The following is a 72089-nucleotide window of genomic DNA, read 5'->3' as shown; positions in this document are numbered from 1 at the left end:
ATTTACCATTTCCGCTATATGGACCTACCAATGCACTTTAGAAAACTTAATAACAAAACTGTAAGGCTATTAAGGAAATAATTGAGAAAATGTTATGTAGCTAGAAAATAAAATTACTTTCACTAGGTGGAAGATTAGTGTTCATTAACTCTATTCTGTCCAGCTTACCTTTGTTCATGCCATCCTTCTGTGAGATCCCTCGGGGAATCTAAACCAGATATTATAGATCCACATTTTTCTAGCAAACTTGTCTAACTTCGATCATTGTTGGCACTATTTTACAGTAACCATTCTTACGTCAAATTATTCTGATATTTATGCTTAATTTGTATGCTATACCATTGCATACAAAAGATGGCACTGCCTACATGACACACTAGCGTCGACAGCCCACCTGGCCTCCAGACATGCTAGGGGTTTCTCTTACCTCCTATATACTAGTGGAGGGCGCGCGCCCTCGCACGTGAGAGCAAAGGATTCTAATTTATTTCATGGTGGCGACAATATCATGTAGCATCAGCATGATGATTTGTAATACATGACATACAGCTGTAATGGTGCAAGACGTGATAGTTTTCACAGGTCAAAGTAAAATGTAGCAAACATAGGTATATATGTAGCAAACATTGCGCGCGCCCTCGCGCGCCTCGTAAAAATGCACGGGTTAAAAATATGTCAAATCTTTTTTATGGAAATAGGCTCAGGGAGAGAAGTTTAATATAGATATGTCATACCAAGAAACTGAAATACTTCATTTATTTTTACATGGGCTAGAACACATTCAGTGTGCATATTTGACAGTACATTAGGAGGAGGATGGGTACATATATTACATGGAGTGATTACATGAGTTTAGCACTGAATAGATATGTCATAGAATGGAAAGTCAGGAATTTGCTTCGTGGAACTTTTTCATTTGTTGGATAAGCACTGTGGCAAGACATGTGTTGCACTCATCTGTAGAGATAGGCATAATACCACTGAAACAATGCACGACTAAGGTCTGCGAACTAAGAGTAAAAGAAAACATAGTTACCCGAACAGCAGCCGACTGCTGAGCAGGTAAGAAGGCCCGCAGGTGACCAAAGGAATGCAAAATCCTCCACCGCAACGTACCTGAAGTCACATGGATAGGACAGGTTACCAAGAAAACTGGAGGTGACACAATTTTGATGAGAGCACATGTGAAGTAGACAGAAGCTTACATATGCAGCAACTGGAACTGCCAGAAATAACAAAATAATTTAAAGGACAGATCAATAGATCATCAAATATGATAACACGAATAAACTAACATATCATAGAGAACATAGACACTCTCTGTTTTGCTGTGGAGTCCGAAAATTCTCTCAATCCTCATTCAGACAAATGCTAATACAGCTTATACAACTAAGATAACTCTGATCTATGTTTTAGTCAAGGTAACCCACATATCTGATTCAGTAAAACTGCCAAAATAATAAGCTGAAACAGATAACATGAAAAATACCAAGTGAACACGCGTGCATCCGTCCAAGCTTTTACCAATTTTGGCTACACAAATAACATAATATATGAGGTGTTACGTATGCTGTAGACTGAGTCCATCTAAAATCATAAGCATGTGAAGAGCTCGCTAAAAAAAAATTAATGTGCATAGGTCACCGACCACATCTTGAAACACATGGCTTACGGTCGGGGTTATGACCCCTGGGGTGTCTCAAGGCGCCGATTAGTTAGCAGGCCACGCGACCCATAACTCATCGGATAACAATGGCCCGAACGATCGAGACCCAGCCAGGACGAGCACGCCAAGTCAACGCCTTTTTAAGGAGGCCGCCTCCTAAAATAGAGGCATTTAGGCCCGTCTCGGTTAATAGATTTTAGGAGGCGGTTCTACCTCCATAAATTAATTTTGCGAGGCGGTTAATTGTGACCGTCTCGGTTAAAAAACGATTGCCTCGGTTAATCCCAGGCTAACCGAGACGGTTGGATTTTGCAAAGGTCTCGGTTAATGTTTAGGTAGTGCCTCGTAAAATTATTTGTGTAGCAGTGAAAGGTACTAGTATTTGAACTACATACCTTGCCACCTTATTTACCTCTGAATGTGCCATGTGATTAGCAATGAGCATGCTAACAACGAATTGACCAATGGTTATGGACAATGTTTAGTAAGGATGTGTGCAACTCATAAGCTTTAGGTCCCTAATGTTGAGTAGCCTAGTGAAAATGACCTTTTTCTTCGGTTGATCGAGGTCGCAAAAAGAGGAATTGATGAGTGAATACAATTCACCGGCATTACTATGATCGTTAGTATGGGTCCTATGAAGGAGTGGAGGGAGTCCATTTAGTGGTTGACCCATGTCCATATGCACTTGATGCAGAAGGAACACGAGAGTGGCGATGGAGCTCTTAGCTTAAGGTCCTGTTTGGTTGGGCTTTTGGCTTTGGCTTTTGGCTCCAAAAGCCAAAAGCCCAACTAAAGGGGCTGCTTTTGGATGGTGCTTTTTCAGAAGCAGCTGCTTTTCCGTAGTTCATTTTTGAAAGCTGGTTTGACCCTACTTTTGGCTTTTGGCTTTCTGCTTTTCGAAATTGGTGGAATAAAAAGCTCTTCCATAGTTGTTTCAAGAGAGATAAAGATAAAAGGTATATTTTATACTTGTTTAACCAAACAGCTTTCAGCTTTTCTACAGCTCACAGCCCACAGCAGCTTTTTCACAACTCACAGCCCACAGCAGCTTTTTCCCACAGCCACAGCCCAACCAAACAGGGCCTAAGTCACGGTGAAGATTGGGTTAGCTCTGGGGATTACCGTTTTAAAGACTCAATTCATCTCCTCTCCTCTCCTGAGTCTCGATATCAAGGGCTCTTGGTTCCCTTATATATGTTGAAAGTTATAAAACAGGGCTTACCCTAGTACAAGGTGGGCTTTCTTTGTGCTTTAGCCCAATTATATGGTCTAAAACATCTTTTTGTGAAAGGTGGTTATGGGATGGTTGAGCCTTGAGTTGTTGACATTATGTATATATTTTATAACTGGTTTCCATTGCTGCAGAATATGATGAGAGTAATTTAACACCTCTGGTGTTACAAGCTTGTTTAGCATCGAGGTTTAGACCTAAGAGGATTTACCGAAACGATTTTCTCGGATTTTAAAATTTAACTTATGTTTAAAAGTGTCAATCTTGGCAAAATATATTGAACAACGGGTTAAGTAGTTCCTAAATGTTTTATTTCTACGAGTTAGTAGGACGTTTGGACTAGTGTTTAAAAATATCAGATAGCAAATAAATGACGAATGGCTTGTTTATTAGATTAAACATGAAAAATAATTTTTATAAACAAAAATTTGTTGAGAGTAAAAATTTGCTAAATAATAAAACCTTAGAGCTTTAGTTATGCTTGTAAGTGCATAAAGTTGTTTTGGAAAATGAATATTTGAGAGCTAAAATGATATATAATGTGGGTAGAAAAATTATGCCATCAACAAGGAAAAAATATCGTGAGTGTGTTAGTATGTTTGTTTCGAGTATTGTTGTGATGTTTGTTAGTTTCAAAATTAGTTTGAAAAGGAACGAAAATGAAAAACCCGTTCGTAGTTTGTGTCGACAAATAATAGTCAATTTGAAAAGTGATTTTTTTTATAAAGCAACAATAATGTAGAACATGTGTTTGGGGTTTTAATAAAAATTGAGGTACAAGTCGAGTAGATGAAAGCGCAACTTGGGGTTTGAAAACAAATGCTGTTGCGCGTTCGTAGCAGCTCGTTTTACCTATCCTGCCGCAGCCCGCAGAGCCACGCGACGCCCATGTGTTCAGCTGTCATGGTTTAATTATTGACTAGCGAGCGGACTGATCCACAGCGAGGATGGAACGTCTCCCTGCCCTGCTCTGCCGCTAGCCGACGCCAACGACCCCGCTCGGTCACGCTGCTATGATTCAATGCATCGCGGCAAGTCTTTTTCTGTTCGCCAACCGGGCTACGTGCTCGCGGTCGCTGCCAGTTGTAACACCTCGGGTGTTTAAATATTAAAATCTGACATGTCATCATATGCATTGCAAAGCATTTGGCATTTGGTGAAAACTTTAATGTGCATTTACTAAAACAAGTTTACATTTGTGTAATGAGTGTTGAATTGTATTGTTTGACTCAAGTTCAAAGTTTGTCTGGGTTTTGAATTTTTCGAGAAAACCCCGCTTTTCGACATTTAAATCCTACCCTGAAAGATCCATTTCAAAATCTAAGCATATTTTGGGGTTGAGCCCAAAAGCAAAAGTGTAGAGCTTGGCATGTTATACAAAGTTTGTTTTTGGAGTTTTTCAAGTTGTTTACAAAAATTTTGAGTAATTCAAAAAGACGTAATTCGTTAAATTTCCCTATTCAAATTCAAAAGTTTATTTCAAAATCTAGACCGAATTAGGAGATGGTTATAGAAGCAAAGTTGTAGAACTTTTGATTTTGAACAACTTTTGTTTTTGGAGATTTTTGAGTTGTTATGAAAATTTGAGAGTAATTTGTGAATTTTGGCAAATGGCAAACTTGTAATTACTGTGGACAGTGTTCACCGCTTGCGCTACACCGCCGGCGAGCTTCGGCTTGCTTCCAGGTGCGCGCGTGGCGGCCTTGGCTTTGCGCTAGCGTGGGAAAGGCGTCGTCGTGGCTTCTCCTTGCTCCCTTGGCCGCCCTATAAAGCTCCAACGCCGTCGTCGTTGTTCTTCCTTCGCCCTCTGTTTTTCCCGTTGCCGCTGCTCCACTCCGGCGAGCCCGTGCCGTCGTTGTCGTGCTCCACCATCGCTGATAAGCTAGTCCCAGCTTCGCCTTAACCTTACGCGTCCAACTAACCCACCAATTCAGTTTATCTCCATCGAAAACTCGCTGTCCACGTCTTTCTTCTTCGCGGCCGGCGACCTTCCCGTCGCAAGCACATCTCCGTGGTCAGCGCCCTCCGGTGAGCTGCTGTCCTTGCTCTATGTACCTATGGCTTCGTCTCGATACTGTGGTGCTTACTCCCTAGTTGGTTGTTCATTTTGACCACTGCAGTCGCCGGTACACCATCGCCGACGACGTTTTGCTCCGCCGTGCCCGCGCTGATCGTCGAACCCCCTTGCTGTTGCTTCTCCGGCTCGGTCTTTGGCTCCAACGCGTTCGGGGTGAGCTCCTGATGCTTCCTGTGTCCTTTGTTTAATCACTACCGCACTGGTGTCGCCGGCGTTGCATGGCCGTGCCGTCGTGTCCGCCATGGCCACCGTGGTGCTTGGTCCAGTTAGTGTCGAGGCTCGTTTGTGCCACCAATCGGAGCGTAGTGGTGTAGGGAACGTGGTAGTGCTTTCACCATCACTGTTAGTCTCACCGGCGGTGAGAATTCGCCGGTCAGAGCCGTCGCTGCTGTGGTCAACGTCGGAGGTTGAAGATGACATGTGGGACCCGGGTGTCAGTGACTCAGCATTCTAAGTGGATTTTCTATTTTTCAGAATTAAATGAATAGTGTCTATTTTTGTTATTTTTGTGTAGATTTATTTAGAGCTACAAAAATTATGAAAATTTTTGTGTGACTTCTCTATGATGTATATTATTTAAGAAAAATATGAAATAATGTTTTTCAGTAATTTTTGAATGTGATAAAAATTGCTCAATTTATTAATAAATGGATTTCCATGATTTTCCTATGCTTATTTATTTATCCAAAAATTATGAAATTTATTTTGCCACTTAGTTAACATGTACTGAACATTTACAAAAATGTTTAGCTCAATCAGAATAAGTTGATTTATTTCATAATTTTGAATTAAATAAGTAATTCATAAAAGTAAATAGTAACCTTAATGATTTAGGTTTTGTTGAAATTTTGGATTGAGTGATGACCTTGGGTCATTTGTTGATAATGATCCTTGGCAATTAATGTATGTGTTATGAAAAAGATTTAGTTTGCTTGACTTGCAACTGTACCGCGAAGGAAAGTTGTATTCAAATTCTTAATTTTGTATCCATCATCGAGCATCATGTTTCGTATTTCGCATCATGTTAAACATGGTATTATTATTACGTGTAGTGAACGAAGGTGAACACGTGGTAGTTAATCAAGTGATTGAGGAAGTTAATCCGTCTGTTGAGGTCGGATCGAATCCTTGTGAAACGTCGTAGGAACCGGATTTTTCCGTCAACGAAGGCAAGCCCCGGATGCATACAACCCTACCTTGTATTTTACAAATTAATTTCGCTTTTGCTTTTCGTTACTGCATTAAGTGATTAGGAGTTAAGTAAAAGCCTAATTGGTACATTACCACCCTTGTTATTCCATGTTTACCATATTACCAGTTTTTAAACTCGTATATGCCTAGTTTTGCTTAGCTATGCGTAGAACGATGAAAATCGGGTGACTACCTGCCACCTACAAGTTTTAAATGGAACATTGGTTAATTATGTTAGCATGTGATATGGGAATGTGGAGTAATAAATCTAGACCGGGCGGACTCGGTGAGTGTGAGCCACCAGACATGGAGGTCTTGTGAGCGGGGTCTTTCCGCCTGTGTCGATTAAGGCACGTCCGTTGTTGAATTGCATGAGGTGAGAATTTGTAGTACTAACCACATACTCCGGTAAGCCTGAACTTGGCAATTCTATTACGAGAATGGCTACTCGCGCACTGGGAGTGGAGAGATGGCGGGAATAGCGTGTACCCACGTGGCCATGGGCTAGAATGGTGGAGTACTGTGTTCTCGGGTGGCATGGACCCGTTCTTATTTTAGGGGATCCGAGGGTAGGTTGGTATATGTAGGTCGGGGACCTACATATGTCGTGTGGTCTGGAATCCCCAGCTGGATTCTTAATCGGTTCAAATCGTCGTTGCTCCTTGGTTAAGGAGACTCAACTCACTGTTCATCATCGTAGAATTAATAACTGGAACTTGAGAATGGTTGATGAAGTTGTTGGATATGAAGTTCATGATCTCATTACGGATCGTGTCATCTTTGTATATGATTTTATGAAGTTTAAACAGTTGAAATAAAGAATTTTGTCAAAGAGCTTTTACGCAAAATAACTTTGATTATTGCTAAAACCATACCTTTATCCCTGAGCCTGCATTCCTATGCTATCAGTTAATATTTCGGTTAAGTCTTGTTGAGTACTTTTGACTCAGGGTTCGTTGACCCCTTGTTGCAGGTGAGCCTCATGAGCAGATCTGTTTTGGATCGTGCTGCATGACTATCGTTCGTTCTAACGACGAGAAGTAAATGTGTGATCCTTGGGCAGGATGTTTATTTTGTGTGATATGTCTATATTAATTATGCCACTCCACTACTACTATGATTTGTAATAATTATCGAACTTAGTTTATAAGGTTTGAAACAACTAGTTTATAAACTAAGTTATTGTAAGACTTTCGCTATTTTACTCCGATGTACCTATATTTGAATAAATGTTGTAATACTGCAATGACTCTGTAACGTGATCCTGCTCAGAAATTGTGGATGATTCGGGGTTCCCCGAGGACACCCGACAGTCTTTTTAAGTTAATGGAAACATATGCATAGATGTCAAAGGTCGTCGGACAGTGACAGATGCATGTGGGCCCTATAACTTAGGAGGTTCTGCCACACCAGTTTCGTCGCATCATCTCTACGGCACCATGAATGCCTCTGCTGCCTCGTCTGCCTCTGCGTGTGTCTGCTTCCTTTTTCCCTCTTCTAGTCGAGCTCTCCTTCAGCTCCGAAGCATCGCTGCCCGCCCATCGTCTCTCCCACATTTCCCCCTTGTGAGCGCACGCGAAGCTTCCTTGGTCCCACACTGCTGCCGCACGCCACCAGTGCTCCCCCGCTCCCTGCTGCCTCGCACAAGCACCTGCCCTAACTGCACCATCGTCGCTCGGCCACCGCGCGCGTGCGTCCTCGGTCCCGCTCTGGACTGCAGCCCCATAGCACGCTCATGCCCGGTCATGGCCGCGCACCACCCCGCGTTGGACTGGCTGCTTCCATAGTGCTGCCCCTCCTCTTCCTTCCCCGTGCGTGAGCCCTTGGTCCGCTTTGGACCGCTGTCCCTCCCGCGCGGTCCCGTGCTGCGTCCCCGTTCTCGCCACGCCTCCTGCGCCAGTGTTGTAGCCCCGCATCGTTGGGCCACGGGCGCCACTGCGCCCGTCGTCCGCCGCCGGTCCCACGCGAGCGCGCGCGGACTCCCTTGGTCTCGTGCTGGAGCCGCAACACCCCGCCATCGTCCGTGCCGTCCCATCTCTGCTGTCGCGCCCTCTGCGCTGCCCCTCCCATGGCCGCGCCACCGTAGCACCACCGCTGCCAGCTACCCGCCGTCGCGCCCATCGCTGCGCGCAGTCATGTCTCTACGGGCCACGGCGTGGAGAGCCTGGGCCATACCCATGTCGTCCAGGTCTGCCGCTGTCCCGCGCCGTCTCCCTACCACCGGTGGGTGCGCTGGATGGCCGGGTTTTGGTCGCCGGAGCCGCCGTCCTCTGCTCCTCTGCTTCACCGAAGGAGGGAGAAGGTGAATAGAAACTAATATAGGGTTTTCATTGCTTAATAGTATTGAATAGTGCTAATGTCATGCGGATGGATTAAGTAATAGAAAGAGGGCCTCGGTGCAAATTGGCGCCACCGTTGCCGGGTTTTACCCCATGGGCCAGCTTGCTGGGCCGTGCTCGCCATCCCGTGGGCCATGGCCTGTGGTCGCGCGCGCGCCCCGCCCACGCGTTGGGCCGTCTTGTTGGTTACTGCCGCACCTAGGCCGCTCACACCCACGTGCGCCCCGCCCATCTGGGCCGCCGGCTCCACTGGATCGCATGCGCCCATTCCGCATTGGGCCGAGGTTGTTGACACCAACTTGTTTCGATTTGTAGAGCAATTTCTAAGTTAGCTTATAAGGTAAATTTATAAATTCAAAATAAAATTGTGTATGTGTCCAAAAATGGTGAAACCAATTTTGTTAGTCTTCTAAAATCATAATTTATCTATTAGTATATTTTGTTCACATAGTTTGATAATATTCTTGGAAGCTATATAATTAATTTGAGATACTTAATATTGTAAAAATATACATTTGCAGGAATTGTTGTGATAAACTGGTAATAGTGTTGGATCTAAAATTTTTATAGTAGATTCTTAGCAATATTAGCTGCTCACTGTAATTGTTATAGCTCCAGAATAATTAGTTGCTAGATAGATAATGATACCCTATTTCGAATAAAGATTAAATTGATAGAATGGAATAACGAAATAACTTGAATTTGTATAACTAAAATATTTATTAGAAAATAACGCCTTATTCGACAACATGGATATGTAGCCTAAGTACGGTCGTCGTTAGAACTAGCTCGTTAACTGAGAGGCGTAAATCATATTTTACGAGTCACGGTTGCAATCGATTAATTACGTCTTTGCATTGCATCGCATTTCATATCATAATAGGGACATCGATGGATCGCGGAGTCAACGGGAGTTGCTGAAGAAATGGTGCTTTTGAAGATCGGTCGCCATGAGAGAAAGCTAACTTCTGATTAAATCTTACCTAGGCAAGCCATAGTGCATAACCCCTACTTTTCTGCACTTTAAATTATATTTGTGCATTAAGTTTTAAAGAGTTAAATGAAACTCACTTGCATATATATATATATATATATCTTTATCCTATGAGTCTTACCAGTATGATAGGATCATGTAGAATGCTATGCTACAAGATTCCGGTAGAAGTCGAGTGATTGTCTGTCACTCGTGAGAGATAGAAAATATATTATTGTATTATTATTACTTGGAAAATATAAATAGTGGAAAGAAAAAATGGTGACCAGGCAGGGATATGGTTTGGGTATTGGTGGGTGTAAGAGGTTGTATCCTGCGGGCAACGGGATATAGCTTGGTTACACTGTTTTCTCTGTCTGTGTCGGTTAAGAACCGACCGTTGCATTGAGTTCTAGGCAAGTCACAGACTTATTATCCCGAGCACATATCTGGGTATGGGCACAGGGAAGACTTGTTACTCTCTTGTTATGTCCTTCTTATCATCCCCTCCTTTTCCACACGGTATGTCTCTTCAGTCATGACATCACCTAGTACTTGGTTGGGGGTAATCTCCTTCAATCCTCCTCTTATGATGAGCAATCTCAACATCTTAAATCTTGGAGGTAGGCACATTAAGAACCGATGAGAGATATCATCATCCTTGATCTTCTCTCCCAATGCCTTCAAATAATTGATAATCACTTGTAAACGACAGAACATCTCCAGAATGCTCTCATCTTCCTTCATCTTGAAGCTTGTCAATTTATCCTTGAGGATATATAATTTTGCACTCTTCACCAACGGTGTGTCCTCATATGTTTCCTCCAATCTCTTCCATACCTCATTTGCTCTTTCACAATTCTTGATTTGCTCAAACACTTTAGAATCAATGGCATTGTATATGGTGTTGAGAGCCATTATATTGCATTGCTTGTTGATCTTATCTTAGTTGGTTGGATCATCGGGATCAATGATAGCATAGTCATTCTCGGTCACTTTCCATACTTGATCATTGATTGAACCAAGATATATCCTTATCTTTCTCTTCCAATAATCATAGCATATGCCATAAAAAAACGGTGGTTTGCCCCCCACATAGTTGACACACAACTTGAGCTATAATTTGACACCGAGGTTGTTAAGCCTTCAATCAAATGGTGACCATGGCTCTGATACCACTTGAAAGGTCCTAATATGGCTAGAGAGGAGGTGAATAGCCTATTTAAAAATCTACAAATAAACTAGAGCAATTTGATTAGTATGACAAATAGCGAAATGCAAACTTGCTCTAGCTCTATAAGAGATGCAAGCCACCTATCCAATAATTCTAGTTGCAATGATAGCTAGACACATAACTTGCTATGATACTACTCACTAAGATCTCTCAATCTTTCTACTCTAAAGAGCTCCACTAAGCAATCTTAAAAAGCAAAGCAAGCTCTCAAATCTAATTACACTAAAGAGCTTGCTACAACTAGTTTACAAGAATATAAATGAGTGAGTAGGATGGTTATACCGCAGTGTAGAGGAATGAACCAATCACAAGATGAGTATGAAACCAATCACTGGAAGAATATCAAATGGCAAGAGACAACCGATTTTTCTCCCGAGGTTCACGTGCTTGCCAACACGCTAGTCCCCGTTGTGTCGACCAACACTTGGTGGTTCGGCGGCTAAGAGGTGTTGCACAAACCTCGTTCACACGGTTGGACACCGTAAGAACCTACCCACAAGTGAGGTAACTCAATGACACGAGCAATTTACTAGAGTTACCTTTCAGCACTCCGCCGGGGAAGGTACAACTCCCCTCACAATCACTGGAGACAACCACGAACAATCACCAACTCGTGCCGATCCTCCACCGCTGCACCGAGCCATCTAGGTGGTGGCAACCACCAAGAGTAACAAGCAAAATTCGCAGCGTAACATAAATACCAAGTGCCTCTAGATGCAATCACTCAAGCAATGCACTTAGATTCTCTCCTAATCTCACAAAGATGATGGATCAATGATGGAGATGAGTGGGAGGGCTTTGACTAAGCTCACAAGGTTGCTATGTCAATGAAAATATGCAAGAGAGTGAGCTTGAGTCGGCCATGGGGCTTAAATAGAAGCCTCCACGAAATAGAGCCATTGGCTCAAATATTTGGCTGACTGCGCATCGACCGGACGCTCTGGTCCGAATGCACCGGATGCAGCACCGGACGCTCCGGCCGTGAATACCGGACGCGTCCGGTCAGCATACCGGACGTGTCCGGTAGCTCCTAGACTGCCACATGTCCAGTTCAAACTAGCCTAGCCGTTGCTACCCATTTTGTCGATGACCGGACGCACAACCACAAATGACCGGACGTTGAGCCGCTGCGTCCGGTCGAGTCCAGTAAGCCTCCAGGGCCGATCGGACGTGTCAGTTAAAAACTGACCGGACGCTGAGCCTCAGCGTCCGGTCACACCGGACCAGACGCTGCCAGCGTCCGATCAACTGAACTGTCGAGCACTGCGTTTGCTGATTCACACCGGACGTGTCCGGTGTGGCGACCGGACGCGTCCGGTCGCTGAGTTTGTCGCCGAATACCGGACGTGTCCGGTCATCATACCGGACGCGTTTGGTCACTCTGTAACCAGCGCGACTAACTTCTTTTCAACTATATCTTCTTCACCCTTGCTCAAATGTGTCAACCACCAAGTGTATCACCTTGTGCATATGTGTTAGCATATTTTCACAAATATTTTCAAGGGTGTTAGCACTCCACTAGATCCTAAATGCATATGCAATGTGTTAGAGCATCTAGTGGCACTTTGATAACCGCATTTCGATACGAGTTCCACCCCTCTTAATAGTATGGCTATCGATCCTAAATGTGATCACACTCGTTAAGTGTCTCGATCACTAAAACAAAGTGGCTCCTACAATTTTACCTTTGCCTTAAGCCTTTTATTTTTGTCTTTCTTCTTTTCCAAGTTTAAGCATTTGATCATCACCATGCCACCACCATCGTCATGATCTTTGTCATTGCTTCATCACTTGAAGTAGTGCTACCTATCTCATGATCACTTTGATAAACTAGATTAGCACTTAGGGTTTCATCAATTAACCGAAACCAAACTAGAGCTTTCACATGCCGAATAGGGGATTGAGAGTATAAATCAAACTTCCACGTCAATCCCCTCCCACCTCTTCCCTGTGAACTTGCCAAACACACCGCAATATAATTAAAATAAAATGGTTTCATTGAATCTATCATATAATATTTCAATACCAAAGAAAAAAAAAACGAAAGTAGTAGGAGTAGAAGTTATTAGAAAGAAAAAAAAGGGGTGAAAAGTAAAGTAAGCAATTTAAACCCACACCCCGGTGTGTGGCGGTCGGAATATACCCGGTCGCTCCCCCCTCGGATCCTCCTCTTCTCCAAATCAATCCCTCGCCCACAGACCAAACCAAATCCTCCACCTCCTCCATTTCCAGCCCCGTCCCCAGTCCACCCCAGCTCGCGTAACCTCCAGATGGCCGGAGGAGGCGGCGGCGCAGGCGCGGGCTCGGGGTCCGGCGGCGGCGGCAGGGAGGGCGACTGGGACTGCGGCAGCTGCGGCAACCGCAACTACGCCTTCCGCTTGCTCTGCAACCGCTGCAAGCAGCCGCGCCTCCTCGTCGACCCCAACACCCCGCGCGACTCCAAGTGGCTACCCCGCGCCGGGGACTGGATCTGCACCGGTAACGCCTCTCTTGCCGCGGTACCCTCCATGATTACCCCACCCCTGAATCACCCTTGATGTAGATGCAGGCTCTCATCCACTCCCTATGCAGCGCATTGATAGTTTAGTGAATCTAGCATTTCTTCTTCTCCTTGTTCACCCTTCGTGTTTGTTTTAGGCTTCTTACTAGAATCTGGTATGTCGGTGTGTAGCCCTGGTAATTATTGTAGCCTTCTTAGCTAGACTTTTTTCTAGTCATGCAGAGAAAATGTAAATATGGCAAGTTAGTTGCATTTTAAATGATGGGTTTAAAAACAGAGCAAGTGTAAATAAAGGAACTAGAAACTTCATTTAAACTAAGAAAGGAAAGTCTAAAAATTATTTGACCACCGCTCCTTAAGCTTTCTATGCAAGCCAGGCTACTCATGCTCTTTGATCTAGAAAAAAAAAGTGACCATACTGTATCTCTCTCTTGAAAGCATTGCAGTTAGGGTATTTATTAGTACTATGTCCAACTCCTATAAGTATCTTTTGGATCATTTTTGTTTCTGCTTCCATTGTTGCTACTACCCATTGGAAATTTTTTGATTTCATGATTCCTTCTGTTTATTTTGTTCATTGAATGCTACTGTATGTGGATAAGATTAGAAAAAAATTACCAATGAGTGTGCTAAGTAATGACTAGTGTGCGTGTGTCTATTCCTTTCTATGGGTTTGTGCGTGATGGCTGGTCATGGTGGTGGTGGTGGGTGTGCGTGCGCTTCGGTGCGTTTTGCTGCCTACTGTGCTGGTTGGTTTATGCGGCAAATGGATGAATAGGTTGCAGTAACAATAATTATGCATCCAGAAAGAACTGCAAAAAGTGTGGCCTGCCCAAGGAGGAAGCAGCAATGCCAGCATTGCAAATGGCAGGGATGGCTATGCCAGCTTATGCAACTTATATTGCAAGACTACAACAAAGCCTTGCTGCTTCTGCTTCTGCCTATAAGATGAACTTTGGGATGGTTGCCAACTCACCTTTGCAGCAGCAACTACTTGCAAATGCAAACTGGCCCTATGGGATGGCTGGTAGATATGGGATGCAATCTTCTGGTTGGCCATTTGGCAACAGCAACCCAAATCAGTTTCCAGGTGTTCCAAAGGATTGGCGTAATGGAGACTGGCTCTGCAGCTGTGGATTTCATAACTATTCATCTCGTACTCAGGTAATTATTTAATTACTCCCTCCATACTAAAAAATGAAGTCGTTTTGGACAAGGCTTGGGTCAAACATTGGGAATATAAATCATGAATAACTTTTAAGTTGTTGAGTTTGGAAATGTGAAAACCATATGTATAGATTTGTCTTGAAAAATACTTTCACAAAAATTTACATATATCACTTTTTGATAAATATCTTTATAAAAATAAGTAGTCAAAGTTATGCTTTGGAGACCGTGTCGCTGTCCAAAACGCCTTCATTTTTTAGTATGGAGGGAGTACAAAATACGCTAATCTGGTTCAGTCAATATCATTGTTAGCCTTAGCAAATGTTTCTCAATTTTGGCCATGCGCTCTGAACTTTAATGTGTTTTTGGTTCTACTTTTTTCTGTAATGCTTTAATGCCCTCCCAATCTCTCTTTTCCAGTGCAAAGAGTGTGGTGCACCTGTACCATCAGGCATTCCCTCCACAACAATGAAAGCTACATCTGATGCCTCTTCCAGTAAGACAATCAGTTCCTCAGTTCCCACAATGTTCTTTTTATTTAACCCATTCAACATACCTACTCCTCTGTTGGAGTAACTGTTCCATGCTTACCATTCCAATAGGGTGCATGCTATGATTGCTTGCCAGGTGTGTTTTAGTCACTCTAATTGTCAATGCTAATAGATGAGTGCTGGTTTCACATATGTTGGGTATTTTCAATGCCAAATTCTCCTGAGTTACACTGGTTAGACCGTTGAAATCTGTGGGCTGATGAAACTCCCATCACCAGTCTAGGTTCCAAGATTGGGTGTTTTGATGGTGGTGGGTAATTGTTTGTGTGTGTGTGTGTTGGGGGGGGGGGGGGGGGGGACTTTGCATATAGATTATTGTCCGGTGAACGTTATTCGATTTTGTGATCAGCATAAGGTGATTGTAAATTTAGATCCATGATTCATTCAGGGCCTGTTCATTCTGTTGTTATTCTTTGTTATGCTTAATGCCTTCATGTAGCATCACAGTTACTGCTCCTGTTTAATTTTAGTATTGATGTCAACAGATTATTTCATCTTCATTCTCAATCTCTGCATGTTTCAGCATTAGGAACTAAGCGGTTGGCCTCAGAGGAGCTGGCCAATGACTGGGATAATAAAAGGCTAAATCCAGGAAATGACAGTTATCCACTTTCAGTATGTATTTGTATCCCTCTTTAACTGTTGTGACTAATTGCCTAAATGCTTTGTGGTATTGATTTTCTTGTTTAATTTGTTTGCAGACAGCAGGTCCAAATAATTTGTTTTTGGGTATTGAGCAAGGAGCTGGAAGCAGCAATGGCCAGGGTGCTTTTTCCAAGTTTGACAATGGGAGCTCAATGGCATTACCATCTGGGCAAGGAATGTCTGGTCTTATGGGAAAAGGGTACAGCTTCAACCTAAAAAAAAAATCAAAGATACTTAGTTGCAAATTAAATACATTATATGAATTATAATCTTGTATGAACTTCATCAAATTGTTGATAGCGTTAGGATTTAAGGCCAACAATCAAGTGATACCAAACACTCGTGTAGTCGTGTTTGATGTTCATCATCACACTAGAGGTTCTTAGAGATTTTATTATTTGCAAGATAGTGATCAGGGTAGGAAAATACTAACACCTCGAGAATAACTGAAACATTATACATCATAGAATGTGTATGGGTGGGGCAGGGGTTTGGGGGTTTTCTCGACCTGCATGAGGTCTTCTTAGCAAAATGCCCGGGGGCTGTCTTACTCCCCACAGGTTGAGTTTTTTTTTATACGTCATAGGAAATAGCTAAGTGGAGTTGGCTTAGAAGGTTTGAACTGTAAATAGTTTTGAATAGGTATAGTTGCAGTAGAGAAAGGAAACTGAAAAGAAAGTTATGACCCCATGGCTGATCAACATTAAAGGAAACTGTACCTAAATAAATCTGGTGGAATATTTTGAGAAAACTAGGGGCAGCGAGGGAATGGCTTATATATATGAAATTTTGTGGGGTGGTAGAGAATTGTGTGCACCACCATTTTTCCAAGTTCATATGTTAATTGGCTTGTCCGTTTATGTTAGTTATTTTTTTTTAAATGGGCGTTTTTACTGTATAGACCCCATTTTAGGAAACCTCACAATAAGTTGTAAAATTTAAGTTCCATAACTCATGATCAAGGTTCTGCCGTTGTTGTAAATTTAAGTTCCATAACTCATGATCAAGGTTCTGCCATTGTTCAATGGACACTTCATGAAAATTTCTGGTTTGTGCAAATATGTTTCGCTGGCATAGTGCAAGACTTGCATGAATAGTTTACTACCATCTTACAGAATCTGGGTTAGCAAACTGTATCACATATGCTGTTGCATCTTGCTAGGGCAAAATGGCGTGACGGGGACTGGTTGTGCAGCAACTGCAACAATCACAACTATGCATCTCGTGCGTTTTGCAACAGGTATACATTAAGGCATCTTTTTGTTTAACTTCACTGCAGTGCATTGTGTTAGTAACTCAACATTTAATAACTGAATATACAAGTCTCCCTAGATTGTCGTGTTTTCTTACTCAGTCAAGTGTACCAGTTAGCACCATACTATCCATTGACATGCTGTGTTGTTTTTCAATCTTGTACTAGGGGCATCCTTGTGACTTTTGAGGTCCATAGTAATGTTTACCGAAGCTACCATAATGGAGAGAATTAAGTGTCACATGATTTGTTCAATATTTTGCCTTTATGCTCATATAAATGCTGAGGTGTTCCTATTAGCTAATTAGTCTTTGATATTGTAGCAAAATGATAATATTTCTACCATTGTAAAAGATTTATCATCTGAATATCTCTATTCTTAATCTTAATGAACTTTGGCAAGACAATCAATACAAGACTGCAAAACTAATCCGTGCATCTGTGTGTGGGTGTGTCATGTGTTTTTTTGGGTGCGTTGTACTTTAAGTTCTGTTCTTCTTAATGCAATGATACACAGCTCTCCTGTGTATTTGAGAGAAAAGAAAAAAAGTACTGCGAAACCAAAATAGGAAATAAAATTTGTCTCTGTTTATGACTTAAAGATTTGCATTTAGTTTTCTGTTGTTTTCACAAAATTTGCAATTTATTGCACGGGTTCTCATACTATTTGAAGAACCCCTAAACAAATTTCTGGTCTTGTATTTCTTACTGGTTGAAATTCTTATGTTCTTGTTTGAGATCGAGCGAAACAAATTCCTTCTGTATAGCATTGGTTTTGATATACCAATTATTTTGGTCAGCTGGGTCCATACCTTCCAGAGCCACATCTAGGTTGGGTTAATATGAATTGTAGATGGTATTGCTTACTGATTGAAATTCTTAAAAGTTCTTGTTTAGATTGAGTGAAACAAATTCCTTCTCTTCTGCATAGCATTGGTTTTGATATACCAATTATATTTGGTCAGTTGGGTCCATACCTTCCAGAGCCACATCTAGGTTGGTTTAATGTTAATTGTAGATGGGATCTTGTCCTGACTCCTGAGTAATATTATTCACGATGACCTTGGTCATATTTGACAATGAATTTATTCTTCCTGCAAAAGAAATCGGTGCCTCACTGCAATTATTCACTACTAGGATATTATCGTCTGGCACTGCCTCTAATACTGTTTCTCTATTTATACTAATTACTGTTTGCTACTTTGCTATCTAGTTTCCAAATCAAGCAAATTGCTCACTGGTTCTGACTGAAATTACCTTTGTGTTTCAGGTGCAAAACTCAGAAAGAATCTGCAGTTCACCCTGGTGTGCTATAGCTTGCTTGCGCTGGTTCATAGTGTTGGATTATTTTGTTCCAGGATATGTTGCTGCCTGTTCTACTTCCTCAAGGCTGCGGTTTGAGTTTTTTCGACTCTGCAGTGTTTTTGCTGCTCTCAAATGGTTGTCTCAATATTTCATTAGTGCTTGTTGAAGTTCCTGATTTATTTATGGTATAAGCGCTTGAATAAAATGTTTCCGGAAAGTACCGGCCTACCATCTGGATTTTGGCAAATAATTGAATTAGTTGTTGTACAATGAGGCAAATGGTGATAGACTCTTCTTATGTTGTACTTTATGAACTCTGGTGTATTAGTGCACCAAATTAAGGTTTTGTGGTCATGTTTCACTCGTCGGTTTGGAAAGGGGAACTATACCATGTAATTTCAGTACAGATTATTCTCTTTCTGAGAACTCCAATTGTGTTGTTATGTAAGTTTTGCTCATTCAGAGTACTTTTGATGCATTCACCCGTATTCAGTTGTTACTTTTTCATCCCGTATTCATCTGTTACTTTTTCATCTTTTATTTTAGAGAGAATTATGAATTTGGCACTAAAAGAAATCACTCTTCCTTGTATAACACTAAAAAATTTAAACTTTCTTGTCTAGCATCAACTTGAAATAACCTTTCGTAAATGACACTGCTGTCCATTTTGGAGACGAAAATAACCATCCGTTAGTTGACTGTGTTTACCTTGTCAGTTTGTTTGGAGACGAAAATACCCCTGCCGTCCGCCCACTCCCTCTCGACACCGGCAGGCAGGTCTCGCCCGTCAGTTGCTGATGCCATCTGCCCCTCCCTCAGTCACCGACAGGTGGTCCCCACCCATCAGGTTCTTCTCCCACCTCCATCTGCTCCCTTCCTCTCTGCGATGCGTACGCAAGCCGCTGCCCAAGGCTCAACGACCAAGCCTCCCGCGTCCACCGCAACCGTGCGACCAAGCCTCCTTCCATGCAGTGCCAGTCCTAAGTTTTTTTTTGAGGGCTCTCTGGTGAACTCGTCGCGAGGGCCTCTCTAAACTATATATAAATCTTATAATATATATATGCGCTAATTTTTCTTGTAAAGCGAAAACAAATCCAATGATATATTTTTAATTTAACATGCTTGATAATTATCGAGGAACAATATAGACTAAAACTAATATGATTACCTTAAGAAAGAATAGAACTCTATAATATCCATTATTTCTTATAAAAAGATAGTTCTTTGGGCATTTCTTGATGCAAAATCATCAAGGACGGTATTGAGATCAATAGCGTCCAAGATATCACTCTCGATGGTGCACATAGCCATTCCATTTAACCTTTCTTGTGATATAGTTGATCTCAAATAGTTCTTCAACAACTTCAATTTTGAGAAACTTCTTTCAGCCGATGCTACAGTCACAGGTACAATCAAGAGGATTCGATACGCAACTGAAATATTTGATAGCAATCTGCAGCTACAACAAACTCCAAAATCTCAAGCGCTGACATCAAAGAATCTGACAAAGTCACTTGTAGCACCTTTAATTCTGAAAAAAATCATTGATCTCAACGTCGGATGAGTTATCTTGAGAAAATATTTCCATAAAATTCTTGCAGTGCAGCCAAAGATCAGCTTCATCCAAAGATTTTAAATTTTTTGAGTTGAACAAGAACCCAAAAACATTATCAATTTTTTTTATCTGCTCAAATCTACTCGTCAATGAAGCAATCGCAACATCAATCATAACATTGAAGTACTCTACTCTAAATTCTCTTTCCTTAACGTTTTGTATAAAATTTTGGCTCTATACCCATTTCAGATGCAATGTTTTTTTGTTGTATCTATACTAGAAGTGAAACCTTCATCTCTATACTTCTTAAAATATGATATGACACCTTCAATATGTTTGAGAGTATCATCTATATTCACAATTTTAGATTGCAACTTCTTGCTCACCTTATTTATAGAGAATACAATATAGTGCCAAATAACCAAACCAACTAAAATTCAAAATTCTCTGGTGCACTCACCAAAGATTGAAAATTTCGCCTTCGGCCGGCGGTGCACGCGTGACTGTCCCGTCATCCCGACTCCCGAGTGGCCAAGTCTGACCCTCTGTTCGAGTGGCCGAGTGGCCACCGTCTGGCCTAAAGGGCCTCTGACACTGACCCTCTGTCCTCTTTGTCCGTCTGTCGCACAGTGCAAAGGCCTAAAGGGCCTAAAGGTCCGGCCGGGGTCTCTACTCTCTCTCAGTCTGTAGTGTGCAGTATCGCACAATCTAAAGGCCCACCGGTGCTCTATACTACCTCGTGTCCTGGGCCTAGGCCCCTCCCTCCCGTGGGCCCTAGGCCGTCGCACCCGGTGCACCCTTGCAGGGCCGGCACTGCTTCCGCGTCTCAACGCCACTCGAGCAACCTAAATATTAATTTTACCCTTTAATATTAGGTGTTGAGTACAGATAAGGTCTTGCTCTGAGTAAAAATCAAACACCTAAAATGCATGCAAATTCGTCAAAACAAAATGTCTCGGTTTTGGCCGATGGCTTGTTTTTTCAAGAAAAAACTGCAGCTATGTGTCATTTTTTCTTTTGTCATCAACACAACAATCAAATGACTGCTTCATTGATCTTAAGCACTAGTAGAATTTTAATTTGTTATTGTTTTCGATTTACAACGTCATTTCTTCCTCAACTCCGGTACGGGTCCAACGTGCTTAGAGATTTGTTCTTTTGCAGTGGTATTTTCATCGAAGAAGGATTGGGCTCAGAAAGGCTGTGGGCCTGAGAGGCCCGACGACGATGACGGTCATGGAGACGGGGAGGCATCACGTCATGGCTAAACTTGCTGCCATGGAGGATCTTCATTGAGCGGCTCTGAAAATTGCATTGGTTGTTGTTGATGATTGCCTTATTTGGAACTGTGGAGACCGTCATGGATCAAGTGCCCATTCGCAGAGCATTAACCGAGGATAATTTGATGGCTTGGCTTAACATATATATAGTAGCTAAAATAGCCAATGTTCAACTTTCAAATAAGAAGATGTTTTTAACTGGGATCTACGTAATCATGGTCAATTCTTTGTACGGTCAATATGTACGTACTTGATAAACCAGATACCCTTTTCACTAATAAATTCATTTGGAAATTGATGCTCTCTCTTAAGATAACAATCTTCCTTTGGTACCTCTAAAGAGGTGTTATCTTAACAAAGAACAATTTAGCTAAGAGAAACTGGACTAGTAGCCAAAGGTGTTGTGTCTGTGATGGCAATGAAACAATAAAGCATCGTTTTTTATTGATGCCATGCTAAAACTATTTGGAATATTGTTCACATTGCTATTTGGCTAACCCCATCTAGATCTACTACTAAAAAAACGCTTAGAGGCTGGCTCACGGGCATTGTGAGGGAGAACAACAAATAGATTTTTGTGGAGGCTACTGCTATTTTAGGCAATTTGGCATACTCGTAGTGACATTTTTTTTTGAGAAAAAACAAAATATTTCTTTTATACAGGCTATTTTCAGAGGAGCAAAATGTTGGAGGTTATCGCTTTGGGCGTGGCTAGCGCCCGGACATCCAAACAGACGTGTGCGTCCAGACGCCCGTGCAGCCCGCCCCTGTCGGCCTCGCCCCGCCCCACACATGCACCCCACACCATGTCGCTATGCCCATGGCTCCTTCCTAGCAATCCCGCTCCTCTCTCTCAGTGTAGGCGGGAGTCAGGATGAGGACGAGCACGCCCCCCGTCCGCAGGACCTAGGTGCGCTATGTGTCCCAACCGTAGGCACCCGGCTCGCCGCTCGCGATCCCCCGACGCTCTGGCCGTGCTCCATGACTCTCTAAACACACCTCTGACGCATGAAACACTTGAATACAACGTACGTCTGAAGCAGATGAAACATTTGAAACATACACATGAAACATGTGTGTGAAACATATGAAACATTCAGATAAAACACTTGCAATTTGCAACATGAAAACACTTACTGCAACAAAAGACTGAAACCATTGGAACATACTCTTGCAACATGTGTGAAACATATGCAACATCAAAATAAAAAACGCTTAAAAACAGATGAAACATTTTGAACAAACGCTTGCAACATGCCTCTAAAACACTTGCAACATATGCAACATCCTGATCTACTTTTGCAACATCCACATAGAACACTTGCAACATACCTCTGAAACATCTGAAACACTTGAAACATACGCTTCTAACATGTCTGGCGCGACACTTTAGTGGGTGGCGACCACAATGTAAGGCGCGCTGAGGAACTTGGCCTCGATGGGCAGATCGAGGATGGGAGGCGGTGGGCCAAAGAGCACCACGGACTTGGCCCCCTGCGAGCTTCTTCCGCTACCGGGGCACGAGGAGCCTTGAGACGGACGAGAAGTATGGTACGGCCGCAACGCCCTCGCCGTCTCCAGTCGCAGGAGGAGGCGATGAGGAGGACGCTGGCACCGTCGACGGCGATGAGGGTGGGGGTGGGCGGGAGGCACGACTCCAGTGGTAGAGCCTGGCGTCGAGGAGGCAGGCAAGGGCTAGGGGCCGGAGGAAGCGGAGGGGAGCCTACGTGGCGAGCGCGTGAGATGGAATGGGATAGATATTTTTTTTAATTTGGGAAGGTGACGTCCGGACGGTTTTTTTTTATGTGGGAAGACGGTGCCTGGACAGACGAATGTCCTCACTGTATCATTATCGTATCGCTTTAGGTCTTGTTTGGATATAGTTGGATTTGCTTCAATCCACATGTGTTGGGGTGGACTCGAGTGGAACTTGAACTAAATTCCACCCAACACATATGGATTGAGGTGAATCCGACGACATCTGAACAATGCCTTAGACGTGTTTGTCAAGAATGGTTATCGCTTTGTATATGAATTTCTCCTATTTGAGTGCTCTTTTTTTTTTTTTGTAAGCAAATAAGCTGACAACATTGTAAGACTTGGCTGTGTGTGGTCGTGGAGGCCGAAATTTTTACATTTTCTAAAAAAAAGGTAGTTCGTAATTTCAGTATTTTTTTATTAACTTATTAAGTTTTGTTGACACTTATCATCTCCTGAAGCTGTGTACATAAAGAACAAGTTACATATTTGGAGAAATTACAGAGATACGAGGGGCAGTCTTATTGAGAAATATGCATGGACAGGGAGGGCGTGGGTGATAGCGTGAGCTGCTGCTGCTCAGGTTTCTGGTCGGGGGTGTGGCAGCAGTAGCAGGCGTCGCCATGCTTGAGGCTGCACCTGCCGTGGACGAAGCCATGGTCCTTGCAGCAGTTCATGCACTTGCCTGACTTCCAGCACGACCCCAGGCAGATGTCGAAGGCGATGTCGCACACCGGGTCGTCCGCCGTCCCGCCGCCATCAACCTCCGACGAAGAAACCACCTCGTCAGCTGCACATGCATGCATCACATATACATATATACCACGGACTGTACGTACTTATGAGCTGGAGTAGCAACAAAAACGGATTATCATCATCGATCCAGCATAGGTTAAGCTGCATGCTGCTCTGCTTACATGAGGTGATGATGACAAGGAGCAGCAGCAGCAGCGACAATGGCACGAGCCTCGCCATCTTCGTTCATATCAAGCTTCCACATATGTCTATCTCTTTTGCTCTTATATACTCCCACCATTATCTATTGTTAGGCGTTTAATTTGGTGTTTTTTTCATTAATTTTTGACGTTAAGTTAGGCGTTTGGAATCAAATTACAAATGTGCATTTACTCAGTCGCAACAAACCGAAGAGTTTTCTTTGCTTGTGACTGGTGGGTTTATTTCATGGGGGCTACTAAACGTCGATGCATGCATGCAGAGAAACGGCGCATAGTGCTCAACGCCATCTACGTAACTCTCAAATTCATTGGTATTTGAAAATATGCATGGCTATCAACAAACAGTTCGGACACATCAATCGTGCGAGTTTGACGGTTCAGATGCTGACTCCAATGACATTCTTAGCTATAGCTTAGGCCCTGTTTGGATCAGTTTTGGATTTTTAAAAACTAGTTTTTTGCCTCTAGTTTTTAAAATATGAATTCCGAGCAAAAACTGGTGAGATGTTTAGATCCCTCAGTTTTTAAGAATCTGACTTCATTTAATGCTCTATGAGTTAAAAAACTAGCAAAAACTGGGTATCAACGGCTTCCTGATTTTTAAGAATCCGGCAAAAATAGGAGGGCAAAAACTGGACTGTTCGGATCTCACCTAGTTTTCAAAAACAAAATTCTTAAAGCTAGGAAAAATGATCCAAACAGGGCCTTAGCTACCCGGGGTAAAAAAGTTTTTCTAAAGCACTCCCCTGTCCCTGAATGAATGAATTCCTAGAGTTGTCTGAAGTCATTTTTTTTAATTTTGACAGAATTTATTGAAAAAACCTTAAGACTTATGATATCAAATTAGTATCATGAAATTTATTATAGAATATATTTTCATAAACTGTTTATTTTTTTAGCATAGATATTGTTACTTTTTTTTTGTAAAATTAGTCAAACTTAAAAAAATATGACTGACACGTATTTAGGAATTAATTTATTTGAAAACGGAAAGAGTATATATATATTAGTCCGCAATATCAGGACTTCTTATTAACTGGTTAACTTTTGTTGACACAAATTACAGATACGACGATACGAGGGGTAGCAGTCTTAGTAGTACGAGTAGGATGGACCGCCGGGATCGGAGGGCGTGATTGAGTGAGCTGCTGCTCATTTCTTCTGGTCGGGGGTGTGGCAGCAGTAGCAGCCGTCGCCATGCTTGAGGCTGCACTTGCCGTGGACGAAGCCATGGTGCTTGCAGAGCAGCGCATGCAGTGGCCTGACTTCCAGCACGGCCCCAGGCAGATGTCGAAGATGGTGTCGCACACCACGGCGTCCGCCGCCGGCCCGCCGCCGTCAACCTCCGACGAAGAAAGCACCTCGTCAGCTGCATGTTCATCGATCATATTCATATGGAACGAACAAAATGTCAGCACGTGCTCTAAGACTCCAGTGGCTGCGCTTCCACAAGCAAGCAGGCCAGGCCCGTCCGCGAGCACCGGCCCAACGTCAGGCTGACCGGCCCAGAATAGAAGGCATAGGCATAGTAGTATAAGTACCAGAGGATGTGAGTATGAGAGACAGACTGGAATGTAATATGCCATAGTTCTATTTCCAAGCACTTATCTGTTAAGTTTACACACATTACAATTCAGTATATCTAAATTCCAGTCGAATATTCCTGCCCTTCTTCTTCTTCCCGAGCAAGGAATTCCCCATTGCTCACACAAAAACGGATCATCATCATCATCGATCCAGCATAGGTTAAGAAGCTGCTGCTTACAGGGGTTGATGATGACAGCAGTAACAGCAGCGACAATGGCACGAGCCTCGCCATGTTTGTTCATCATCAAGCTTCCATATCTCTTTTGCTCTTAGTAGCTAGGTTCCTCCGATCTACTGGTCTTTTTATTTGCCCGAGAAGTAAGCTAAGCGTAGTGGTGTATTACTGGTAGGGAGGAAGATGGCCATATAGGCGTAGGCTTTCAGCAAACAGTTCGGGCACATCAATCGTGTGAGCTTGACGGTTCAGATGCTGACTGCAATGATACTCTTATCGTAGCTACCTCGGGGTAAAAACGAGTGGTCTGTCTGTCTGTTTTGAGAGACGACAGAGGAGGAGGCACCGAGTTCTCCGGATCATCGACGGTGGCCTGAATTCAGGTTAATTTCCTGCTAATTTGTATTTCCACAACTGAAGGTTCACGTTTTCCTCCAGCAATACACTCGAGAAATGTATGCTCGACGGACGTCCGATTGGGACGAATTCCATCGGACGTCTGCCCGCACATCTGACAAGCCCGCCTCGATGCCTGATCCGTTCCCATCCGTACACCTTGCCCCCGCAGGCGCACCCCACCCCCATCCCCATCTGTTTGCCCCGCCCTCGCAGACGCACCCCCGTCCTGTCCTGCCCCCGACCGCCGGCCCCCAGCTCGCCACGCCCCATTCCCCGATGCCTCCTAACTATCCGAACAGCAGGAAACACGTGCAACATGAAATACTTGAATACAACATACATCTGAAACATCTGAAATATACACTTGCAACATATGTGTGAAAACATATGCAACATCCAGATAGAACACTTGCTGCAACAGAAGAAACATTTTGGAACATACTGTTGCAACATATGTGTGAAAACATATACAACATTCAGATCAAAACGTTTGCAACATATGTCTGGAAACCGATGAAACCGTTTGAATAAACGCTTGCAACATGCCTCTGAAACACTTGCAACATATGCAACATGTGCAACATCCTCCGATCTACTTTTGCAACATCTATATGAAACAATTGCAATATGCCTCTGAAATGTCTGAATCAATTGAAACATACATTTGCAACATAGGAGAAGAGAGGCCTGGGCCGGTCGATTTCGGGCGTCGGGGTGGGAGCAGCGGCGACCGGCTGCGCGCGAGCACCACCCAGCACTAGCACCATCGACGTGCGCGAGCACAACCACCACCAGCGCCACCGACACCGGGCTTGGCTCGGCGGCGACGGTGGGGGATGGGGGGCGGGGAGTGCATGGTCGTCGGGGTAGGGGAGCTCGGAAGCCAGGGTGAGAGAGGGCGCCGCTGGGGTGGGGAGGGCGCCGAGCCGAGGTGGGGGAGAGCTGCCCACTCCCCTGCAACACCGCCACGTCACCTCCATGGATCTCACCGGAGACGAGTGGATCTCGCTCGTGCTTCATGGATCTCGCCGGGGTGGGGGAGAGGACAGCCGGATCTGCGGGCATTGGGGGCTCCCGACAAGGACACCGGTGTTGGTGCGCTGCAGCAGTGGATGAGGAGTGTGGAAGGGGTAAAGGATGGGGTGGAGGAAGCGAATAGATAAGTTTTTTTAATATACATGCGGGTAAGAGCAAGCGGCGAGGATGAAAAAGCCGTCCGACTTTTGTGGGGTCCATCGGACGCACGTAGCGTTTCTGTAAATTTATTTCCGCCCGACGCCATTTATATTACATACACTCTGAAGTGACTCGTGTGCAATGCAGAATGATCTGCACTTCACACCAGAACGATTATGGTACTCGTGTCGGTTTGGTATGACTCTACACCTAACAACAGTCTTGACAACGGTATCAACGTCATTGTATTCTTCATTGAATACTCCGTGAATGAGTTATATTTCGAATATATGGCCCCAGCACGTCATCCTCTGCTGGAGAGCTCTTGTAGAGGTTCTAGGATCATCTCGGAGTGCCAATCCCATTGCATCCGCACGAATGAATGATGTTATTAGAGAGCCAGACATATTTTTCTTTGTGAGCTAGCTTCCCTGACCGTATCAGTATAGTTTACCTCTTCTAATGCAAGTTTGATCGACCAGAAACTAAGCACCTAATAGGTTTCTTAGAGTAACTTCACCAGGTGCCACCAAATTAGGGCCCTAACTCTTCGCTTGAGTCTTCTGCAATGTTAATAAGCATTGCATCCTAAAATTTCTATTTGCAAAAGCTAATAAGTGTTAAATATGGCCGAAACTTTTTTTTTTTTTGCACTGATGGCCAATTCGATTGAACTGTCGAGCTGAATCAGTCAGAGTCGTGCTCTGACGGACGGTCCGACAGGAACATTGGATGGTCTGCTAGAACACGGTAATATGTAGCACATGCAAACCTTCAGTTGTTCAAACCACTCTCGTCCGAATCCCACCTGTCAGCACGGGGAATATACACCTCTCCCAGCACCAGCATAGCACTCACTTCTTCTCTATTGAAATTCTTTTTTTTCTTAAACACAGCGAAGAGCTATGTATCATTGTATTTAAAAAAAGAAAGCTACAACACACTAAGCCAAATGGTTAAATAATTATGAGACGACCACGGCTCCGATACAACTTGAAATGTCCTAATACCTAGAGGGGGATGAATAACCTATTAAAAATTCTACAACAACACTAAGCCAAGTAGTTAGATAATTATGAGGCGAAGCAAGTGTTGCGCTAGCTTATTAAAAATATAAGTCATCTATCCATAATTCTAGTTGCTATGATCTTTATTTCACACAAAGGCTAAGTCACTACTCTCTAAGTTAGTGAGCTCTCAAAGACTAACTAAAGAGCCTCACTAACCAAACGAACAAGACACAAGCTAGCTCTCAAAACTAATTACACAGAGCCTAGCTACACTAGAATGTAAATACAAGAGAGGTAGTTAGGGTTATACCGCCATGGCAAGAGATGATAAATCAATCACAATAAATATACCAAATAAATTTATCGGAGACAAGATGACACAATGATTTTTCACTGAGGCTCACTTGCTTGCCGGCAAGCTAGTCCCCGTTGTGGCGATTCACCCACTTGGAGGTTCACGCCCCGTTGTGGCGATTCACCCACTTGGAGGTTCACGCGCTAATAGACATCACACGCCTAACCCGCAATCGGATGCCACACAATCAACACAAGATGGGGATCACACAAGCTATGAGCAATCCACTAGAGTACCTTTTAGCTCTCCGTCGGCGAAAGATCAAAAACCCTCACAATCACCACAATCAGAGCCGGAGACAAGCACCACCCTCCGCTCGACGATCCTCACTGCACCAAGCTGTCTAGGTGGCGGCAACCACTAAGAGTAACAAGCAAAATCCGCAGTAAAACACAATCACCAAGTACCTCTAGATACAATCACTCAAAGCAATGCACTTGGATGCTCTCCAATCTCACCAAATGATAAATCAATCAAGTAGGATAAGAGAGAGAGAAATGGCTAGGCTCACTAGGGTGTATTCTCAATAGAAATGGCCAAGAGAGTGAGCCCAAGTTGGCCAAACACCTTAAATAGGCACCCCCACAAAATAGAGCCGTTAGGGTCAAGTAGGGTGCCCCTGCGAGCTGATCGAAAGGTCCGGTCGGGTTGACCGGACGCACCCAGTCCAACGTCCGGTCACACGGATGCGGCCATGTGTCCACGTGATTCAACGAAGCCCGTCAATCTCCAACGGTCAACCCAAGCCCCACCAGCGGTTAAGTCGCGATCGAGCGCACCAGCGTCACGTCTGCTCGCCAGCGCGCCCGCGCAACCAATGCCGAGACCGGACGCGTCGCTGCCCGACCCGATGCTGCGCCCATGAAGAGTCTAGTAACTTCCAGTAAGGTACCAGAGAGGAGTTTTCACTACCGGATGCGTCCGTTCAAGCATGATGGGACGCGGCCCCGAGTCTAATCCTCTCTGGGCAATTCCAGCGCACCGCGTCACCATATGCCAGCACCGACCGGATGCAGACCCTACGCGTCTGGTCGTTCACCTCCTTAGCGTTTGGTCATAGACCGAGACCGTGCCTCCTCAGTGCGCCACTGACCGGATGCAGGGCCGGAGTCCGGTCACTACCCAAGGCAGAGTCTGGTCACCTCAGGATGGCTCCTCCACTTCTCAAACTTTGCCACCCTTGCTCAAATGTGCCAACCACCAAGTGTAACGCCTGTGCATATGTGTTAGCAACTTTTCACAAATATTTTCAAGGGTGTTAGCACTCACTAGAATCTAAATGCATATGCAATGAGTTAGAACATCTAGTGGCACTTTGATAACCATATTTCACGACGAGTTTCACCCCTCTTAATAGTACAACTATCTATTCTAAACGTGATCACACTCACTAAGTGTCTTGATCACCAAAATAAAAAGCTCCTATCAAATATACCTTTGCCTTGAGCCTTTTTTGTTTTTATCTTTCTTCTTTTCCAAGCTTTGAGCACTTGATCATCACCATGGCCTCCACCATCATCATGATCATCCTTCACTTGCTCCACCACTTGGATTAGTACTAACCTATCTCATATGCACTTAGAACCAAAGGTTAGCACTTAGGGTTTCATCAATTCACCAAAACCAAACTAGAGCTTTCAATCTCCCCCTTTTTAGTAATTGATGACAACCCTTTCACAAAGATATGAATTGAAATCATTTTGAATCCATGTTGCTTGCCCAAGCATTTTACCATGTGTAAAGGATTTGGACAAGTTTCGTGAACCCGAATTGGTAGCATGAGCTCCCCCTACGTATGCTCTAAGAGTTTGGATAGAAGCTCGTACATATGCATGGATTAGAGTTATGGGAGAGTAATGTCTACCAAATGATGCTAAGGTGTAAGAGATGGACCTTTGAAGCGTGATACCAATCGAAGTGCACCAATAATACCATTCTTAGCACCATTGTTAGTTGGATGGCTCTTGCAAAACATAAACACTAGATACCTTGTGAGATCCACATTATATGCAAGGCTCTAATACCACTTGAAATTAAGCAAGCATATCTAACTATCATCCTATGCATGCTAGTTTTCATTTCATCAATCAATCTTACAACTAGCATACACCACACAAGCATGGAAACTTTAATTTAAAAACTTGTGCCATGCAAGCATACATATGCAATGCATATTCAAATGCATAATTCAAGTTTATGAGCTTGCTCCCCCTACTTGTGTGCTCAAATTTTAATTGATCCCTTTACTTTGTCATTTCTCTCCCCCTTTGTCCATTTCTCTACCCCTATCACATTTGTCTTTGTTTCTCTCCCCCTATCACATTTGTCTTTGTTTCTCTCCCCCTTTGTTATCAATGACCACAAATTCAATTTTAGATAGGTTAAGATTATCAATGTCAATCAATGGGGTGAGGATCATTTTCCCAAATTTGGTTCAATCTAGAACACTTGCCAAAGATATTTAACTTGGTTTGATCCAAGGACAAGCTTCTTCACACCTCATTTCAAGGGTTATCTTGACCATGTTGAGTTAAACACTTATAGTTTGTTTTCTAGATCAAACACTAGGATTGCAAGCCCACAAACATGTCATATGCTATCACTAGATCAAGTCAAGCATATAAGCAATAGTGGTACCATAGAAGCATCAAATTTATTTGATTTTCATGAATGAGCCTAAGACATGATAGGAATGACTACATGCACTACACAAGTCCTTAGCAAAGAATGTATGCATGCCAATCAACTTTTACCTTGGTTGCTTGAAGGAGAGACATGTCATATAAGTGGGGGTGCATCAACACATATTTGAGAAATCAAATATGTTCAACTCATTCCTCAGCTTACAAAACCTCTTCTCATCAAGTGGCTTGGTGAATATGTCGGCAAGTTGATCTTCGGTGTCCACACTCTCAATTGAAATATCCCCTTTTTGTTGATGATCTCTAATGAAGTGGTGGTGGACATCAATATGCTTTGTTCTTGCATGTTGAACCCGATTGTTGGTTAGCTTGATTTCACTCTCATTGTCACAAAGCAATGACACTTTCTTGAACTTGATTCCAAAGTCATTCAAGGTGGCCTTCATCCAAAGAATTTGTGCACAACAACTACCGGCGGATATGTATTCGGCTTCGGCGGTTGATAATATAACACTATTTTGCTTTTTTGATGACCATGAAATAAGTGATCTTCCCAATAGTTGACAAGTGCCCAACATGCTCTTCCTTTCAACCTTGCATCCTGTATAATCAGAGTACGAATATCCAACTAACTCAAACTTGCTCCTTTGGGATACCACAAATCAATATTTTGTGTATGCTTCGAGTATCTCAAAATTCTCTTGGTAGCTTTCAAATGACTTTCTCTTGGTGAGGCTTGAAATCTTGCACACATACACACACTAAACATAACATCTGGCCTTGATGCGGTCATATAGAGTAGGCTTCCAATCATAGAATGACACAACTTTTGATCCACCATGTTGCCACTCGCATCACTATCCAAATTGCCATTTGTTCCCATTGGTGTACTAATTTCCTTGGCATCATTCATTCTAAACTTCTTGAGCTTGTCTTTGATGTACTTGTCTTGACTCACAAATGTACGATTCTTCATTTGCTTGATTTGAAGACCAAGGAAGTAACTCAACTCTCCAATCATGGACATCTCAAACTTATTTGCCATCATCTTTCCAAACTCTTCACAAAAGTCTTGATTGGTTGATCCAAATATGATGTTGTCAACATAGATTTGCAACACAAACAAGTCTTTGCCAATCTTCTTGGTGAAAAGAGTGGTGTCAACCTTTCACATCATGAATCCCTTAGAGAGGAGAAAGTCGCTCAACCTCTCATACTATGCTTTAGGTGCTTACTTCAAACCATACAATGCCTTTCTTAGCTTGTAAACATGGTTTGGCTTCTTGTCATCTTTAAAACTAGATGGTTGCTCAACATAGACTAACTCATTGATGTATCCATTCAAGAAAGTACTTTTCACATACATTTGATAGAGCTTGATGGTGTGGGCACAAGCATAGGCTAGCAAGATTCTAGTTGCTTCCAATCTAGCAACTAGGGCATATGTTTTACAAAGGTAAGACCCCATACTTGAGTATAACCTTGTGCTACCAATCTTGCTTTGTTCCTTACTACTATCCCATCTTGATCTTGCTTGTTTCTAAAGACCCATTTGGTTTCAATCACTACTACACTCGCACCTTTCACAACCACGTCGTAACCCCCATCGCAGTCTAATTTCGGCTTCGGCAGTAAGCTATCGACAGTGATAGTCGTAGTCATCACTGTCGCTATTTGAGACCATCTACGGTGTACACTCACACCGCTGTATTGGCTTATGATCTGTCCATGATAAGGTCCTTACTTTTGTCGTATTGGAGCACGACCCGACTGTGTTGGTATACACTAACACCGCCGTGTTGACTTATGATCCATCCATAATTAGGTTGTTGTTTCCATCTCATTGGACCACGACCCGCCTGTGTTGGTGTACACTAACACCACTGTATTGGCTTATGATCCATCCATGATCAGGTCATTGTTTCCATCACGTTGTACCATGACCCGCCTATGTGGGTGTACACTAACACCATCGTTTCGAGCAATGATCTGGATCATAGTCGCCTTGCACAATGACCCGATTGTGTGCGGTGCGTGTTCATCATTGCTTTGGCGCTCGACACGTCTTGTCGAGGTGGACATCACCGCCACTTTAGCGTATGAACCGTCTAGTCATTGGTAATGGTCACCGTTGTAACATCCCAGGTGTTAAATATCTAATTAGCGATAGGTTAAAGATAATTAAACTTGATTAGTAAGTTTCATGTGCTCTGTAATGATCTTTTGTTTGTAATACTTAAAATGTGGAGTAAAATTTCTTTTAAATTATAGCCAACTCAAATCTTTTTAGGGAAAGACAAATCTTTTGTTAGTAATAAAATGTGCATGAATAGTGTTGCTTTGCATGAACCTAAGTGTATTTTGATCATATGTGGTGTTTGCATAATGTTTGAAATCAAAAGAGCACAAAATGACAAGGCTTTCTTTGTTTGAATCGCCATTTGTTAATATAGGGTCAACATATGTGATGTCAACCAACTTTATTTTTGTGCTTAAATAAATGAGTTTGTGAACAAAAGTTATTTAGGGTTCATGTTGGAAAAATGTGGAGAAAATGATAAAAAATGCCAAAAACCTTACCTTATTTTAATTGCTCAATAGTTTTTTGGAGGATAAATAAATAATTATTTTATATAGAAACTGTAAAATATATTGGTATGAAAAACTTAGTATAAGTTATGAACTTTGTAGAGGAGTGCTTGCTTGTGCCTAGTTTTGATGTTTGATAGAATAGTTGAAGCTCCAAAATTTGAATCAAACTCAATTTTCTGGGGGACAGAAAATTGAAGTCTCAGGAATCAGCCTGACAAACCAAAGTTTGAGCATATTTATCTCATAATCTATTATGCTAATGACAATGGTCTCTTAAGCATGGTTGGAGTTTGCTTTGAGTTGAAGATATTTTGTACAGGATGTGGGGCCTATAGCTTGACCAAACACGCTTCACGTTGCTTCCAAGAGGAGCACTTGGCCACTGCCGTCGCCCATGCCCTGCTCTGGCCATGTGCACGCACAGCGCCGTCGTCCTCGTCGCGCTGTGCCTCTGCGCCCGCCCATGCCGTGCTGCCCTGCCTCTACCTTCTTGAGGTCGCCGAGCTTGCCCCGCTCCCTCTCAGCCTCTCCCACACTCTGTCCTCGGCTCTCTCCCTCTCTCACTCTGCTGCTCGCACACGAGCTTTGCCATGGCAGATCGAGCTCACTGCGCTGCTGTTTTTCCTCGCTCCAAGCCATCCTCGTGGCCTCCAGCCACCTCCACCCTACTCCCCTAACCATGATTCACCTCAGCACCCCATCCTCGGCCTCGCTCTTTGCCCGAGCCGCTCAGCCATCTCTGCCACTGCCGTGGGCGCGTGCGCGTGGGCGGCTGTGCCCGGCTCACCGCTGCGGCCCTGGCCGCACACCTCCACCGCCGCGTGGCTTGCTCGGGCCCTGCATGCCTTGTAGGCCGTCCAGTCGCTGCCGTCGGAGCTCCTCCGGTCAGAATCGAGCGCCCCCTCCCCTGCGTACGTGATCTGCTCGAGCCCAAGAAGAAGAAGGGCGTGCGAAGAGAAATAGAAAGAAGGACAGGGTTCCTATCGTAAAGATACGAGAGACAAAAGAAAAGATGGGAGGGTCTGCTTGGATTTGGAGAAAGTCCAGGGCTCCTAATGCGAAATGTGTTTTCCTTTTTGCTGTTATCCTTTTCTTTTATTTGTAAATAGGCTGAAACTTCAATAAATCATAGTAAATCCTAGAAAAATCATAAAAAAATGCCAAACTAGTTTTGTTACACTCCACATATGTAAATCTATGCAGTAGACTTATAAGATCATGTGCTTTAGTATCAAGTTTTTGTTGTATATGTAAATCTAGTTTTTAAGTATTATTTATGTGTTATTTAATAGAGTATGTTTTCATAGTCCAAATGATGTGAAATTTTTATGGTAAACTAGTATTTATGTGTGTGTGCTCTGGTAAAAATTTCATGCATAGTTGATACATAATTACTGAGTTATTGATTTATCATGTGCCACTTGCTTTTATTGCCTTTAAATCTTAATTAACTGCTAGTAAAGAATCTGCATATCCTGAAATTATGAAATTTATGTAGGGGTTATGTTTAGTTAAGATGTATCAACCATAAATTTTTCATATCCAAAAGATATGTTTGGTGCGTCACCTTTTTATTCCTTGGTTGTAATTATTTAAGCCTTTATATATGTTAGGTGTTTTGATTAGGGTTAATATACGTTTGTCCATACTGCTTGTTTTACATGATGACTAGGCAAAGTGTGTTTAGTAAGTATAAAAGTGTGCTTGGCATGTGTGATGAACTTTAGCTTGTATGTTTTAAAATGCGAATGGTTGTTTTGCTCACTTGTGTGATAACAATAACTCACAAGTAAGTCGTTGTGGAGAGGATGAGAGTCGAACCTCCCACGTTTAGTTACCCTTCACCGTGATGACGTTTTGCTTGTCTTCTAGTGTTTGTAAATGTCTTGTTACGCTTGTTTGACTTAAGCATTCATTTGCATCTATGCATATCATTTAGGTGCGTTGGTGGTTGATGGATGAATTAATGGCCTATGGAGTTGAACCAGAAGCCGATGTAATGTGACCACGTCCAGAAGATGGAGATGGTTGGATCACATCACAAAGATGGAGCTGACTAACATAGTATAATGATGGTTTACCCAGACAAGCCCTGATGCATAACCCTTATTTTTCAAGCATTTGTTATTATGTTGATGTGCATTAAGTTACAGGAGTTGATTGAAACCCACCTGCATAAATATTCTATCCTAAGAGTCCTACTAGTATGATAGGAATCATGTAGTATGCCATTGTGGGGGGTATGATCCTAGATACCCACGACAGACCACATGGCCTGCACCCCTAGGGGCGGCCCAGCCCACAAGACGAAGCCTTGCAGGGCACAATGTTGCTCGGCGTCTCTCGCAAGACACCGGAAAGATATCCTGAAGATACTACGAGATCTATTAGGATACGTATGATCCCATAATTCCTATAATCTATTATTAGTTTTTGGTTATCTCTCAAATCTAACTGACTTGTAACCCTACCCCCTGGACTATATAAGGTGGGCAGGGACCCCCTCCAAACTCACGCAATATCATACGATAGCCAATACAAACCAACAGACCACATGAGTAGGGTATTATATCATACTGATGGCCTGAACCTATCTAACTCATGTGTCTCTATTGCCTTCTTATTCTTGATTACACGCCTCTCTGCCGATCAATCTACCTTCGTAGGATACCCCTCGGAGGACTATCGATGATATTCTATTGACAGTTTGCGCGCCAGGTAGGAGTGTGCATGCTATTTCTATATCGAACAAGATGGTACGTTTCATAGGCTCTTCGTCCCTCCCGCAGTCCGGATACATCTTCATGGTCGGATCGATCTCGTGGATCATCAACGTTGATGGAGTCAGAGAGCTCATTGAGCCAGTGCAGATTGATTCTACGCTAATCACGCCAACACCTATGACTGCAGATTCGATCTCGGAACTGCCTTTGAGGTTGCCTTCATTGACAACTTGCCGCCCGCTTCCTCGCTGCCAGAGGAGGCAGATCAACAATGATGATCTAATTGCATCCATCGATTAGGTTGGTCAGAAGCTCGTCGATTGCCTCTCCATCACTGAATCGGCTCTAGACACTCTAGTTCAGCGCCGACCACCCTCTGATCCAGATCTGTCAGAGGCTGCTCAGAAAACTCTAGGGGTTGCGGTTTTGCCCTTTGGGCTCACCAATGTCGCTGCCGCCTACCAAGATGCCCTAAGGGGCAAGTTCGCCAACCAGGTTGGAGATGTCCAACCTCCCACCAACCAGATCGCCGACTAGCTCCCACCGGCTGTCAACATGCTACACATCGGCCGATGCCCTGGAGTATCCCTCCAAACCATCTTAGAGGAGAATCTAGACTTCGAGTCCTAGGGCTCTACGGAGACTATCGCTGAGACCACCACCGAACTACTTCCTCTCCCTCCTTTCTGTGGCGGCGCGATCTTCAACGTCAGCGTTGACAACCCCCCATAGGAAGGGGAAACTGAGGAGGACCACGCCACCCGCGTCAATAGGAATGTCAATCATGCACAGTGCCAAGCAAACGAGGCTGCCCTCGCGATGGTTGAGCAACAGCTTGACTCACAAGGAAGGCCACACCAACTCTAATGCAACCTCAATGACGAGTTTGTTCGTGTTGACGGCCATGGCGTCTACATGACCCCAAGCGCCAACCTGGCTGTGGCCGCCAATGAGCTCGCCCAGCTCCCGCAGACACTGAAGGTCACCAAGGTCGTCGCCATGATTAAAGCGGTGCACTGTCAGGTCAATGAGATTCGCTAGGATCAGAGGCCTTCATACTCTACAAGCTTAATTCACCGATCAGCCATGCCAAGATCCGATCACCACCCAAGTCGCTTCACCGACCAGCACCACGATGATAGGCAACCCCTCCAGGATGGAGCTAGGGGCAACCGCATTGAACATCACCACCACCACGACTAGGAGGTCGACCAGGATGTCTGAGTGCACCTTAATAATCTCCAAGATGCGCGATGACGTATCGACGAATGCCGCTTCAGTCGCCATGAAGAAGTACACCACCGCTAGATGTACGAGCAAGAGTACAGTAACCCGGACTCAGCTCTTGAGCCGCTCAACGCCAGGAATGCTGCAGACGATGGCGCTAACAACATCGAAGGGTCCCTAGCATTCACGAGGGCGCTCTGAACACTTCAGTGGCCCCGTGGTTTTAGAATCACTAGGGTCGAGCCCTATGAGGGAAGGATGAACCCAACACAGTGGCTATAGGCTTACGCCACTACTATCCGTGCCATCGGAGGAGACACCAGTGTCATGGTGAACTATCTTCCCATCATGCTAATGCCAACCGCCATGAACCGGTTCACAAGCCTTGCCCCAAACTCCATCGGATACTGGGAAGAGCTAAAAAAATCTTCATCGACAATTATATGGCTACGTGTACTCGGCCGAGCACCAAGCATGATCTCAACCGCATCTACCAGAAGCCATCCGAGCTCCTCTGTAGCTACATCAGATGCTTTTTGAGATGAGGAATTCTATTCCCAACATCACGGAAGTTGAGGTCATCACTGCCTTTATCCGAGGACTCTATCACCATGAGCTTCGCTCCAAGTTCAATTGCAAGCTGCCCATAAGGATTGGCGATATGATCACGACCGTCGACCAGTATGCCGACATCGAGGAAGCCAAGATACGCTTCAATGAGGATGCGAGCACTCATCGCCCAACTCACCATAGTGATGACCGTCCCGATGATCGGTGCCACAGTGACCGTCGCTACGATGACCATAGTCATCATCAGGACAGCGGCCGTGATCAACCAGAAGGATCCAAGTCTAGTCAATATCGCCACCGCCGACCAGACCACATCATCGCCGTCGTTGATGAACCTCGCACCAAGCCCTACTATGATGAGCAATACGAGAAGATCCTCAATGGCCTGTGCCCTCTCCCCAAGAATGCCAAGCATAAGATGACGGATTGCCTCGGCTTGGCTAAGGAATTCCATGCCAAAAAGCTGGATGACGACAACAACGATAGAGCTAGAGGCCGCCGACCACCTGGGGGTAACAACAATGCCTTCTAGGATCATGACAAGGTGGTCACCACCTTCTTCGGGGGCCTCGCCTCCACCGAGAGCAGAAGAGAATGGAAGCTCGCCGCCCGATGGGTGCTCGCCGTCACTACGGAAGATGCCACCGCCAACCCTAGCTATTGCCCTTGGTTCGAGGTCCCCATCACCTTTAGCAGGGCCGACCAGTGGGTGGACATCCCCTACATAGGGCGTTTTCCCCATGCCCTAGGCGCAACCATCTAGAAAGTGCTTTTTAGAAAAGTGCTCATCGACGGTGGGAGTGCTCTGAATCTCCTCTTCGTCGGAGCCCTAAAGGATTTGGACCTTGGGATAATAGATCTCACACCCTTAGACTCCTCCTTCTAGGGTGTGGTACCTGGTAGGGTGTAACACCTCGGGTGTTTAAATATTAAAATCTGACATGTCATCATATGCATTGCAAAGCATTTGGCATTTGGTGAAACTTTGAGATGCATACACTAATACAAGTTTATATTTATGTGGTATGTGTTGCAATGTATTGTTTGACTCAAGTTCAATGTTTGTTTGGATTTTGAGTTTTTCCAGAAAACCCCGCTTTTCAACATTTAAACCCTACCCTGAAAATCCATTTCAAAATCTAAGCATATTTTGGGGTTGGGCCCAAAAGCAAAAGTGTAGAGCTTGGCAAGTTATACAAAGTTTGTTTTTGGAGTTTTTCAAGTTGTTTAGAAAATTTTTGAGTAAATCAAAAAGGCGTAATTCGGTAAATTTCCCTATTCAAATTCAAAAGTTCATTTCAAAATCTAGACCGAATTAGGAGATGGTTATAAAAGCAAAGTTGTAGAACTTTTGATTTTGAACAACTTTTATTTTTGGAGATTTTTGAGTTGTTATGAAAATTTGGGAGTAATTTGTGAATTTTGGCGAATGGCAAACTTGTAATTTCGATGAACAGTACTCACCGCTCAAAGCTACACCGGCGGCGACCTTCGGTTTGCTTCCAGGCACGGTCGTGGCCGTCTTTGGCGTCGTGCTGGCATGGTGAAGGCCACAGCGCAGCTTCCTTGCGCTTCTGAGCTGCTTTATTTAGCCCAGGCCGTCGCCGTTGGCCCCGTTCTCTTGCTCTGTTTTCCCGACGCCACCGCCATAGCTCCGGCGAGCCCGCACCGTCTCCCTAGCGCCGTGGCCGTCTTGGTAAAGGCCGTTCTAGTTCAGTCTTTCTCTTGCGCATCCACCCAGCCAATTGTGGTCGGCTGATTTCGCCGGGAACTCGCTGACCACGCTCTTCTTCCTCGCGGCCGGCAGAGTCCCCGTCGAGCGAGCGCCGTCGTGGCTAGTACTCTACGGTGAGCTTCTGATCTCGGGAAGCATTGTTTCAGCTTCTCCGTGATGCCATGGTGCTTAATATCTTGTTGATTGCTCATTTTGTCCACCACAGCCACTAGAACACCGCCGTCGCCATTGCTCGCACCGACGTGATCGCTGTGAACGCTGCCCCGCTTCACCGTTGCTTCTCCGGCCTTAATTCTTGCTTGAATGTGTTCGTGGTGAGCTACTGGACCTTCCCATGCCCTCTGTTTCCCCGTTTTCGGCTTCATTTCGCCAGTGTAGCACTGCCGTGCCACCGCATCCGCCATGGCCGACGTTGAGCTAGCATAGGACCGTTATCGGGTCAAGTAGGGACGTCAATAGATGCGCCTAGTCTTGGTGAACGTTTTGGTACCTTGGCCATCGCCATTGGACTCACCGTCGGCGAGTTATCTCCGGTCAGAGCCGTCGCTGCCGTGGTCAACGTCGGAGGTTGAAGATGACATGTGGGACCCGTTGTCAGTGACTCAGCGTTCAAATGGATTTTTCTATCTTCAGATTTGAATGAATAGTGTCTATTTTTGTTATTTTTGTGTAGATTTATTTAGAGCTCCAAAAATTATGAAATTTTTTGAGTGACTTCTCTGTGAGGTATAGTATTTAAGAAAAATATGAAATAATGTTTTTCAGTAATTTTTAAATGTGATAAAAATTGCTCAATTTATTCATAAATGGATTTCCATGATTTTTCTAGGCTTATTTATTTATCCAAAAATTATGAAATTTGTTTTTCCACTTAGTTAACATGTAATGAACATGTACTAAAATTTTGAGCTCAATCAGAATAAGTTAATTTATTTTATAATTTTGAATTAAATAATTAATTCATAAAAGCAAATAGTAACCTTAAATGATTTAGGTTTTTATTTGGACTTTTGGATTGAGTGATGACCTCGGATCATTTGTTGTTAATGATCCTTGGTAGTTGATATATGTGTTATGAAAAAGATTTAGTTTGTTTGACTTGCGACTGTACCGCGAAGGAAAGTTGTATTCAAATTATTAATTTTGCATCCATCATCGAGCATCATATTTCGTATTCCGCATCATGTTAAACATGGCATTGTTATTACGTGTAGTGAACGAAGGTGAACACGTGATAGTTAATCAAGTTGTTGAGGAGGTTAATCCGTCTGTTGAAGACGGATCGAATACTTGTGTAACGTCGCAGGAATCGGACTTTTCCGTCAACGAAGGCAAGCCCCGGATGCATACAACCCTACCTTGTGTTTTACAAATTAATTTCGCTTTTGCTTTCCGTTACTGCAATAAGTGATTAAGAGTTAAGTAAAAGCCTAATTGGTGCATTACCACCCTTGTTATTCCATATTTACCATTTTATCAGTTTTAAACTCGTATATGCCTAGTTTTGCTTAGCTATGCGTAGAACGATGAAAGTCGGGTGACCCCCTGCCACCTGCCAGTTTTAAATGGGACATTGGTCAATATTGTTAGCATGTGATATGGGAATGTGGAGTAATAAATCTAGACCGGGCGGACTCGGTGTGTGTGAGCCACAAGACATGGAGGTCTTGTGAGCGGGCTCTTTCCGCCTGTGTCGATTAAGGCACGTCCGTTGTTGAATTGTATGAGGTGAGAATTTGTAGTACTAACCACATACTCCGGTAAGCCTGAACTTGGAAATTCTATTACGAGAATGGCTACTCACGCACTGGGAGTGGAGAGATGGTGGGAATAGCGTGTACCCACGTGGCCATGGGCTGGAATGGTGGAGTACTGTGTTCTCGGGTGGCGCGGACCCATTCTTGTTTTAGAGGATCCAAAGGTAGGTTGGTATATGGAGGTCGGGGACCTGCATATGTCGTGTGGTCTGGAATCCCTAGCTGGGTTTAATCGGTTCGAATCGTCGTTGCTCTGGAGTATCCCTCCAAACCATCTTAGAGGAGAATCTAGACTTCGAGTCCTAGGGCTCTACGGAGACTATCGCTGAGACCACCACCGAACTACTTCCTCTCCCTCCTTTCTGTGGCGGCGCGATCTTCAACGTCAGCGTTGACAACCCCCCATAGGAAGGGGAAACTGAGGAGGACCACGCCACCCGCGTCAATAGGAATGTCAATCATGCACAGTGCCAAGCAAACGAGGCTGCCCTCGCGATGGTTGAGCAACAGCTTGACTCACAAGGAAGGCCACACCAACTCTAATGCAACCTCAATGACGAGTTTGTTCGTGTTGACGGCCATGGCGTCTACATGACCCCAAGCGCCAACCTGGCTGTGGCCGCCAATGAGCTCGCCCAGCTCCCGCAGACACTGAAGGTCACCAAGGTCGTCGCCATGATTAAAGCGGTGCACTGTCAGGTCAATGAGATTCGCTAGGATCAGAGGCCTTCATACTCTACAAGCTTAATTCACCGATCAGCCATGCCAAGATCCGATCACCACCCAAGTCGCTTCACCGACCAGCACCACGATGATAGGCAACCCCTCCAGGATGGAGCTAGGGGCAACCGCATTGAACATCACCACCACCACGACTAGGAGGTCGACCAGGATGTCTGAGTGCACCTTAATAATCTCCAAGATGCGCGATGACGTATCGACGAATGCCGCTTCAGTCGCCATGAAGAAGTACACCACCGCTAGATGTACGAGCAAGAGTACAGTAACCCGGACTCAGCTCTTGAGCCGCTCAACGCCAGGAATGCTGCAGACGATGGCGCTAACAACATCGAAGGGTCCCTAGCATTCACGAGGGCGCTCTGAACACTTCAGTGGCCCCGTGGTTTTAGAATCACTAGGGTCGAGCCCTATGAGGGAAGGATGAACCCAACACAGTGGCTATAGGCTTACGCCACTACTATCCGTGCCATCGGAGGAGACACCAGTGTCATGGTGAACTATCTTCCCATCATGCTAATGCCAACCGCCATGAACCGGTTCACAAGCCTTGCCCCAAACTCCATCGGATACTGGGAAGAGCTAAAAAAATCTTCATCGACAATTATATGGCTACGTGTACTCGGCCGAGCACCAAGCATGATCTCAACCGCATCTACCAGAAGCCATCCGAGCTCCTCTGTAGCTACATCAGATGCTTTTTGAGATGAGGAATTCTATTCCCAACATCACGGAAGTTGAGGTCATCACTGCCTTTATCCGAGGACTCTATCACCATGAGCTTCGCTCCAAGTTCAATTGCAAGCTGCCCATAAGGATTGGCGATATGATCACGACCGTCGACCAGTATGCCGACATCGAGGAAGCCAAGATACGCTTCAATGAGGATGCGAGCACTCATCGCCCAACTCACCATAGTGATGACCGTCCCGATGATCGGTGCCACAGTGACCGTCGCTACGATGACCATAGTCATCATCAGGACAGCGGCCGTGATCAACCAGAAGGATCCAAGTCTAGTCAATATCGCCACCGCCGACCAGACCACATCATCGCCGTCGTTGATGAACCTCGCACCAAGCCCTACTATGATGAGCAATACGAGAAGATCCTCAATGGCCTGTGCCCTCTCCCCAAGAATGCCAAGCATAAGATGACGGATTGCCTCGGCTTGGCTAAGGAATTCCATGCCAAAAAGCTGGATGACGACAACAACGATAGAGCTAGAGGCCGCCGACCACCTGGGGGTAACAACAATGCCTTCTAGGATCATGACAAGGTGGTCACCACCTTCTTCGGGGGCCTCGCCTCCACCGAGAGCAGAAGAGAATGGAAGCTCGCCGCCCGATGGGTGCTCGCCGTCACTACGGAAGATGCCACCGCCAACCCTAGCTATTGCCCTTGGTTCGAGGTCCCCATCACCTTTAGCAGGGCCGACCAGTGGGTGGACATCCCCTACATAGGGCGTTTTCCCCATGCCCTAGGCGCAACCATCTAGAAAGTGCTTTTTAGAAAAGTGCTCATCGACGGTGGGAGTGCTCTGAATCTCCTCTTCGTCGGAGCCCTAAAGGATTTGGACCTTGGGATAATAGATCTCACACCCTTAGACTCCTCCTTCTAGGGTGTGGTACCTGGTAGGGTGTAACACCTCGGGTGTTTAAATATTAAAATCTGACATGTCATCATATGCATTGCAAAGCATTTGGCATTTGGTGAAACTTTGAGATGCATACACTAATACAAGTTTATATTTATGTGGTATGTGTTGCAATGTATTGTTTGACTCAAGTTCAATGTTTGTTTGGATTTTGAGTTTTTCCAGAAAACCCCGCTTTTCAACATTTAAACCCTACCCTGAAAATCCATTTCAAAATCTAAGCATATTTTGGGGTTGGGCCCAAAAGCAAAAGTGTAGAGCTTGGCAAGTTATACAAAGTTTGTTTTTGGAGTTTTTCAAGTTGTTTAGAAAATTTTTGAGTAAATCAAAAAGGCGTAATTCGGTAAATTTCCCTATTCAAATTCAAAAGTTCATTTCAAAATCTAGACCGAATTAGGAGATGGTTATAAAAGCAAAGTTGTAGAACTTTTGATTTTGAACAACTTTTATTTTTGGAGATTTTTGAGTTGTTATGAAAATTTGGGAGTAATTTGTGAATTTTGGCGAATGGCAAACTTGTAATTTCGATGAACAGTACTCACCGCTCAAAGCTACACCGGCGGCGACCTTCGGTTTGCTTCCAGGCACGGTCGTGGCCGTCTTTGGCGTCGTGCTGGCATGGTGAAGGCCACAGCGCAGCTTCCTTGCGCTTCTGAGCTGCTTTATTTAGCCCAGGCCGTCGCCGTTGGCCCCGTTCTCTTGCTCTGTTTTCCCGACGCCACCGCCATAGCTCCGGCGAGCCCGCACCGTCTCCCTAGCGCCGTGGCCGTCTTGGTAAAGGCCGTTCTAGTTCAGTCTTTCTCTTGCGCATCCACCCAGCCAATTGTGGTCGGCTGATTTCGCCGGGAACTCGCTGACCACGCTCTTCTTCCTCGCGGCCGGCAGAGTCCCCGTCGAGCGAGCGCCGTCGTGGCTAGTACTCTACGGTGAGCTTCTGATCTCGGGAAGCATTGTTTCAGCTTCTCCGTGATGCCATGGTGCTTAATATCTTGTTGATTGCTCATTTTGTCCACCACAGCCACTAGAACACCGCCGTCGCCATTGCTCGCACCGACGTGATCGCTGTGAACGCTGCCCCGCTTCACCGTTGCTTCTCCGGCCTTAATTCTTGCTTGAATGTGTTCGTGGTGAGCTACTGGACCTTCCCATGCCCTCTGTTTCCCCGTTTTCGGCTTCATTTCGCCAGTGTAGCACTGCCGTGCCACCGCATCCGCCATGGCCGACGTTGAGCTAGCATAGGACCGTTATCGGGTCAAGTAGGGACGTCAATAGATGCGCCTAGTCTTGGTGAACGTTTTGGTACCTTGGCCATCGCCATTGGACTCACCGTCGGCGAGTTATCTCCGGTCAGAGCCGTCGCTGCCGTGGTCAACGTCGGAGGTTGAAGATGACATGTGGGACCCGTTGTCAGTGACTCAGCGTTCAAATGGATTTTTCTATCTTCAGATTTGAATGAATAGTGTCTATTTTTGTTATTTTTGTGTAGATTTATTTAGAGCTCCAAAAATTATGAAATTTTTTGAGTGACTTCTCTGTGAGGTATAGTATTTAAGAAAAATATGAAATAATGTTTTTCAGTAATTTTTAAATGTGATAAAAATTGCTCAATTTATTCATAAATGGATTTCCATGATTTTTCTAGGCTTATTTATTTATCCAAAAATTATGAAATTTGTTTTTCCACTTAGTTAACATGTAATGAACATGTACTAAAATTTTGAGCTCAATCAGAATAAGTTAATTTATTTTATAATTTTGAATTAAATAATTAATTCATAAAAGCAAATAGTAACCTTAAATGATTTAGGTTTTTATTTGGACTTTTGGATTGAGTGATGACCTCGGATCATTTGTTGTTAATGATCCTTGGTAGTTGATATATGTGTTATGAAAAAGATTTAGTTTGTTTGACTTGCGACTGTACCGCGAAGGAAAGTTGTATTCAAATTATTAATTTTGCATCCATCATCGAGCATCATATTTCGTATTCCGCATCATGTTAAACATGGCATTGTTATTACGTGTAGTGAACGAAGGTGAACACGTGATAGTTAATCAAGTTGTTGAGGAGGTTAATCCGTCTGTTGAAGACGGATCGAATACTTGTGTAACGTCGCAGGAATCGGACTTTTCCGTCAACGAAGGCAAGCCCCGGATGCATACAACCCTACCTTGTGTTTTACAAATTAATTTCGCTTTTGCTTTCCGTTACTGCAATAAGTGATTAAGAGTTAAGTAAAAGCCTAATTGGTGCATTACCACCCTTGTTATTCCATATTTACCATTTTATCAGTTTTAAACTCGTATATGCCTAGTTTTGCTTAGCTATGCGTAGAACGATGAAAGTCGGGTGACCCCCTGCCACCTGCCAGTTTTAAATGGGACATTGGTCAATATTGTTAGCATGTGATATGGGAATGTGGAGTAATAAATCTAGACCGGGCGGACTCGGTGTGTGTGAGCCACAAGACATGGAGGTCTTGTGAGCGGGCTCTTTCCGCCTGTGTCGATTAAGGCACGTCCGTTGTTGAATTGTATGAGGTGAGAATTTGTAGTACTAACCACATACTCCGGTAAGCCTGAACTTGGAAATTCTATTACGAGAATGGCTACTCACGCACTGGGAGTGGAGAGATGGTGGGAATAGCGTGTACCCACGTGGCCATGGGCTGGAATGGTGGAGTACTGTGTTCTCGGGTGGCGCGGACCCATTCTTGTTTTAGAGGATCCAAAGGTAGGTTGGTATATGGAGGTCGGGGACCTGCATATGTCGTGTGGTCTGGAATCCCTAGCTGGGTTTAATCGGTTCGAATCGTCGTTGCTCCTCAGTTATAGAGACTCAACTCACTGTTCATCATCGTAGAATTAATAACCGAAACTTAAATAAGGCTTGTGAAGGTGCTGAATATGAAGTTTCATGATCTCAGTGCGGATCGTGTCAGCTTTATATATAATTCTTGAGAAGTTTTCTATATAAAGAATGTTGTTAAAAGAGCTTTTACACAAAAGAACTTTGATCATTGTTAAAGCTATACCTTGAATCCCTGAGCCTGCATTCCTGAGTTTATCAGTTAATATTTCGGATAAGTCTTGTTGAGTACTTTTGTACTCAGGGTTCGTTGACCCCTTGTTGCAGGTGAGCCTCATGAGCAGATCTGTTTTGGATCGTGCTGCATGACTATCGTTCGTTCTGACGATGAGAAGTAAATGTGTGATCCTTGGGCAGGATGTTTATTTTGTGTGTTATGTATATATTAATTATGCCACTCCACTACTACTATGGTTTGTAATAATTAAAGAACTTAGTTTGTAAGGTTTGAAATAACTGGTTTGTAAACTATGTTATCGTAAGACTTCCGCTGTTTTTACTCTGGTTTTGATATTTGAATAAATGTTGTAATACTGCAATGACTCTGTAATGTGATCCTGCTCGGAAATCGTGGATGACTCGGGGTTCCCCGAGGACACCCGACAGTCTTTTTAAGTTATTGGAAACATATGCATAAATGTCAAAGGTCGTCGGACAGTGATAGGTGCATGTGGGCCCTATAACTTAGGAGGTTCTGCCACAGAATGGTATCAGAGCGATTGTTACAAGGTTTTGTTGTATTATTTACAAAAACTTCAAAATGATTTGGATGACTAAATTTAACTTGGTCCAAATTGCTTCTGACTTATCTTATTTCTTTCTCACCATTCCCTATTTGATTAAAAAGGTTTTTGTGTGGTGGAGTAGTAATTATACTATGCCCTATATAAAAATAAATGTTGTTTATGTGCATTATAAACTTTGATGTTTTTGTTCGTAAGAACGATTCATGCATCAGGAATAATTCACTTGTTACTTCCTTCACCTCTTAGTCTGGAGTTAAGTAGTGAGTCTGGTTTGAGGAATGTAATCCATCTTAGCTACTTTTTGGATTTTGCTCAAATGATCTTACTTGGATTAAATTGGCTTCCTACAGTATGGCTCGTGCCAAGATGACGCCCCGTAAGTCCACCGAACCCAAAGGAGTTCCTCGTCACCAACTTGCCCCTAGAAATGATGGTGCTAGCAGTAGCAGTTCTAGGCCTGATCCCTAGGCAGAGATACAGAGGATTTCCGTAGAGTTAGCACAATCTACTAGAGATAGGGCTTTGGATGTTATACAAATAGGTGAATTACAGGGTCAATTGAGGCAGCTCACCACCGCGCATAGGAACTGCAAAAGTATGTTAGTTCGTACGGTGGAGGGAAGAAATGAAGCTTGGCACAGGGAAAATGTAGCTAGAGCTAGAACTCATGAGCTAGAATTCTATGTAGAAGATTTAGAAGAACATAATACGTATCTACATGAGGAGGTTCATAGGCTTAGCAATCTACTAAATCCGAATCATGAGCCTCAAGCGGATGCCATGGACCCCGGTGTCATCCTTGCCAATGATGATGAATCGGGAGAGGAAGAAGAAGAAGATCCTGAAGAATTAGTAATGATCGATGAAAGTGATGATGAAGGTGGTAATAATTCTGGAATGGATACCGAGCCTGAAGTTTGAAGAAATTGAGGAAAAGAGTAGAGTTGTATAATAGTAGCTCTAGTTAAGTTAAGTAGTTTTGTTCTCGTACTCGTGGGTTTGTTTGTACATTAGTAAACTCTATGTAAGGTGTCTAGAGTAAGCTTTGGTACAATTCAATAAAGACATGTGAATAAAGTTTGGTTCGTTATGAGCAGATGCGTCATACGCGGGGTTCGTATATTCCTGGAACTTCACAAGATGAGGATGATATTCTAGATCCACCACCTGTTCCAACCAATTTAGCTGATGCTATAACTGCACTTGTCAATGTGACGGCTGAAAATTCTCGTTTGCTTCATGAGATGGCCCAGAGTAATCAGAATCAGATGTACGGAAACCGTGGACGCCACCATAACCGACAAGAGGCTACATATGTTGATTTCACAGACACAAGACCCCCAGTGTTCACCAAGGCAGATGAACCATTGGAGGCTGATGACTGGCTTCAAACCATGGAGCAGAAATTTGACCTTATCCCATGCATGGAGTATCAGAAACCTACGTTTGTCGCCCAACAACTTAGAGGAGCAGCAAGTGCTTGGTGGGCAAACTTAGTGGCTATGCAACCTACTGGTATTCCAATAACTTGGGCTGAGTTCCGTACTGCCTTTAGAGCCCATTATATCCCTGAAGGAGTGATGGCTATGAAGCTAGATGAATTCTTTGCTTTGAAACAAGGAGATCAAACCATAATGCAGTATGTGGGAAGATTTAATCATCTGTCCCAATATGCACCCGAACATGTCAATACTGATGCCAAGAAGAAGAGGTGGTTTATGAGAGGCCTGAATACCAAGTTGCAGACTATGATGACCACTTGCACTAATGTTACTTATCATGAGGCAGTAAATATTGCAATTGCTTCAGAATCAAAGTATCGGCAGCATAAGGAGCTCAAAAAGAAAAAGAGTGTGCCATCTGGATCTTTTGGTGGAAATCAGAAGAGGCAGAGGGTGATTTATCATCCAGTACATCATAATCGTCCTCCTTATCGTCCGCCGTAGTTCCAAGCCGGGCAACAGTCAAATGTCCATTCTGCTATAACCTATCTGAGTTCACAGTCAACCAATGCTCCTGGTGGCAATGCTCCAACATCCCAGGGTCACAACTATCCATGTTACAATTGTGGAAGAACTGGTCATTTCTCCAAGGAATGTCCATATCCTAGGCAGGCTAATCAAAATTATTAGAAGGCCCCTGCTAATCAACAACAGGGTCAGGCACCAAACAAGAACCCCAATCAGAATGCTCAGAAGGGCAAAGATGAGAGGAAGACAGGACGGGTGTTCTATATTCAAGCTGGAGAAATTCTAGAAGGGGAGCCAGTGATGATGGGTATGTTTCCTGTTGCCAATCACCCTGCAGTTATACTTTTTGATTCTGGCGCATCGCATTCATTCATCAATAGAACATTTGTCGTGAAGCATGAAATTTCAATTAGGGCATCAAAGGAAAGTTTCTTTATACAGTCGCCTGGGGGACGTCTATGTACTAAGGAAATGGCATACCAGGTACCCGTAAACCTGGGTGGGCATATTTTTCCCACTACCATGATTATCCTTAAGGATCAGGATATATATGTAATTTTGGGAATAAATTGGATGTATCAGCATAAGGCTGTTATAGATGCTTTGAATAGGACCTTACGAGTGAATTTGCCTGATAGTAATTCTCAACTTCTTATCCAACTTCCAACCCTAAGAAGATCAGTGGGCAAGATTTGTGCAACTGCTGTCAAAGAGATTAGAGATATTCCGGTAGTGTGTGAATTTCCGGATGTGTTTCCTAAAGATTTACTCGGTCTACCACCTGATAGGGATGTACAGTTCAATATAGAATTACAACCTAGAACAGCTCTGATTTCTCGGAGAGCTTATAGGATGCCACCTAAGGAATTGGCCGAGTTGAAAACTCAGTTACAAGAATTGATTGAGAAAGGGTTTATCCAACCTAGTTCTTCACCTTGGGGATGTCCAGCAATTTTTGTGAAAAAGAAAGTTGAGACCCTAAGGTTATGTGTTGACTATCGTCCATTGAATGAAGTGACCATCAAGAATAAGTATCCATTACCTCGGATAGATCTGCTTTTTGATCAACTGGCCGGAGCCAAAGTTTTCTCCAAGATAGATTTGAGATCAGGATATCATCAAATCAAGATAAAGCCTGAAGATATTCCCAAAACGGCGTTTAGCACAAGATATGGATTATATGAATACTTGGTAATGTCTTTTGGTTTGACAAATGCTCCAGCTCATTTCATGTATCTAATGAACTCAGTATTCATGCCTGAGCTAGACAGGTTTGTAGTGGTGTTTATTGATGACATTTTAGTATATTCCAAGAATAAGAAAGAACATACGGAACATCTCAGAATTGATCTGACCCGTTTGAGAGAACATCAACTATATGCCAAGTTCAGCAAGTGTGATTTTTGGCTTAAGGAAGTGCAATTTCTTGGACATGTCTTGTCAGCCGAAGGAGTTGCAGTTGATCCAAGCAAAGTGAAGGATGTGCTTGATTGGAAACCGCCAACCACAGTTCATCAAGTTCGGAGTTTTCTGGGTTTGGCGGGATATTACCGCCGGTTTATTCTAGATTTCTCAAAAATATCAAAGCCCATAACTGAATTGTTGAAGAACCAAGTTAAGTTTGTCTGGTCATCAGATTGTGAGGAGGCTTTCCAGACTTTGAAGAGACTGTTAACCACTGCACCAGTATTAGCCCAACCTGACATCGAGAAGCCGTTTGATGTTTATTGTGATGCTTCAGGTATTGGTATTGGATGTGTATTGATGCAAGAAGGTCGAGTCATTGCTTATGCATCCCGGCAACTTAAGCAAGATGAAGAACACTATCCAACCCATGACTTGGAGTTAGCAGCTGTGGTTCATGCTCTGAAGATTTGGCGGCATTACTTGCTTGGTAATACATGTCATATGTATACAGACCACAAAAGCCTAAAGTATATCTTTACTCAGTCAGAGTTGAACATGCGACAGAGAAGATGGTTAGAACTGATTAAGGATTATGACTTGGAAGTACATTATCACCCCGGTAAAGCAAGTGTAGTTGCAGATGCCCTCAGTCGCAAAGGTTATTGCAATTGTCTGACAGTGAGGACAATGGATTTGAATTTATGTCAAGAAATGGAGAAGTTGAATGTAGAAGTAATTCAACAAGGAAGTTTGACTAACATAATTGTTGAAGCCACTATTCGAGATCAAGTTATTGCTGCTCAGAAGGAAAACAAGGGTATAGCCCATATTAAGGAAAGAGTCAAGAATGGAAAAGCGGAATGCTTTAGTATTGACAATGAAGATGTGTTGTGGTTCAAGGATCGCCTAGTGATACCAAAAGTTCCTGAGTTGCGGCAGTCAATTCTAGATGAGGCACATGCTACTAGGTTATCTATCCATCCAGGAAGCAACAAGATGTACCATGATTTGAAGCAAAGATTCTGGTGGACTAAAATGAAAATAGAAATTGCTAGATATATAGCGAAGTGTGATACTTGTCAAAAGGTGAAAGTTATACATTTGAGGTCTGCTGGTGAATTACAACCATTGCCTATTCCATCTTGGAAGTGGGAGGATATAAGTATGGATTTTATTGTTGGTCTACCCAAGACATCAAAGAGATTTGATTCAGTATGGGTTATTGTAGATCGACTAACCAAATCAGCACATTTTCTTCTAGTTCAGAATACATATCCCACTATACGGTATGCCAAGATGTATTTAGAGCGAATTATGAGTCTCCATGGAGTACCCAAGACTATTGTGTCCGATAGGGGTACACAGTTTGTCTCCAACTTTTGGAAACAATTGCATTCTTCATTGGGTACTAAACTTCTATATAGTACAGCTTATCATCCGCAGACTGATGGATAGACGGAAAGAGTCAATCAAGTACTTGAAGATATGTTAAGGTGTTGTGTCCTTAACTATTCCAATAAGTGGGATGAATGCTTACCTTTGGCCGAGTTCTCATACAACAATAGTTATCAGGAAAGCATTAGAATGGCTCTATTTGAAGCACTTTATGGTCGTAGATGCAGAACATCATTGAGTTGGTCTGAACCTGGAGAAAGAAGATTCTTTGGAGTTGACCTTGTGAAAGAAACAGAAGACAAGGTTAGGCAAATACAGAGAAATTTGAAAATAGCTCAATCCCGACAAAAGAGTTATGCGGATAGAAGACGGAGACCATTGGTATTTACCAAAGGAGATTTTGTATATCTGAAAGTATCACCAATGAAGGGAGTTACCCGTTTTGGTGTTAAAGGAAAGTTGGCACCTCGATATATTGGACCATATCAAATTTTGGAAAGGTATGGAAAAGTGGCATATCGCTTGCAATTACCTGAACATCTTGCAGCTGTGCATGATGTGTTCCATGTTTCTCAATTGAAGAAATGTCTCCGAGTGTCTGAACAGAATGTTGAAGTTGAAGGAGTGGAACTAGAACCGGATTTAACTTATTCCGAATATCCTATCCGAGTGTTAGATCAGAAAGATCATGTTACTCGAAGACGAACAATCAAGTTCTATAAAATACAATGGAATCAACATTCAGAAGAGGAAGCTACTTGGGAATCAGAAGATTACTTGTTAGAAAAGTTTACAGAGTTTCTAGCGTCAATATAGAATAGAGTAGTGTTAGTTGAGCTCGGTTGCTACTAGTTGTGTTTTGTAAAGTAACCTCGGCTGCTTTATGGACAGAGTTTGTATGTGTTCTCACGACACATTTCCTTTTCCATTACTTACCCTATGGCTTTGAATCTCGGGGCGAGATTTCTTTTAGGGGGAAGGATTGTAACACCTCGGGTGTTTAAATATTAAAATCTGACATGTCATCATATGCATTGCAAAGCATTTGGCATTTGGTGAAACTTTGAGATGCATACACTAATACAAGTTTATATTTATGTGGTATGTGTTGCAATGTATTGTTTGACTCAAGTTCAATGTTTGTTTGGATTTTGAGTTTTTCCAGAAAACCCCGCTTTTCAACATTTAAACCCTACCCTGAAAATCCATTTCAAAATCTAAGCATATTTTGGGGTTGGGCCCAAAAGCAAAAGTGTAGAGCTTGGCAAGTTATACAAAGTTTGTTTTTGGAGTTTTTCAAGTTGTTTAGAAAATTTTTGAGTAAATCAAAAAGGCGTAATTCGGTAAATTTCCCTATTCAAATTCAAAAGTTCATTTCAAAATCTAGACCGAATTAGGAGATGGTTATAAAAGCAAAGTTGTAGAACTTTTGATTTTGAACAACTTTTATTTTTGGAGATTTTTGAGTTGTTATGAAAATTTGGGAGTAATTTGTGAATTTTGGCGAATGACAAACTTGTAATTTCGATGAACAGTACTCACCGCTCAAAGCTACACCGGCGGCGACCTTCGGTTTGCTTCCAGGCGTGGTCGTGGCCGTCTTTGGCGTCGCGCTGGCGCGGTGAAGGCCACAGCGCAGCTTCCTTGCGCTTCTGAGCTGCTCTATTTGGCCTAGGCCGTCGCCGTTGGCCCCTTCTCTTGCTCTGTTTTCCCGACGCCACCGCCATAGCTCCGGCGAGCCCGCACCGTCTCCCTAGCGCCGTGGTCATCTTGGTAAAGGCCGTTCCAGTTCCGTCTTTCTCTTGCGCATCCACCCAGCCAATTGTGGTCGGCTGATTTCACCGGGAACTCGCTGACCACGCTCTTCTTCCTCGTGGCCGGCAGAGTCCCCGTCGAGCGAGCGCCGTCGTGGCCAATACTCTACGGTGAGCTTCTGATCTTGGGAAGCATTGTTTCAGCTTCTCCGTGATGCCGTGGTGCTTAATATCTTGTTGATTGCTCGTTTTGTCCACCACAACCACTGGAACACCGCCGTCGCCATTGCTCGCACCGACGTGATCGCTGTGAACGCTGCCCCGCTTCACCATTGCTTCTCCGGCCTTAATTCTTGCTTGAATGTGTTCGTGGTGAGCTACTGGACCTTCCCATGCCCTCTGTTTCCCCGTTTTCGGCTTCGTTTCGCCGGCGTAGCACTGCCGTGCCACCGCATCCGCCATGGCCGACGTTGAGCTAGCATAGGACCGTTATCGGGTCAAGTAGGGACGTCAATAGATGCGCCTAGTCTTGGTGAACGTTTTGGTACCTTAGCCATCGCCATTGGACTCACCGTCGACGAGTTATCTCCGGTCAGAGCCGTCGCTGCCGTGGTCAACGTCGGAGGTTGAAGATGACATGTGGGACCCGTTGTCAGTGACTCAGCGTTCAAATGGATTTTTCTATTTTCAGATTTGAATGAATAGTGTCTATTTTTGTTATTTTTGTGTAGATTTATTTATAGCTCCAAAAATTATGAAAATTTTTGAGTGACTTCTCTGTGAGGTATAGTATTTAAGAAAAGTATGAAATAATGTTTTCAGTAATTTTTAAATGTGATAAAAATTGCTCAATTTATTCATAAATGGATTTCCATGATTTTTCTAGGCTTATTTATTTATCCAAAAATTATGAAATTTGTTTTGCCACTTAGTGAACATGTAATGAACATGTACTAAAATTTTGAGCTCAATCAGAATAAGTTAATTTATTTCATAATTTTGAATTAAATAATTAATTCATAAAAGCAAATAGTAACCTTAAATGATTTAGGTTTTTGTTTGGACTTTTGGACTGAGTGATGACCTCGGATCATTTGTTGTTAATGATCCTTGGTAGTTGATATATGTGTTACGAAAAAGATTTAGTTTGTTTGACTTGCGACTGTACCGCGAAGGAAAGTTGTATTCAAATTATTAATTTTGCATCCATCATCGAGCATCATATTTCGTATTCCGCATCATGTTAAACATGGCATTGTTATTACGTGTAGTGAACGAAGGTGAACACGTGATAGTTAATCAAGTTGTTGAGGAGGTTAATCCGTCTGTTGAAGTCGGATCGAATACTTGTGTAACGTCGTAGGAATCGGACTTTTCCGTCAACGAAGGCAAGCCCCGGATGCATACAACCCTACCTTGTGTTTTACAAATTAATTTCGCTTTTGCTTTCCGTTACTGCAATAAGTGATTAAGAGTTAAGTAAAAGCCTAATTGGTGCATTACCACCCTTGTTATTCCATATTTACCATTTTATCAGTTTTAAACTCGTATATGCCTAGTTTTGCTTAGCTATGCGTAGAACGATGAAAGTCGGGTGACCCCCTGCCACCTGCCAGTTTTAAATGGGACATTGGTCAATATTGTTAGCATGTGATATGGGAATGTGGAGTAATAAATCTAGACCAGGCGGACTCGGTGTGTGTGAGCCACAAGACATGGAGGTCTTGTGAGCGGGTTCTTTCCGCCTGTGTCGATTAAGGCACGTCCGTTGTTGAATTGTATGAGGTGAGAATTTGTAGTACTAACCACATACTCCGGTAAGCCTGAACTTGGAAATTCTATTACGAGAATGGCTACTCACGCACTAGGAGTGGAGAGATGGCGGGAATAGCGTGTACCCACGTGGCCATGGGCTGGAATGGTGGAGTACTGTGTTCTCAGGTGGCGCGGACCCATTCTTGTTTTAGAGGATCCAAGGGTAGGTTGGTATATGGAGGTCGGGGACCTGCATATGTCATGTGGTCTGGAATCCCCAGCTGGATTTAATCGGTTCGAATCGTCGTTGCTCCTCGGTTATGGAGACTCAACTCACTGTTCATCATCGTAGAATTAATAACCAAAACTTGAATAAGGCTTGTGAAGGTGCTGAATATGAAGTTTCATGATCTCAGTGCGGATCGTGTCAGCTTTATATATAATTCTTGAGAAGTTTTCTATATAAAGAATGTTGTTAAAAGAGCTTTTACGCAAAAGAACTTTGATCATTGTTAAAGCTATACCTTGAATCCCTGAGCCTGCATTCCTGAGTTTATCAGTTAATATTTCGGATAAGTCTTGTTGAGTACTTTTGTACTCAGGGTTTGTTGACCCCTTGTTGCAGGTGAGCCTCATGAGCAGATCTGTTTTGGATCGTGCTGCATGACTATCGTTCGTTCTGACGATGAGAAGTAAATGTGTGATCCTTGGGCAGGATGTTTATTTTGTGTGTTATGTATATATTAATTATGCCACTCCACTACTACTATGGTTTGTAATAATTAAAGAACTTAGTTTGTAAGGTTTGAAATAACTGGTTTGTAAACTATGTTATCGTAAGACTTCTGCTGTTTTTACTCTGGTTTTGATATTTGAATAAATGTTGTAATACTGCAATGACTCTGTAATGTGATCCTGCTTGGAAATCGTGGATGACTTGGGGTTCCCCGAGGACACCCGATAGTCTTTTTAAGTTATTGGAAACATATGCATAAATGTCAAAGGTCGTCGGACAGTGATAGGTGCATGTGGGCCCTATAACTTAGGAGGTTCTGCCACATAGGGCATCCAAACCGCTTGGAGAGATCACCCTACCAGTACAGTTCGGCACGGCAAGCAACTACTGCGTCGAGCACATCAACTTCTATGTCGCCGACTTCAACACCGCCTATCACGCCATACTTGGTCGGCCAGCTCTTGCCAAGTTCATGGCTGTACCACACTATGCTTATCTGGTGCTGAAGATGCCTTCACCTGTAGGAGTCTTGGCCCTATGGGCCAACCTATCCATCACCTACGCCTGTGTGATAGAGAGCCTTGCCCTCGCCGAAGCCACCGACCTCTCCATCTAGATGGCCAGTGTGGTCACCGATGCCAAGACGGTGCCCACTGCCAACCTATAGATCCCATCGCTAGAGCCTCCTCGTGCCTCCGCCAAGTCCAAGGAAACCAAGAAGGTCGGCCTCGGCCTCGACGACCCCTCCAAGACCATGAAGATTGGGGCTCACCTTGACCCAAAATAGGAAAGCACTCTCGTCTCCTTCCTATGTGCCAACGCTGACGTGTTTGCTTGGAAACCTATAGACATGCCGGGGGTACCACGGGAGAAGATCGAGCACTCCTTGAATGTCTCGCCGGCCACCAAACCGATCAAGTAGAAACTCTGACGATTCACGCCAGACAAGAAGGAGGCTATTAGGCTAGAAATAAAATGGCTCCTAGCTACTGGATTCATAAAAGAAGTGTATCATCCTGAGTGGTTAGCAAACCCTATTCTCATTCAAAAAAAAAGAATAAAGAATGGAGAATGTGTGTTGATTACACTAATCTTAACAAACACTGCCCTAAAGACCCTTTAGGTCTGCGTCGGATAGATGAGGTTGTAGACTCCACCGCCAACTACGAATTGCTCTCCTTCCTTGACTTTTACTTCGGCTATCACTAGATCTCCCTCAAGGAAGAAGACTAAATCAAGACATCGTTCATCACGTCCTTCGGTGCGTACTGCTACACCACCATGTCCTTCGAACTCAATAACACCGGGGTGACATATCAAAGGGCCATCCAGATGTTCCTTGATCAACAAATCGACCACAATGTCAAAGCTTACATCGATGATGTGGTCATCAAGTCTAAGACCGCTGACAATCTTATCGCCAACCTCAAGAAAATGTTTGCCAACCTAAAAAGGTACCGATGGAAGCTGAACCTTTCAAAGTGCATATTTGGAGTTCCATCCGGTATACTCCTGGGCTACATCATCAGCGCACGTGGCATCGAACCCAACCCCGACAAGGTCTCCGCCATCACCAACATGAAACGCCCAACATGCGTCAAGGATATACAGAAGCTTATAGGCTGCATGGCTGCTTTAAGCCACTTCATATCATGCCTCGGCGAAAAGGAACTACCGTTCTTCAAACTCCTCAAGGCCTCCAAGTGCTTTTCTTGGTCGGAGGAGGCAGACATAGCTTTTGGGCAGCTCAAGTTGTTCCTAACAAGGCCTCTGATCATGATGGCACCACAGCCAAACAAAACTCTCCTGATCTACATCACTGCCACTTCTCGTGTCGTTAGCACAGCTATCATCGTCGAACACAAGGAGGCCGGGCACGCCTATAAGGTGCAATGTCCAGTCTACTTCATCAGCGATGTCCTTAATGAGCCCAAAACTTGTTATCCTCAGGTCCAAAAGCTACTATACACCATTCTGATTACGTCGCGCAAGCTCCGCCACTACTTCGAGTATTACAAGATCACCGTGGTCACCGAGTTCCCTCTAGGGGACATTCTCCACAACAAAGAGAACAATGGCCACATCATCAAGTGGGCTATCGAGCTCGGCACTTACTCCATTGAATTCAGAAGCAGGCCTACCACCAAGTCTTAGGCGCTCGCTGATTTTGTCGCTGAGTGGACCGACATTCAAGAGCCCATCACCGCTACTTACCCCGAGCACTGGGTTATGTACTTCGACGGCGCTCTCAACATCAATGGTGCTAGTGCGGGCATTCTGTTCATCATGCTGACCAAGGATAAGCTTCGATATGTTCTATGAATACATTTTCCGACCTCCAACAACGCCACCGAATATGAAGCGTGTCTCCACGGACTCCGTATAGCCATTAAGCTCAGCGTCAAATGCCTCATGGTATACGGGGACTCCGCGCTGGTCATCAACTAGCTCAACAAAGACTAGTCCTGGTCCAGTGACAAGATGGATGCATATTGCACCGAAATCAGGAAGCTTGAAGGGAAATTCTACGGTATCAAGTACCACCATGAGGTATGAGATCAAAATTAGCTCGCTGACCACCTTTCCAAGTTAGGTTCCTCTCACGCCGTGATTCTGTCGGGGGTCTTCCTTCAAGATCTTTTGGCACCATCCATTAAGGAAGAAAAGGAAGTTCAGGAAATTCCCTCCACCGAGCAGCTGGTACTTATGGTACCTTCACCGGCCACTGATTGGAGGGAACAGTTCATCAAGTACCTCACCAGCGCTGAAGTACCCACTGACAAGACTGAAACCGAATGCCTAATCCGTCGAAGCAAGCATTACATGCTGGTGGACAACAATTTGATGAGGAAAAGTGCCAAGGAAGGGATACTGTAGAAATGCATCACCCAAGAAGAGGGAGTGAAACTACTTCTCGAAATTCACTCTGGTTCCTACGGCAACCACGCGGCCTCGAGAAATCTGGTCGACAAAGCTTTTCGAGCTAGTTTTTATTGGCCCACGGCCATCTCTGATGCTGAAGACCTCGTCCGATGTTGTGAAGGATGCCAATTTTTTGCCAAGCAAATACACGTGCCAGCACAAGAACTGCAGACCATCCCAGCTTCCTAGCCCTTTGCATGCTGGGAACTGGATATGATCGGGCCTTTCAAGCCAGTACCAGGTGGTTTTCAGTACATATACGTCGCCATTGACAAGTTCTCCAAGTGGATCAAGTATAAACCACTCGTCTCGTCTACTACAAAGAAAGCAGTCGAGCTCTTCGAAGATATCATCCACAGATTTGGTCTCCCAAACAGCATTATCACCAACCTCGGAACTACGTTTATTGGCCATCATTTTTGGGACTTCTATGAAGTCCGATGCATCTCCATCAAATACGTCTCTGTTGCCCATCCTAGAGCCAATGGCCAGGTTGAATGGGTGAACGGCATGATCCTTGATGCCCTCAAAAAGTGGCTATATTAGAAAGAAGAAAATCATCTGGGCAGATGGCTCAAAGAGCTACCAGCTATGGTCTAGAGACTACATACTCAAGCTAGTCGCAACATCGATGTGTCTCCATATTTCTTAGTCTATAGCTCAGAAGCCATACTACTAGCGGACATTGCCTTCCGAGCACCTAGGGTGGAAAATTATGATGAAGAGAAAGCCACAGCTGTTCGGACAGAGGACGTCGATAGGGTCGAGGAGGAATGCCTAATCACCTATGTTCGCACAGCCAAATATCTAGAAGGCTTGTGGAGATACTACAACCGCAACATCAAAGGTCGTTCATTTGCTGTCGGCGACCTCGTTCTCCATAGAAAACAAAAAACCGAAGGGATGCACAAGCTCTCCTCCCCCTAGGAAGGGCCTTATGTCGTCAAATAGGTTACCTGACCAGGGTCTTATCGCCTACGTGACTTGGACAGAATCGATATCCCCAATTCATGGCACATCGAGCACCTTATACATTTCTATCCTTGAAACGCTCTAGATATATATTCTCCACTCCATGATGAATAAAGTTTTGGTCGCCATAATTTGTCTCCATTATTTCTCCATTGCTATTTAATCTCCACTTACGGTTGCCGAACTCTAAGCTACTCCTTAACGAACTTCAACATGTGATTGCCATAACTGCTCCACCGCGTTTCTCCATATCTTTGAAATGTTTCGCCGACCACTAAGCAACACATGTTCTGTTCTGTGCTCTATGGAGAAGACCCAACCTCGGATCTCTCCCCACACATGCTATGGGCTCCGCGCTTTGTGTTATGGTGGTCAGCTATGGTTCCTTGGTTATGCCTGTTCCTCCTACATGTGCACGGGCTCCACACTCGATGTTATGGACTATGAGCTAGCCAAGGCCAAGAGCTCAGTGAAGAACTAACTACTCGGATGCCACCTATACTACGTTTATTTCCAAGTTATTTCACCAACCGCCGAGCAACACACGTTCTGCTCTATTCTCTATGGAGAAGACCCAATGTCCAATCTCTCCCTTCATGTGCTATGGGCTCCGCGCTCTGCGTTATGGGTGGTTGGCTATGGTTCCTTGGTCACGCCTATTCCTCCTGCACATGTATAGGCTCTGCACTCGACGTTATGGACTATGGGCTAGCTAAGGCCAAAGATTTTAGTAATGAACTAACTGCTCGGACACTACTTATACTGTGTATAATTGCGTTAGGGTTAATACTACAATGATTTCTTCACTGCAACACTACAAACTGCATAAACATGCACATGTCAACATTTATACATACACATAAATGTCTATCTGTGCCCTTACGTGTTTTAACTACTCTATTCAGTTATTATAGCATAGTCTTCGAGCATATCACTGAGCTTCGCCATCGCCGTCCATCTCGCCAAATAGGTCGATGTCGATGGCTAGCTTCTTCGCCACATCCTCCACCTCATCCTCCAGCTGCTGGTGCTCCACCTCGCCCATCCCTCTGGTGAATCCGGCCCCTATCTCCTAATGGTCAACAGCTGGGTAGTGGGACCAGACCACCACAAGGGCATGAGTAACGGCGGTAACAATGGCGTCATGGTTGATGCTCTTAAAGTTCTCCCACGTCGCCTTGCACCTCTCGATGATGGTGTCTGAACGCAACAGCCTACCGTCGGGCTGAGGAGCCACCTCTAGGTCGACGTAGTCGAGCACCGGTTTGACTCCAGCGACTATGGCATCGAACTTGTCCCTTTGGGTCCTGGCCTCCTACACCAGCACATCAAACTATGCCTTGACCCTCTAACGGTAGTCTACAAGCATTATAAGGTTCCATCAAGCAAGGAAACTACTTCAACAGTAACTCCGACCAGGAAGTACTCACCTTTTAGCTCCTTGGCTAGTTTGTCTGCTCGCCCTGACTCCTTCGCCTTCTCCTCTTGGAGTTGCTCGACGGCTCGGCGCAGCTAGCCGAGCTCCGCATCTTGCTCTACAAGCATAACAGTCATCACAAAAATATGGATGTTCAACAATACAAAGCACATTCGCCGATACGCCATACCTGCTTTCTGCTCGGATACGTTCCTAAGCTGCTCAGACTTCTGCTCCAGCTGCTCGGAAGCACTAGACAACTGCTCGGAGATAGTGGCTAGCTGCTCAGACTTGCCATGTAGCTACTCGGACATGGTCGCTAGCTGCTCAGATAGGACACCCTTCTAGTACTCCAGGTCCCACGTGTTGGACTCAGCAAGGTCTCGCTCGTGCTGGGCCCTCTAGATATTCTTCTCCATAAGTTTCATCGCCTCTTTCAATTTTTCATTCTCCTCGGCGAGGGGCTCCATCCTCTTTATTAGCTGGCGCCATTGCTCGGCAGTCTAAGTTATCCCCTACAAGAATGCCAAGATTATGACAAAGAACAATCTCCAACATTGAAGATGAACATTACAGATGTAGTACTGACCTTGATCTACTTCATCACTCTAGCAAGGGCAGACTCTAGCCTCTTGAGCTCCCTGGTGGTGTCCTCCTCAACAACCACTACCTCATCGCCATGTTTGCGGAGGATTTGGATAGCTTGGGGTCAAGATTCCTCACGTTCGATCTCTTCCACCTTGTCCTCCTCCGCCATAGCTAGAGGCACCACCGGGGGGCTCCATGGCCAGACAACGTGTCTGGCCACACCCTTCCATGCTTTAGGGAGCGCCATCTGCTCCTCGGGCACTGTAGGTTTCTCCACTCTGGCCTTCGGTGCTTCATCGGCTACTCCAGCTTCTACTCATGAAGACCCGGTGGCTTCAGCCATTGCCCCAGGCACCGTCGCTGACCCATCCACCGTCGACGCCAGCCTCTCGCCACCACCAAGTCCATCAGAAGTGGCGGTTAACTCCTCCACCGGTTGCCGAGCGCTCGGGGACTCCAGGATGGGAGCCGCTAGCATTGCCTCCACCCCGGGACTAGCCCCCAGCTGCTCATCAGCCTAGATGGGCTGGGTCGAATCCTCTGCATGCCTCACGCTGTGTTAGATCAGCTTGTTAGTTGCCAAAAAAGGATAAGAATATGACAACCAAATAACTCCAAGACAAGGGTACTTACGTAGCGGCTTTCTGGTAGATTTTTCTAAACCGGCGCTGCCTACCTAAGCCCCCAGCTGTGGCCTTGGTGTCAATTCCTGCGTCTTGGGGTGGATGTCTCATTGTCTCTACCATCGACCTCTCCTCCACCCACCGCTCTAGGACTCCCCTCGCCTACTACTCGGGGACTCCCTCCGCCCATCGCTTTGGAATTCCCCTTGTCTGCTACTTGGGGACTCCCTTTGCTTGCTGCTCATGGACTCCCATCGCCTGCTATTGGGGGACTCCCTCCTTTCCCTTTGATTGTTCCTTTGCACGCATGCTGCGTGGAGGCACCTTCGTGCTCGATGAAGGAGCCACTGGAACTTTGTCATCATCTGACCACTCGGACATCGCGGTACTTCGCATCCGAGTGGTCTAGTCACCTCCAAGCGAGATACCGCCCAGCTTGAGGGGAGCGGCACCTGCCGTCTTTCTCTTCTTCTGGGCCGGCTCGTCTACTGTTGCCCTCTTTCCCTAGACTTTCTCCAACACTGGGGATGGACTCTCCGATGAGATGCTAATGGCTCCCTCCTCAGGCTGCGTCGATGGCCAGGCATGTACTGTCTGTGGCCAATCGCCCCTCAGCACGCCTGGGAAGTACACCGCTCTTTCCTGCGAATGGTTCTTCGCATAAGTGAATCAGTCCACTGCTCGGTAACAAGAAAAGATAAAAAAACATCAGGAACACACAATTGAGATATTTACCTAAGGAGGTAGATTCTGTTAGTGAAAGGGTCTTGTCTGCCCTAGCAAGTTGAATGAGGCAAGTGGAGCGAATAGCTCTGTGGCCCGCTCCTACACAATGTCCCTCGACAACATCTTCGTCCTCTCCCGGGTACCGTCGGTATCTCCTTTGAAATCAAAGGTTGCGTGGGCCCTCTCCTTGTAGGGCTAGACACAGCGCACTATGAAGCTCGCCGCCACCAGTCCATTGTTGGTCTTCACGCCCTTTATTAAGCCAAGGAGCTCCTTCACTTGCTCCATGTCAGCACTACTTGGATTTCCGACTAGTTCTTTTGGCTCTCTAGGATGTGGTCGACGTCGTAGTAGATTGCAATGTGGCTCTGCTTCATGTAGAACCACCTGGCGTTCCACCCCTTCAGCGAAGTATTCAGTGGTACAGTGATATACAACCCTGGATACCCATAGTAGACCACATGGGCTGCGCCCCTATAGGTGGTCCAGCGCACAAGACGAAGCCTTGCGGGGCATGACGCTGCTCGGTGTCTCCCGCAAGACACCGGGAGGATATCCTGAAGATACTACAAGATCTGTTAGGTTACGTATGATCCCATGATTCCTATAATCTATTATTACTTTCCGGTTATCTCTCAGATCTAACCGACTTGTAACCCTGCCCTCCAAACTATATAAGGTGGATAGGGACCCCATCCAAACTCACACAATATCATACGATAGCCAATACAAACCAATAGACCACATGAGTAGGGTATTACATCATACTGATGGCCTGAACCTGTCTAACTCGTGTGTCTCTATTGTCTTCTTGTTCTTGATTACACGCCTCTTTGCTGATCAATCGACCTTCGTGGGTTACCCCTTGGAGGACTACCGACGATATTCTATCGACAGCCATGCTATAAGACTTACAGTAGAAGTCTAGTGATGGGTTGTCACTCACGAGAGATAGGTCCTTATACTACTACTATCACATGGTTTTGGATTCAGAGATGGATGATAAATTGGAGACCAGGCGGGACTAGGGACTCTGGATGTGGACTTGGTTGGGCAACATAGCGAGGCTCTAGTTGCATTAGTCCCACCTATGTTGATCAAGGACTGTACCATTGGCTAGACCACTAGTTAAGTTTGAAGGTACCGAACACATAACAGGGCCCTGAGTTATAGTTGACCATGAAGCTAAGTACTTTCCTATGACTTAGGGTCCCTAAAAAGTTTATTGGAGTGTTACACTGGCCATTCGAGGAGTTGTTAGGAGGCGGGGAATGTCCATGGTAAAACTTATGAGGGGGAAACCCAACGCCGCTCGGCGGGGCGAGCCTCATAGTGTAGCTTCCTCAGGATGGTTGGGTCGCTTTTAGACCTGGGTCGTATGAGAGGAAAGGTTGCCTTGTACTTGCTCCTTCGAAAAGTATGGGCGTGTGTTTGGGATTGCCCAGCTGGATGTACATCGTTTGCAATTGCCGTCCTCCTTGGATATGGATACCACTTGCCACTGTCTAGCATCATAGTAACAACTAGAATATGGGGATGCTGATGAGGCTGTGTCGGATCATGAAATATATTTTGATTGCTTACCACATGCTTGAAAGTAGTTCAGATACTTACCTAGAATGGTTAAGTAATGAACTTGATGTGACTACTAAAAAGTTTGAACACAAGGATGCACTATTAGTAAGCTTCTCTGCAAAAACAAAATTAAATGGCTAGCCAAATAGCCCTAGCATATCCTTGAGAGTCAGGAGACTACTCCCACCTAGTCGGGTAAGTCTTGCGGAGTACATTGTGTGCTCAAGGTTTTATTTCCCCTGTTGTAGGTAGTAGGTGGATCCTAGAGCTAATTGTTGCTGTGTGTAGACACCTCCTGGTGGGCTCAGCGAGGCTTCCTTTATCATCGCAATCATAGCATTTTATTCTTATAGCTCTACTTCTGCTTCAATATTCAAAACTGTTTACTTTCGCTGCTTTTGTAAAATGATCTTTCTTCCACTGCTTTTATGAAATTGCTCTGTCAAACTTTGATTTTTGTAATCTTGTGATGTATGAAATGGTTAATAAATAATGTAAGCTTTATTCACTTGTTTATGATCCCGATGAAAACATGGATTTTTTAGTTCTCCCGCTGGGTGTGCTCGATAGACTACTAGGTTTAGCTTGGTCTCTTGCATACTTAGTGTCAAATGTCTAACAAGTACACTTGGCATTAGGTTAAATTGGGCGGTTCTGCAACAACCATCGCATTGCAGTATGATTCAGCAGTGATACACTATTGACCCCTGCCGCATGAGATGAATAGCAGCGGTGTTGGCCGTCTGCTTCACCAACGGCTAGTGTTATGGTGGTGATGACAAAACAGACAATGGCCCTTACATCCGACGATGATAGAATTGCATCCAGGTTTCACAATTTATTTACTAATTCAGATGGGCCTCAATAACTTACTGAACACACACCATACATATATTATCATAACACACCATTCATCATATCCACAACGAAGAGTACTTTTTATAATAAGAAGCGACACTAACATAACAACTATGTCAACTCAAGAATTAACACAAGCGGTACATAGATAGGAGAATAAAGGTTCTGCTCCCTACAGACTTACATAACAAAAATGAGGTAGATGTGCTCCGCTCCTTCAGATTGACACTCCTGCTTGCAAGGCAAAGCTTCCTTTAGCTTGGTAGCCGGTGCACCATGGAACCCCTCTTCTTCCTCCCTTAGCCATTGTAGGAAAATCATTCAAAAGCACTCAGACTCCACATCTTGCACAAACCAGCAACATTAATAATTTTCAACATACAATTGCTTTAGTTACCAAGGCAAAATTAGACTGTATATAGAATCAAAACAACTCCCTACCTGAAGAAAGAACAGTATATGCAACTTTACTGCTCTCCTACTAACTCCATGAACAAGGGAACATAAGGAAGATAGTGAGGTCTCTCCGGACATAGCCTCCAGGTAGGTCTATGATACCACACAACCTAGATAGGGAGGATAAGAACTTTTCTAAGGTTCATGTCATATGCGATCAGTTTTTTATCCTCGCTAACAAGGAAAATCAAATTCCATTCTAGATGAACTACAATCACTCTGTAGTCCATATCGCAAACATCATAACCAAATTCAATATCGTCCTGTCCAAATGTCTCCAGCGTGGTCACCATATGCTTCATTGTCTAGTTATCGGTACCATAGTCTTCTAGGACCCAGAATGAAAGCTGATACTTCCTAAACATACTAGCAGTACATACACACAACTAACCCTGAGCTTCATGGATGGAGATTGCTTCACCATGTGGCCTATGAATTTTCCTCCATGTCTTTCCCTACATATCAACATCAACTATCTGGGACAACTCCAGCCAGTGCATAAAACCATTAAGAAACACACTTGTTGAATATGTGCATACAACACCCTTGCCCCATTCAAATTCCTTAAACATCCATGCTGTACTCTTAGATGAGTAGATGCTCACACCTATAGACTCACCGGCCCTTTTCTTCCCATATTCAATCACATAGAAGTGCGAGGAGACTGTCGAATCAAACCCCAAGCGAGCTGAACCAAAAGAACGGTTGTTATCTGGCAGTAACCACCATTTGTTAGTCATCGGATTGCAAACAACATAGCAAAACCCAACACATCCACATAGGATGAGCCCATGGCAACAATCTGAGATCACAACATCCTCAATGGGGAAGGGCAATAAGGTTAAGGGGGGGTATTCACCGTTGATACTAATGAACTTGCATTTGCCTTTCCAGCTGCAATTGAAGAATCTGGCGATAATCTGGGGCAGCTCCTTACGGTACTTGGATTTGGAGATGAGGCGGTTTCAGGAGTGACAAACTCACTTGCAGCTACACAAGGTGCGGGCAGTGAGGCATTGGAGGATGAGGACAAAGACATGGTCTATGAGGATGGTCACTTCATTCCTCTTGTTGGGGGCCTCCTCCATCTTCAGTTCTTGACTAGGATCTGATGGAGCAGGCCTGATAATGGAAGTGGTTGCCATATTGTCCGAATCAGAGAAGGTGCACCTACAGAGATTGGATCGTGAGCTCCTTAGTAAACAGATGGAAGCTTGTTTCATACTCAGATGAGTGAAGAGGGGAATAAAAATCCAAGAAAGATGTAGGGAAGTGCGAAAGAATTACCATTGCCTTTGGATCTTGCAGGATTGGTGACCACGACCGTGATGAGTAGCAGCCTAGTCACCGATGGATCTATGCAGGCCCTACCGATGAGGCATACCACCGTAGGGTACTAGCTTGTCAGCATTGAGTGGCAGCTTGCACCCCACTGAGTAGGGGTGGTCACGTAGTTCAGCACTGAGGAGCAAGGAGCGATGATCAGGAGCAAAAGCTATGGGCAAGGAGAAAGACATAGGTTGGGGAGTGTGCTTTGTAAGCAACCCTTTTAGACACAGGAATGTAAAATGTGCACAACTTTGTAAAAACATGCGGGCTTGGAAATTGATGAAAGTATTTCCAACCAGACCATATGCAGGTGGAGATGAAGGCTACCAGTGGTGGTGAATGGGTCCTATGAAGATGTTCTAGGAGCCATGACACCACTATCACCATGGACGACGGCGACTACTACCTAGTTGAGGGCATCACTCATTCTACCCAATTATAAACCGTCACTCGTTCTACCCAATTGTAACTAGAAAAATGTTAGACTAAGGGCTTGTTTGGTTTCCTCCTGCTAAAGTTTAGAATGAAACTCTCCATTGAGAAGAGGTGTTTCATCCATATTTTATTTTATTCTACTTGATGTGTCCATCTTGGAAACAACGTAATGAAACTCTCCACTAAGACTGGCCTAAGTATGAAATAAACTAGAACCGAGTCCAACATTCAACAATAAATCTTCCATTAATATCTTATACCCTACCTACAATCTATAGGTCTAGGATTTGAAATACAGCATTCCAACAATCCTCATAACTTGCTTTGCTTTGGATAAGGGTCATTTGCATCTATCTCCTTAACAAGTTCAATCAATGATGGAGCTAGATGCAACAACATTCTTCCATTTGCAAAGACCTTACAAGTATGGGGGTAACCCATACCTGACTAAATAGGAGAATGGAGATGGGGAACAACCTTGTGAAACTTCCTCTAACATCCCCCTGGGAGCAATGGGAGGAAGAGGAGAAGCAGAGCAACGAGGATATGTATTCCCACTTCTCGATTGCATTCATGAGCTAGAGGCTTGCTTCTTCACTGGGATACGAACCTTATTCATGGAAAACCATAGCCCCTAGTAATGCCTCAATGATCTTGCCCATGCTGCCAATGGTGAGCACAATCTGGTGGCCTATCTAGTTGCCCTATTGCTCTATAGGCACAATGGCACTACCGACGATGACGACACTACGAGGCAGTGCATGAGATGGGTTGAGGGTGAGGAAGGATCATGGGCGGCGGCACCGGCGGACCAATGAGTAGGTGGCTAAGCAACAACAGGTGTGTGTTGTGCCGCCGCTCGACCGTCAAGCTGATCTACCAATCGACATGGGGCATGTTGTCGTTGCCACCGCCAGCATAGGTGCGCGACGATCTTCCATGCACAGGCGGCATCTGCGGCGATATTGAAGACGAATTGGAATTTAGGGCTCTGTATTGCAGCGAGGACTGTAGGCTTTGCCAAGAAATCCATTTTTCAAATGCGAATTTTGAATAAGAGACTAGTAATATAATTCACTCTTTAGTGTATTCTGGCATTTGAAATTTGTCCTCAAATATAGTGTATTCTGCAACTTTTGATTTCCTATTGCTTTTCCTTAATTAATGCATAGAATAAAAATAGGAATGTGAGTTGCATGACAATAGCAATTGTTAAAAAATGAAATGATACACGTGGGACTCACGCGTGGGCTTGGAAATTGACACGAAAGTGTTACCATGCACACTGTTTGCAGGCGGCGGTGAAGTCTACCAACGGTGGTGAATGGGTCCTATGAAGATGTTACCACCTAATAACGACGACCATGTCATACAGTGTCATAGTGTCAAAGGTGCACAAATGGAACGTTCTAGGCAACAGTAAACACATATATGTTCCAAATTCAAACTCATAGTAAATAGTAGTAGTATGAACAATTTTTGTGCAGGATGCAGAGGCAGATTACAATCCAACTACTCATGGGGAGCATTAAGAATGATGTCAGGTACATCCATCATGGCCGAGATGGCCACGGCCACGGGCTCAAAGTAGATGACGAGGTCCTCTTGATCATGAAAGGACGATCGTGGCAGGAACCCAGGCTCCAGCCCACATAGGCCCCCACACTGAAGCTGGGCAGCGGCTAGGGCCCCATGGCACCTTGGTGAATGCCGTAGTTGGTCACCTCCATGAACCGTGCTAGCAAGGCATGGAGACCCTCCTCCACTATTGCCCCTATAGACGCCACCACGTGGATGGCGGTGACTGCTGCCTGGTTGAGGGCATCGAAGCAGCGGTTGTTTTCCACCAACAACTAGGTGGTGATGTGGACATTGTTGTCGGCATCCTGGTGAAGGAGGATCATCTCCACTATCTGTTGGGCGAGGTCATCATTGGCCTGACGCAACTCTGCTACCTTGGCCTGCGCAGCGTGGAGCTGCTCCTCGACTACTGAAAAAGGTGACAACAAAACCCTACAACTGAACACATGATGTTGCATCACACAAAGTGAAAGAGCAAGATCGTGCCCAATATGACTTACCAGCGAGCCGTGCCTGGGTGTCGGCGGACGTAGCCTCCACCATGGCCATTTCATGCTCCGACATGACAAGCGTCGTCTGCATGTCTCCCTAAGCAGTTCCACCTAGCTCTCCTCCCCAAGGGTGGATTGGGGTACCGGTTGTGGTGACACTGAGGTGCCTTTCCCATTAGCGGGGAAGCATGGTGCTGAATGCGCCATGGAGATAGCACTATACAAAGGGGAAGCATCAAGACCTCTAGCGTAAGATAAAGTGCAAGATCCACCCATACTACCATCGCAAACTATGATGAAGGAGGGGAGGACCTCCGAACACCCTCTCCTTCGGTGAGTCTTCCCTTGGGAGCTTTTGCCGCTCTGCCATTGGATGAGATTTGGAAGATGGGGTGTGTGGGTGGTAATTAAGTGTAACAAGTTTAGAAAGCAATCGTACTTGGTACCCCCCTTTTATCGAAGGATATATAGGCAAGCTAGGCGTTTGTTGGATTTCCCTATGATTGCACCGAGCGAGATCATTAGTTAAGGCGAGGCCATGTCTCCCATGATCTTAGTGGAGCATGCTTCTCCCAGAACAACGTTGGAAGTTGGACAGAGAAAATTGACTGCACCACATGGCTCATCTGAAGGGTCTTGTCACCCGGTTGCCTGCCGCCGGAGTAGAATAAAGAGTGAATAAAAATAGGAATGTGGGTACCACAATGACACGAGGCAACATTTTGTTAAAAAAAGTAAATATTTATTCATAAGTCTAATAGGTTACATTCAAAAGGTGCATAATAACAAAGATGTGTATAGAAGACTACTGCATGTATAATAACAAATACCTATCAAGTACATAAAACAACATATACTCGACAGCATCATTGTAAAACTTCCACTAACATCACCCAAGAAGGGGCATGGAGCGGAGTTTGAAATGACATAGTTGTAGTCGTAGGCTGCTCTGTTGAAGAGAGCCAATGCGACACCCACCTCACAAAGCTTTCACTTGCATCCACCCATAGGCAAGGGTTGCAGCAAAAAGCATGACAAGACCTACCCACATTTGACTCCTCCACGGAAATAGAAGAGAGGATCACCCCTGGACATACCAAAGGCGGTGATCCTCCCTATATCTTTGCAAAACTTCCACTAGCACCGAGACCAGACAAGTAGTCATTGCTGCACCCCAAACATGGAAGAAAGCCAATCTTCATGGCCTTATCCCATCGCCGGTGCTGCCACCAGAGAAGTTGAAGAATGAGCACCATGGCGACAAAGATGGATGATAGGCTCAAAAGCTTCCTTTCGCTAAAACTAAAGGCGGTTCTTGGAGGAAGAAGGTGTGTAGAATGAGCACAACTAATGGCAAACTAGCTTACCTTGGCTTAAATAGTCCCACCTAAAGACGCACGTGGGGAAGGCAACAGTCAAGGTCCATGACATCCATGGCCACCCACACGATTCACGGGC

At 44.4% G+C, this 72089-nt stretch overlaps 1 protein-coding gene across 2 annotated transcripts; it reads left to right on the top strand.

Moving 5' to 3' along the window:
* The first annotated feature begins 12848 nt into the window (after positions 1–12848).
* On the top strand, positions 12849–18612 carry LOC136494285 (ranBP2-type zinc finger protein At1g67325-like). 2 transcript variants are annotated; one of them, XM_066490454.1, is made up of 7 exons: positions 12851–13192; positions 13993–14378; positions 14802–14877; positions 15456–15547; positions 15634–15776; positions 16740–16817; positions 18100–18612. In XM_066490454.1, exons 1-7 carry the CDS (start codon positions 12985–12987, stop codon positions 18143–18145), a joined length of 1029 nt encoding a protein of 342 aa, XP_066346551.1. In that variant the 5' UTR covers positions 12851–12984; the 3' UTR covers positions 18146–18612. The 2 variants fall into 2 exon arrangements, with proteins under 2 accessions (XP_066346552.1, XP_066346551.1); XM_066490455.1 differs by lacking the exon at positions 16740–16817 and having other exon boundaries at positions 12849–13192.
* The last annotated feature ends 53477 nt before the right edge of the window (positions 18613–72089 follow it).

Source organism: Miscanthus floridulus, chromosome 11 (assembly GCF_019320115.1).
Source record: "Miscanthus floridulus cultivar M001 chromosome 11, ASM1932011v1, whole genome shotgun sequence".
Lineage (NCBI taxonomy): Eukaryota > Viridiplantae > Streptophyta > Magnoliopsida > Poales > Poaceae > Miscanthus > Miscanthus floridulus.
The sequence above is the reverse complement of the archived record's forward strand: the minus strand, read 5'-3'. Positions and strand labels throughout refer to the sequence as shown.

Coding starts and splice junctions, on each gene's coding strand:
- LOC136494285 (XM_066490454.1), top strand. CDS start 12,985: ATGGCCGGAGGAGGCGGCGGCGCAGGCGCGGGCTCGGGGTCCGGCGGC. Junction 13,193..13,992: donor CGGGGACTGGATCTGCACCG/GTAACGCCTCTC, acceptor ATGGATGAATAG/GTTGCAGTAACAATAATTAT. Junction 14,379..14,801: donor ACTATTCATCTCGTACTCAG/GTAATTATTTAA, acceptor TCTCTTTTCCAG/TGCAAAGAGTGTGGTGCACC.